The sequence below is a fragment of the Labrus bergylta genome, chromosome 17 (genome assembly GCF_963930695.1).
Source record: "Labrus bergylta chromosome 17, fLabBer1.1, whole genome shotgun sequence".
NCBI classification, from domain to species: Eukaryota; Metazoa; Chordata; class Actinopteri; order Labriformes; family Labridae; genus Labrus; species Labrus bergylta.
In genome coordinates, this window is record NC_089211.1 from 19,002,142 (window position 1) to 19,074,230 (window position 72,089).

Sequence of the window (72,089 nt, forward strand, 5' to 3'; positions counted from 1 at the left end):
TTGCAGTCTGAATATAAATTTGACCGGCATCAAAAGCCAACGTAAAGTAATATTAATCAATCAACTAAATACAATCAGAGATTATATACAAGTCCTTGAATTTTCAATAATGGTGGTGGACAAATATATTTGTAAAAGTTTTTTAAAGGTTAATTTACCATTTTTATTTTTTACTGGAAAAAAATAACTGGTCAGCAGAGCAGCCGAGATACATAGGCTACAGTTTCAGGTTTGAATCTCAGCTTTGGCCTTTTGATGCAACTCTAACACATAACACATCTGTCTTATCAATGAAGGCAAAAGAGCATTAAAGATAATTAAGCAAAACACATTAATGTTATTAATACAAGTTTTTTTATGTGCTTTTGTTCATTTATTTCAATATATTTTTATGTCTTCAACACAACAAATAACATTTGGACTTGACTGCCATTTGTACTTTTTGTTTGAGAATATTTCAGATTTACTTTTTGCTTACATCCAACTTTTGTTGAAGGTCAGAAGAGCGTCCGCCCCTCCCTCCTGTCCTCCCATCATCCACCCATCCCAGCACCCACCTGCACCTGATATCATTATCACCCCTCAAAGCCCGACTCCTCCACCCTCCACCCCTACCTGCCACCATCCCTCCTCCACCCCCCCTGCTGCTCGTCTCCTCTCTCACCTCTACCCACTGGTACCTGACATATCTCTCACCTCTCCTTCTCTCCTCTCCACCCTCTCTCCTCGCATGTGGCCCCCTCATTCTCTCCACCTTTCTCCGTCCCTAGTGTCTCTCTCTGACCCCCTCCCTCTCCGTCCCTCTCCACTTTCTTACACTCTATACGTGTCGCTGATGAACTTCCTTCTGTGTTCCATCTGCCCCTTTCCCACCTCTCCCACTCCCTTCCAGCAGACCCACCTACTCAACGGGTGCTCAGTGCACACGCAGGCGGGTGCACACACAGCCCGGAGCTGTCAACACACAGCTCAGACGGTCCTGAGCTCTACCGCTCTTCAACAGCAGGGGGAGCAGCAGGCTGAGGAGGGGGTGAGAGGAGGGTGGACTCTCTGATCCATATGGAAGCTGAAGGACAAAGAAAAGGGCACATAAGTTATGCCATGTATTTTGGAAGAGTTATGAAAACAATTGCAATCTTTAAACTTGAATTATCAAATTTAAACTTTTGATGAATGAATTATGAATTTTTGTGTTCTTTCAAGTTCTCCTCATCTTCCCCACTAACCTGACAGTAACATCCATCCATCCAATGCTGACTGACCAAAACAAACACTCACATTTACACCGATGGGCAATTTTGAGTCACTAAGTAACCTAACGAGCATGTCTTTGGATTGTGTGAGGAAGACAGAGTACCCACACGGGGAGAACATACAAACTCCACACAGACAGACCCTTATCTGATTGGTGATTCTAACCAGGAACCTTCCTGCAGTAAAGCAACAGCGCCAGCCACTACACCAGTGTGCAGCCCTGACAATCAAATACCCAAAATCAAAAGAAACAAAGCAAAGAAACTTCTGTTTATCAAATTTATTTTTATATAAACGAATGGAACCTATTCTACAGGCTAAAGCATTAACGGCCTAAAATTATTTTTAACGCCCTTATAGATCAGCCTTTAAAATGCACATCCAGACAGTACAAAATATAAATTAGACATCAATATATATATATACATATATATATAATAGTGTGTTCTTTTTAAACAAAAACTTCATCACTTGTTAGAAAACATCAACTGTTTAAACGTTTAATTCTTTATGTCATTATTTGATCAATAAATGCTTTAACAAAAAATAATGGTTGCAACAAAATTTGACAATTTTCTTGAGCATTTCAGTAAATATATATTCTTTAAGAACTGGACTGTTAATTAACTCAAAACAAGATATGATCTCCTGTTCTACATGATTTCTTTTCTTGCCTCCCTGGCTCTCTTGTGACTAAATAAATAGACTGAATGTTAAATGGTAATGAAGAATTTATTCAAACCAGCATTTGAATCAGTTTTCAAAATGATTGTATGTTGACGTGTTTGCTTTTTGTGATTAGGATCTGTTCTAAAAGTTTACCCGATAGCAACCAAACCTAAGAATAATTGAAACTGATCCATTTATATGCACAAGCTTTGCAAAAAATATACACATGTCCACATATTTCCATTTGTTTTTCTGCTCAGTTAAAAAAAAAAGCCCTGTTGTTACAAAATAAGAAACTGTTGTCACTGGGATTTTTGGACCCATAAAAGATTAACATGGTTAGACTTTTTGAGCGATTGCGATTTTAAAGGATTAGTTTGAGTAGAGATTTCTGGTCGGTTTGTTCTTGATAAATAAGTTGAAATCTGTCTTAAAGTTTTATTATTTTAACCAAAGAATTGAATCAATCCACCTCTGACAGTCTGAACAAAAATATAGTTCAGTTGCACAACAGCAGAGTTTATTTCAGGGATACAGTTTTAAATAGATTGCATTGAATGTTAAGTATTTCATGATTTTCTTTTCCAGCCCCTGTGTATGTGGGATAAGTTATAATAGCACTACTCCGTGCTATGATCTGTCTGCTGCCCCCACCTGCTGGTTAGAACGCTATCATGTTTTTGTTACTCAACAAATTGAATCCTAGCCAACATCGGTGTGTTTATTTGAACGTTATATTGTGTGTTTGAGAAGCTGTGTGTGTTGTTTTTTTTTTTTTACACAAAGACATGTTCAGTCACTTCCACCCACTTAGTTTCTCTCTTTCTAGTTCCCAGTGATCTTTCTCCCACGCCTTTCTCCTGCACTTGCTCCACCTAACAATAAAAAGAACAGAATCATAGCGGACCTCTGCAGCACCTAATGAACTTTACAAACTAATGAGCACAAATAATCAGCCCACCGACAGTTTTCTGACCGGTGTTGTTTATATCACACCGTTGCTCTTAAAGCCACAGGAGGGGCAGAGTCTGTGACCTTAAGGGCTGCGGGGCCTGCAGCGTCTAATTCCATGTTTATGGTTTTGCCTTTTATAACACACAGACGGAGCTGCCCCGGCCACAAGCACACGGAAATATCATCATGCACCCTCTCAACTTCTAATTGGTGCCTTGGTACCATCCCTCTGGTGGGGACTGAGTTTTGTGCAGGGCGACCTGGGGAGACGGGCCAAATTCAGCCTCATGCTTCTCTTTCAAGCCTTTCTCTGGCGGCTCAGAATTTACTGTACCGACCATAAAACAACATGAGAGAAGACATAAACTGCAAAGATCACTCTAAAGGGAAGAAACCTGGCAACTACTTACATGAGTCATGATAATGTTTCAAAAACTTAAGTTATCCAAAGACATTATTGTCATACTTAAGATGTGAATGAACTTCTGTGTTGGTGGACATTTACTTTTCATGTGTCAGATCTATAAAGCTAGGAATTCAAAGTTTAACAGTTTTACAGTCTTGCATATTGTTGTTTTAAATGACAGTGTCACATTTAAAATGTATATTTAGTTTGACTCTCCAAAACTCTACTCTACTTTATCTGCTTGAGTTACTTATTTTAATAACATATTCATTTCTGTGCTTCAAATAACCTAATAGTGCAATGATGAGGTCATCATTTATCCCAGCAATTTACTGACGTATGAACAGATGTTGGTTTTTGCATTCTCTTGTTGGAATGAAAAACTCTAAAACATAGATCAGCTATAGTCCTACATATCTGACTGGACACAATCATTTTTTTTAAAGGAGTATCTTTTGTGTGGATGTCTCGACATCATTAAAACACAAGAGGTCAATTTGGATTTTTTTTTTCCAGTATTACCTAAATTGCATCAAGTGTTGGAATTTTTGGAACAAGGAAGTTTAACATAATGGTTTCCTTGGCAACAAACTAAAAATAAACGTAACAACTCTTTCACCATAACTTCACATACGCCTTAAAATACCCAATTCAGTAAATGCATTGATTGAAAACTAATCTGCAGCTGACTTTGCTGAGCTCAGAAACAATGATTGTTTCACATATCAGGCATATCAAAAGAATGTGTCTTTTGGTGAGTGCATGTGAGCTGATGTGAAAGGAAAAGGAGCAGGAGCACAGCAGTATGGGAGGGGAAAAGGGAGATGAATAGCTTGTGGTACTGTGGGTGATGTGAGGAGGACAACAAAGTAATTATGGGACTACTAAGGATAGACAGAAGACTGGGCGAGGCAGCTGAGAGTAGAGGGAGACAGAGAAGGAAAGGAAGATGAGGGTGTGTGTGTGTGTGTGTGTGGGGGGGGGGGGGGGGGGTGGGAGGAGGGGGGGGGGGGTGAAGTTACCTGCTGGAGTCCTCATCACACCATAGTTGTTAATTAGCCTCTGACTGTGGTGGGGGACATTGTGGAGCTACCCCGAGAAGGGAGGTAAGGTTTGAGTTGAGTTGATATGTTTCTGTTTTCTGTGTCTGACTGACTCTAATTTAAGTTCTGTTCAATGTTTATATGCAGGTCTACTATATTTAAAAGGGACACTTGTGAAACCCTGTTTTTTAATATGCACACGTTCAAACAACTACAGAATAACCCAAACACTGAGAAATGTAGCAGCCTAGTCCACCAACTGTGCTTTTCAGTTTGTCCACAAGGGGTCATAATTACATCAAAATATTGTTCAGTGGGTCATTTGTATTTGCTTGGAGGTGTAATCAGAGTCAGTGGATTTTAGTCTGAACAAAGTTGTTTCTTTCTATGAGAGGATGTATAGGTCAGGATTTTAGACGGATAAATCATTTTTTATTGTTTTACGTTTCATTAGACAAACTGAAAACAGCAATCCAATGCAAGTATCATAGTGTTTATAGTGGATGCTAATTTGCAACACTTGTTCCCTATAAATGAAGCATCATCTTTGAATGTCATTTTTAATGTTTATTATATTCATGTGTTTTGTTGTTTGAGCAAACTACCAAATGTATTACTTTCAACAACTACAAAAAAAAAAAACACCTTTCATAAATTTGAAAGAGCTAAAGAGGGGAAATAATTCACACAGTGGGACTGGATTCAAACCCGTTACAAGCACTAGATAATCTTTGATATATCTTCTGTGATACATTAAAGGAGGTAAATAATGTCACATTAGGGCTTTTTAACTTAAAGGGCTGCCATCATGTGTGTGTAATTTTTCGCTTATTTTATTTAACACATATGAAGAAACTCTTGAGAACCAAATATGCCCAAATATGTTTTGAACTAATTCCCACTTTCCTATTTTCAAAAAAGGGTAGATCATAGTTTGTGAAATTGTCCGTTTCAGATAAAAATGTAGGCTATAAATATAATTTTGATGATCGTGATAGATACTCCTGTCTTTTTTTCTTGTAAACTGGTAAGATGTTTGGCTTTGACATACCAGTGCAGTGTATAGTATATTAAGTTGGTCTTATGTTTGATCATTTTCCCAACTACGCTATAGCTTTAGGTCTTTCATGATCGGTTTAGTCTTTATTTCTTAGATTGTTTTATCAGACTCTTGTGGCAAGTGCTATTTTCTTTGCAGCCGTCCGTTGGGGCAGCAGCATCAGGGCTTTTGGGCTCTAAAAATCTTAACAAGCTGATTAGGAGGGCTGGCTCTGTGCTGGGAGACTGCTGTGGAGCCCCTGGAGGTGGTGATGGGGAGAAGGATGATACAGAAACGGTTGAACATTATGGACAATAACATGCATCCCTTACACAATCTCGTGTGTGAACAAAAGAGTGTTTTTAGTGGGAGGCTACGGCAGCTAAGCTTTATAACGACTCCCCTTTAAGTAAGGACAGAAGACATTTCAACTTTTAAACTTTAGCCTGAGCTGCATATATCAAACTGTATTTTACACCTGTATATTTGTACACTTGACTGCTTTTTTATAATAATTCTTTATTTATCTATCATACTATGCACTGGCAGAGCTAGTATTTTGTACTGTTATCTATGAGTAACAGCTACTTATGCACATGGACCATCCATACCACTTTTCTTTTATCCTGGCTATGTATTGTGGGCTCATGTTTTTTGTATGGGTGGGATATGCATGTATAAATGTGTTGTGTTGTGTGTTTCAATTCAATTCAAATTCAATTCAATTCAATTCAAAAAACTCTATTTGTCCCGGGGGGCAATTCATGTATGTATGTATGTATGTGTGTATGTTGTATGTATGGTGGCTGCTGGAACACCTAAATTTCCCTGCTGGGATGAATAAAGTATATATTATCTTATCTTATTCATGTGAGGGTTAGCTGGTTAAGTTTAAAACCATATGGATAGTTTTGTTAATATTTCATTTATTAAGTTCCTATAGTAACAGAGTAAAACAGTTTGAACTGTATCAACACTATCATCCTATCAGGTAGTGAGGCAACAATACCGGGTGTGTAACAGCTAAAAAAACAAAAAAAAAACAGTTATTCATCAATTACCTTCTCAAGCAGCGCTCTCTTTGTTATTGAACCACGTTTCCCACAATGCTTCACTCTAGAGTGCACGTGTCAACGCTGCCAGCGAACCGGACTGAACGTCACATTCCTGCATTCCCTTTTTTTTTCTCCTCTTGCCTGGGACGTCGGAGTTAGCCGCCTCTAGACACCTAATCCTCTTCCCCCCCCACTTTTCTTGTGGACAAAAAAACCACACACACCCATGACAAGGCGGAATTGATCCCGGGTGGTGAACCCAGCTTCCCCAAAAGGAGTCGAAGCTCACTTCGGGTAAGGATTTATCCCTCTTAAAGCCGGGGGGAGGTATCTGTCGGTATGGACGCTTTTAGCTATGGGTACCATAACAGTTTCAGCTAGACGACGTTGTTAGCTGTGACTGACGTGTTTTTGTTTTTTTTTGTCTTTTGTCATCCACCGACAGACCTGTTGATATGAGCGAAGCTGACGTGAGAGTCGGGTTTTAGTCGTATTGAGTGACCTGTTGTTTACTGTTTGACTTAAGAGCTTGCTAACGGTAGGTAGCTCCGGCTGGGTTAGCCCGCAAAGCTTGCGTCACCTTTGTTACCCGGTGATACTCGGCCGGACACGCGGAGGCTGTTGGAGGCGCCTCCAGATGTGGCTTTGTTATTAGTTGACAGGGACATTGTGGTGCTTAAGTTCATGTGCTCACCGTAAATACCTACCGTGGTTAATAAACCCCCTTGACTTAGAGGAGGCATGGCACTGCTAGCTTCCCAGGCAGCATGGGCGTGGTTACACGGAGTGCAACAGAAAGGGGGGGAAAAAGCTACAGCGTGTGTTGTGATTGAATAATAATTGGTCAGTCGTAAAAGGTCGTCTCCACACCCAGTTTGGGGAAACACGTCGTGTTACAATAGCCGGGCTGGAATGACAGGAATAGCCATTCAAAAAAAAAAAAATGCAACAATATGTCAGCATGCCCTGGTAAAAGGAGCTGAGCTAGCTGGCAGATCAGCAGCCTGGTCAGCTGTTGACCCTAAAACGACAAAGAGTGGATCACGTATGCTGCTGGACTGTGGCAGGACTGGACTGTCGAGAGAAGTCAGTAACATACCCTGAATCATATCTGACAAAAGAGCAATCATCTCTTACAGAACTGGATGCAAACACACGCAGTTGTTTGGGGTAGTTGGTTTGTATAATGCTTCATTAATAAGCAGTTGATTGGACAAGCTGGAACCATGTTAGACTTAAACTTTCTTTATTGTCTTTCAAACTTGTACTTTACATTGCAGATAAAACAGCAGCAAGTATTCACATAGAAAAAGAAGGTGCAGATATAAATAGATATAAAAAGAAAAGCTATGAGTAAAATTACTATACAGGTAAATATATTGCACGTTTGTGATGTATGTTATATTGTATTTTACAGTCCAGTGAGGTAGTCCTGTGTGGGGGTTTGAGGGGGAATGGAGGGATTATTTTTTGTTCAGTGTGAGCTGGAAAACCAAAAAAAACACCCTTGGCAATTATACTAACACATTGATGCAAGTAGGTTTAAATTCTAAGCTCACAATCTTTAAACCAAGTTGTCCCCACTGGTGCTTTTACGTTTTATTGAAGGCAAGTTTGCTCATAACATTCCTGGGATTCCTACTGTTCACAGACTGATTGGATCAGAGTGACTTTACTGAGGTGAAGGAACGCTTGCGTGCCACCGCACAAGTCACACAACAGAGACCCTCCTGACTTACGAAACACGATGTGCCCCGGTATGAAAAAGCAACATCAAATTTGCCCGATCTATATAGCGTTAGGGTGAAGAGGGTTTTCTGCATCAAATGTATCCGATCCTGATGAAATCCAATCCAATCCCGAAAATGGAGCATATCTGTTTACCCTGTGTGATCCTGGCCCAAGTTGCCCACACAGCTGCGGCGCCTCAACTTGAGGCGCCGCCGCTATTTCATCAGACTGCCTTGTTGCAAGTCAGGTTCTGCCAGTGTCCGTCACCCTTATTTATCTTGGTGTGTCTATCATCTAAAGTCTACCCAAGTTGATGGCGTCATAGTTAACTAGATTCACCGATTGTGATCATGGTTCTGTCAAACCTGTGTTAATTATTTACAAATCTATTATTTATGAACTCATGTTACTTCCTCTATTTTGATTTTACACGGACAAAGGTATGCCTAGCAAAAAGAAGAAAGTTTTGATGTTGCATGCAGTGACATGTTTGTGTGTGACAGTGTCAGTGCTGGAACATGGGCCTGTACTTGCAGGAAATTACAGTGTATAAAAGGAGAGCACTAAAAACATATTGTGACACAACTTAATAACCAACTGCTAACTTAACAAGATACAGGAAATGTTTTTTCTTCCTGCAAGACAGTATCCTTATCCTGAAAAAAATGAAATTCATTGAAGAAAGCCATTATTGTCAATGAATCAGGATTCAGTGAAATCAAGATTATGCTGACAATCTTGATTTGCATCGAGTGCCTTTGTGGCTGCTCAATAAAAAAAGGATTTAACCACATATTATTAACAGGTTTTTTTAAACCCTTGAAGTTACAGTGTGTGCTTGATTACAGAACTGCTTAATCCCATCACAGTTAAAGTGTGAAATGAAACTAAAATAGCACTTTGCTAAGTGTCCTCCTCACAAATAAAACTGATCTAATCTGTCATTTTATCTCTGACAAGGCTATGAGTGGTTCATCAATAAATTCCACTGTGTCATGTTTCCTTTAAGTGATTACATCGCAGCAAAAGTTGAGTTTAATTATGAAAGTTAAAAATGAGCAATCGAAAACTTAAACTATCATGGCCTTGTCACTGTTAAAGAAATATGGGTAATGGCTGGTGGTTTAAATTGGCTAGAAAAACAGCCTCATTTGGGACTTGTAAGCAGACACAGTGCTGTGCATCATCAGACCAGTAAACTGCAGCCCAAGCACATGAGTGCTACATTGATGTGATGATTATGTCTGTGAACTATTCCCTCAGAGGTCAAATAGGAATAGGACATAGGAGAATGATCCAAGATAAGCCGGAAATAATAGTGCCGGAATTGATTTCAGTAGCAGCATGTTATTTTTACTTCTGTATCTTATGCTTGAGCGAGCGCTGTTATGTGGGGTAGTTTTAGGGGATTGGACTGTGACGCATCCTTAGTTCAATGCATGCAGTATTTTGTAGAGAGTGGGGGAGTAACAACAACAGCTTCATGTTATAGAGAGTGTGGGAGTAGCCTGTAGAAAACTGGAACACCCTGACTCAGCCTGTATAGCAGAAATCTAGCCTCATTTCAGTGGGAACTGCTGCTCATTATGGGGCCTGAAGTGTTTGGATGAGTGAGTGTGAAATGAGGAACGATAGAAACCGAGTAATGATGAGGACATACAGGAGCTCTGTATGAGGTGAGATAACAGGAGGTGGCTTTTAGCTGAGGAAATAAGGCCTCAAGCAGAAATGTAGTTCTCAGGAAACGACGTAGCCTGCATGTTTCAATGATTAACTATCACAGGACTATTGGTGCGGTTTTGGTTTCTCTATTGCTTACCTTTTTGTTCTCAGCTACTTGTTTTGACATCAGCTTATGTGTTCAACAAATAATGGCCACCATGGCTTTGCTGCACACCGACCTTTGTTGTTTCTCTTTTCACTTTTGTTCAGCTTTGAGGGCTCACAACTTCTGCTTTCACTCTATATATGTTGTAAAGCTTTCAACCCCCCCCCCCCCCGTATGTTTGTCAGGATTTTTGTATTTGTGTGTGGATTTGGACAGAAAAGCATTGTTTGGCTATTGTCCTTAACAGTTCCAGAGTTTTGAACATGCCCAATCCTCTCCCATTCGGTCACTACAGGGGCAAAGGGGCACAATGGGTCTATTGTTTTAAGTGTACACTCACATGCACATGCTCTTGGACCCCCCCTCTGCAGCATGAGCAGACTCTCTTCTACTGGCCCAGGCATCTAGAATCAGGGCACCCGGCCCACACTGTGTGAGTAAACACAGTCACTCACAACAGCTTGTTACAGTGAATGGATACAACTGATTCGCTCTCCCAGCAGAGGAGTATTTGTATTTTACACGTATTTCAGTGACATTCTGCATGTAAACTGTGATTTTTAAATGAAGAACTGAGGATTTCATATCCTGCCGATAAACGTTGAATTCAACAGTTCAGTTTCACTCTTTATGTCCTCAGGCTTTTTGCAGGACTAGGATCAGGTTCAGTGAACGTTTGGGAAGGATACTTTGGAGAAACAAGTCAAGATTAAGAGCAATGTAGAAATTTTCCAAATGGAAAAATATCAAAGAAAATTGCCCAAACATGCACTTCCCTCTGCTGTTCTCTGCCCTCCTCGTGGAACTAGCTCGCTAGCTTTTGCTTTCTGAATTGTAATCAGGCCCATTTTTGGCAACACAGATATTAGTTTTCTTTCTCCCTCAGGATGTAGATAGAATTGCAAGAAAAATAACAAAATGAATGTAGTGGCTACATAAAGCCTGATATCCCTGTTAAGCAAAAAGGCTGCAAGCAATTCAAACATAGCCCCTTTAAAACTATTTCAGCAGCATTTTGTATGGGCACCACCCACCAAAATCGCACTTAATATTAAAGGAACTCATTAACAACAAGGTCATCACAACATCATACAGAATGCATTATGTGAGTTTTTTTTCCAAATTTTCCCACAATTTTCCCGCAGGTGTGTAAGTGCAATAAAGCACTTATACACCTGCTTTATTGCTATAGGGCTTTCATAAGTAGACTACTCGCGATTATATTTAAGCCCATGTGTGAGTTTGTTAAGCCCGCCAGTCAGTAGTAGACCAGATTAGCTGTATGAGCTGCTCACGCTGCATGGGGTGAGAACATTGACTTGGTCTCCTACTGGGGGGGGACTGGGTCTCATGTTGTCTCTGTTTGGGTTGTCTGGATTATGGTATTTAACTCTTTAGTTGTTGTGTAACCACTTCAAAGGTTGTGAATGGCTGCAAAACGTGGCCTATGATATGTTGTTTTACTCTGCCATGATAACTATGTTTATAGGCATGCTGTATACCGTAGCAACATCGTGTCTTTTAACCCTAGGGGACAATTCAACATCGCTGTCATGTCTTTTGTTGTAGAATTATGCAGAAGTGAATACTTTATTTTTTATTAAATGTATAGAATAGTAAATTGATTTCATTATTCACAAGCACAACATTTTTTTTAAACATTTGAATCACAGAAACATGATCATTGAAGACAATATAATCCTTAACATAGGATTATATAGATTATTATAGTTAAAACGATAACTAATGAAGCACTGGGCATGCTATATATTTCAAAACTATTAGTTGAGCAATTTTTTTATTTAAGTTATCGATCTACTGTCTCACCTATATGTTGATTTATCCTATCATGAAGTACAGATGGTGTGTATTGGTGCTTGTCTCTGCCTCTCAAACAAAGGAAACAGTGTGTAGTCCAGTGCCACGCTGTGTCTGTCTGGCCAGTTTAATATGTGCAGCTTGGATGGTGCTTGGCTCGGGCAGATTCTTCAGCTAGGCTATACAGCCATACATGCTGCTCTGCATTTTACAGTCAGTCATCGACCTACCTGGGCCTTCCAAGGCGTTGATAAGCGTGTTTAGTTTTGAAGGTTGACGATAACAAAGATCAGGCTTTCTAGGCATAAAAGTGTTGTATGTTGATATCATTAATATGCCAGTTTGTCATCTACAGCCACATTGAAGCTAAAGTGTGCAGTGCAGCCCTTTGTTGAAACAGCTGGTAGAACTGAGGGAGGAACAGAAAAGGGTGGAGACAGAAAGAGGCAGGGGAGGAGTCAGGGTTTGTGGGATGTAGAACTGAAAGATGTTGTTTGTGAAGGGAAAAGATGGTGGGACGGACAGACAAAGATCAATGCTTTGACCCACTTCCAAGCCAAATAAGAATGCTCACAGTGTGATGAAAACTGCAACATATTTCATCTTCAGACTAGAGCAATGTCTGACTGACTTTGTCCTATTCACACACAGTGAGATAAGGGCACTGGTACTCTCTAAAGAACCTATTTCGAACGGCCTTTAAATGTTAGGTTTAGCTGATAATTGAAAAAAAACAACAAGGATATGTTTTATTCTTTTGGCGACATTAATTGAGCTACAAAAAATGGATCAAGGAGTACAGAGCTAAGCACTGACTTTTATAATCTTGTGGCACTCATGATTAACAGTTTAATAAAAAGGTATCCTTCATATAACTCTTACACTTCCCCAATAATCAAGAAGAAAAATAATGGAGAGTTGAAATTATGTTTTGTTGCAAGACTTACTCATGTCATTATTTTAAAATGGTAGGCTTAAGTCATAAAACTGTTTTTATAATGCATCTGCTTTCCCTGGTCATTGCATCAGTATCTTATGACTTGAGAACCCATATCACTGCTTTCTCTTATAAGTGTGTCTGTTGGCAAAATGACACTTGAGTTTGGGGATGCTATTTGTGATCCTGACCTTCAGTCCCTCTTTTGATCAAAGATCAGAGAGACCCAGCTTATTTTCCTTTTTTGTCTGTTATATTTTCTCATGTATGCCAAATGCAGTCAGCAGCCTCTTCTTTGATTTAGGTCTGATGAAATCTTTGCCTTAATCTCAACCACAACATCAGCCTACCATTAGCACGCTACAGGGTTGACTGTGTTTTGTGTTGTTGACTGTTGCATTAGCTATGATGTGCAACTCTGGAACATCAGTCTCATATAGGGGTAGAACAGCAACGTGTTTGCTCATCCACCAGAAGGAAATCAAAGCTGAAATGACAAGCATAAAGGTTTTTTGAAAGAGCATTGCCGGTTTAGAATCATGTGTTGTGAAACGCAGCTTGGTGAAAAGGACTTTGAGTCAAGATAAAGACACAGAAAAAGTATTTTTTGGGTATTGACTATGATGTTATTGTGGTTGACCAAAATTCTTGTACATGTCTTGTGATTTGTTGGCTCAGCACATGATTCTCTTGGAAAGTGTCACTTAAGGTTGATGTGAAAAAAAAAAAACCTAATTAAAAGACCGAAAGACAGAGGTTTAGATGAGAGCTGCATTAATGGACGGGTCAATATATCTATTGGCAGCAGTTTCCCCTTAGGCAGTAACTCTATACTACATGTCAAGGACAGAGGAGGACATCTGACTGAGCTGCCTACAACCACCTCCACTTTGCATCAAAGAGTTACAAAATCCAGACTTCTATTATCGAATGCTTCTCTATTCATTTAAACTGTGCTGTGATAAAAGGAGCTTTATAGTCGACACAAAAAAGTTTGAATCCATGTGAAATGGTCACAGAGTTTCTCTCTGCACCTACAACTTTACATTGGTTAGGAGTGGACAAAATTAAAAACGGAAGACAAAGTAAGTCCACTGCTGAATGTTGTACACATCCATCAAAACCTCCCAGACACTATGAAATATTGAATCCTTTAAACTTAGTGTGACAAGATTTAAAGCTAGACCTCTGCTTTAAATGGCATTACAATGTATAAAAATAGTTCATAAACTGCTTACCAAGTATTCTGTATGATTAAATCAAGTTTTTATTTTATTTTAAATTGATTTAACCGGGAAAGCCTCATCGAGATTAAGAATCTCATTTATCAGAGTGTACTGGCCGCTCCTGGAGACGCTGCAAAATAAAAAAGTAACAGTCAACTGAAAAAAGACACTTCACTTTGTCAAGCTGTGTCAAGGCAGCAAGCGTACATTTTTGGGGATATATATATTTTTTGCCATGTGCACAGTTCTCTAAGGAAGCTTTTAGTACTGAGACCGGAATGGCTGAGAAACTGTATTGGCATTGAACTGGTTATTCACTCAGGTAATTATACATATCTAAAATATATTAGAAAATGTGTTTAAATTAGTCTGACATTTGGTGCATTGCCTTAGACAATTTTTGAGGCAGCACAGGAGCTTCGAGTTTATGAGAATAGTTCCTGTGTATGTTTGTGAAGACATACTGTATATGCTATACTGTTGTGCTTTTTTATATTTGCAATATGCAGCAACTCATGAGTGTCATGCATCCTGTGTGCTGTTTGTTATTTAGAAAATGCTGCAGCCTGACCCAGAGCTAATGCTTGTCTAGCTGGCTAACTGTGATCAGGCTAATCAGCGCGCCGGTATCAATGTATGGATGGATTATACTACTGACACTACAGTAGGTCAGATTAGGACATGTTGACCCTGCTACATACTATTCAGAGATTAAAGCGTTAGTTCTATTTGTACGTAAAGAAAATCAGCAGGGTTGCGATTAATAGGGAGATTCTGAAGTGCAGATAATGTCCTGATTCAGATTCCAGGTTCTTGCTCAGCAGGGAAGCCGGTGCTGGCCTTTCGCTGAACCTGAAGTCAGATTTCCCAAACGAGTGTTTACTCAGTAGTTGTGAACGTGTTAAAATTGTTATTGGTCTTTAAAAAGTACATCTGAGAACTTATTTTTTTTAATGTTGTACTTTTTGGTTTATTTGGCTTGCTGTTTTATTATTATACATAGTGCAGCAGTTAAACACATCATATTTGATGTAAAAAAAATAGACCAAAGACAATCTTTAAGCACTCCTCGTGATCATGGCATTAGTAATCCATGTGGTCCAAACCAAAACAAAGGGTTTAAACTTGTGTGAGGCGACTTGTTGGCTACAAATGTACCGGGCTCCCCCAGGCGAGTCCCCAGGGCTCAGCAGATACAATTCTGCGTGCTCCAGGGCCATAAATCCTCTTTGCATGGCCGGTGATCAAGCCATGATGTAAAGGAGCTTAGTAGCAATAGGCAGGCAGGCTGGAGTGAAGCTGCTTCGCTGTTGGCCAGGAGTCAGGTGATCACAAGCACTGAAAGGAGAGACAGACAGCAGGGAAGAGGTGGAAAAACAAGGAGGGAAACGGACATACAGAGGTGTATGAGTGGCAACACCAGAGGAAGTTTGGGGAGAGGAATTAGCAGAGATGAGTTGAAGGTTTATCAAAAATATTGATTGGAAATAATCTGGATGAAAACATCGGCTGTGCCTGCAGTAGCGTCACACCAGCACAGTCTACCTTGAAGCAAGCATTGCATATGATTGTGTCTTGAGAGCAGTGAGATCATGTGCCTCATTGAAGTGTTAAAAAGTTGAGGAGGACCAAAGTAAGAGATGTGTGAATTATTATTGTAGTACTTTCAGATGCACCAAGGATTATTGGGTTTAATGTAATCAAAGGAAGTAGATGTCTTAACATGTAAGATACTTCTCATGCAGGACTGTTATCTTACCTTTCTCTGTATCTCTCTTTCCCTCTTCCTCACAGGTCACTCTCCTCCTTCCCTCCCCCTCCTCCCGGTCCACCCGTCACAGCGCCAGTTGCCATGGAAAACTCCTCCGTGGCGTCTGCATCCTCTGAGGCTGGGAGCACACGCTCGCAGGAGATAGAGGAGCTGGAGCGCTTCATTGACAGCTATGTGCTGGAGTACCAGGTGCAAGGGCTTCTGGGAGACAAAGCAGATGGAGAGTTAGAGTTGGACAATAGTGACAAGGTGCCGCAGGTCAGAGTCTTATTACTTAAATGGATGACATGCTCTTACTAGGCTCATATTTGATTATTATTGGCTTTATCTGGTAGAGTCCCCGATTTTATCAGCTCTCTGTGTTAATGTAATTGTGATCCTAGAAAATGCGTACATCCACCATCACTGCTGCTATATACTGTCCTTTTTAAATTGTTTATAAAATAAATAAAGCCCAAGAAAATTGCTGTTTTTCATTTTTACCCTACCTCTGTGTTTGGTTGACTATAAACACCTTTTTTCTCTCCTTCAGTGGACCGATGACTGTAACAACAAGAAAGATGGCAGCTGGACGTCTTCACGGGGGAGAGGCTCATTCAAGCCAGTAAGTGTGTTTGTAAGCATTCTGCTCTTCCACAGCTTTGGGCTTTACCTTTTAATCGATAAATGTTAATAATCACTTACTCTGAAGTTTTGCGTAGATTCATTTAGATTCTGATCATGGGCTGCAGAGGCAAAGAAAGGGGCTGGGTACACTATTCCCGAACATCCATTAAGAGGGCTTTATGGTTTCTATTAAAGATCAATGACTGATACATAAACTCTAAAGTCACCTTTTGAGAAGAAAAATGAACATTACAAATAGCTTTTTGTGTGTTCCTCAACTGATAATGAATTAAACCTAACTGGGTCTACTGCTTTGTTTACAAACATGACTGATTTTGTGTCAGTTTCTCTCCTGTTTGAATCTTTTCTTTTACGTCCTGGAGATGTAAAAAAGCTGTATTATTGGCATTGACAAAACAAGACTTAAACATTCTTTGTTCAACTTGAATGAAATTTTAAAACACAATTTTGTTATGGTGTGTGACTGTAGATCATACTACATTAATCTACATTATATCAGCAACAAGTACTGTATTTTCCGCACTATAAGGCGCACCAGATTATAAGGCGCACCTTCAATGAATGGCCTATTTTAGAACTGTTTTCATATATAGGGCGCACCGGATTATAAGGCGCATAGAATAGAACGTGTTTACAACTGAACAAGGCTGGGAGATATTGTGAATATATAAATATAAATACATTTTATACGTATTTATATTTATATTCACAATGCATTCACAAGTGCATTCACAATAACTCAACGTTGTTCAAACGTTAATGTGCATATTAACAATATCTCCCAGCCTTGTTCAGTTGTAAACACGTAAAAGAAACACAGTCTGATACCGCTAATTCAAACGTTAGTGCATAACTCAACATTGTTCAGTTACGTATAACACGTAAAGCTCACTTTTTCAGTTCATTCCCCGTCCACGAATCCCTCGAATTCTTCTTCTTCAGTGTCCGAATTGAACAGTTGGGCGAGTACGGCATCCGACATGCCCGGCTCCCTCTCGTCATTATCCGAGTCAGTGTCGCTGAGCGCCGTGTACAACCAGTATGGTTCAACCAATTAACCAATTGATCCATATATAAGGCGCACTGTCGTTTTTTGAGAAAATTCAAGGCTTTTAAGTGCGCCTTATAGTGCGGAAAATACGGTAGACATAATCAACAAGTGGCAAAACAGCACAAAGGACCTGATTGTTAATGTTTTGCTTATAAAGCCTAGCATATATCTGATCATGTCCTTCGTTCATCAATTGAGGAGTGATTCATTTGTCTGACCCTGAGACAGCTTCTCTGACTGCCAGCTTTCGTGCAGAGGGTGTGTTGGGTTTGTTGTACGTTTTGTCTTGCAAAAGTTGGTGGTTAATGCGATTTGGCAGAAACTTCAGGATCCAGCCTTAAAACATGTAAAGTATTCATCCTCCACTACAGCCCTCATTCTACTGCCCTGTCTTCTCTCTGCTCATCCACGCCGTGTGATCACTGGAGCATTGCATTAACTAAAATGTTCTGTGGTCTGAGTTCTGGATGTTTGTGTTCATCTCTCCCTCTCCATCAGCTGTTGAAGTGTATGATTAGAAGAGACTGTAACAGGCTCTTTGAAGCTACCCACAGCTTCACTGCTTGCTGGTGGTTACTGCAGACAAAGTGCGTTCTTAATGGGAAACATGGGATAAAGTGAGGCTGGAATCAGTAATTGAATAATCCTAAATGTATTATAGGTCAGTTAGTCTGCTAAACATCACTATGTCAGTGTGTGTGCTCTGCTCTGCTGTATCCTGACTCTTTGGTCTGCATTGAGGAATAATTACTCCCTTGAGATTCAATGGTATGATTCCTCAGGAAGTGAGTGGTGGGAGAGAAACAGCATGGGTGAGAGGCTCAGAGGGGAGTGATCAAAAATATCAGGGTGGTAAAGGCTGAAATTAAAATGTCAGTATTACCGTAATATAAATTAGGGCTGTCACAGGGTATGTTTTTTAAAAATGCGGTTAATGCTCAATTTTAAAAAAAGTTGATGGCAATTCATCATGTTTTTAATCCAATGTTTAAAATTCTATTATTTTGTATTTCAAAAAACAATTGTTTCCCGGAGCAGTAAGGCATATAACTGGTCGTAACATGTCACAACATGACTGGCCTGCAGTCAGTTGCTGCCCATTTAGCGAGCGCTGTAGTTCACTTACTGGACTTTTTAAATGGTCTGTGGCGATTTGCACACGACAGAATAGTTGTCTGCCGTCCTTTGGGGATGCAGTTACCCGCTGACATCAGCCTGATTAGCTGCACCTGTATGTTGATGCTGCTGTTACACTTCTTATATGCACACAAAACACATGTAAAAATAGAGGAAAGGAAGAGCAGCCGGCAAATTGATTTTAGTTTTTCATAAAGCAAATTAATCAACCATTCTGTAAATGTGCCAGTTAAGCAAACTTACTCATTTATTATCTTCGGTCCTTAAAAAAACAGAGAAAGAAGACACCAGGAGAGGCGGAGAGGTATTTTTGGTTAACTGTAAAATTAGAATTACAAATGAATTAAATATTTATGTGTTAAATATAAATTGACAAACACTTTACTCAAACATAAAACTCAGCCCTTGTGTTTTGTATCTTCTTTTACCTCTGCAGGACGAGTGGGAACACAGCAGTAACGGCAGCACAGGTTCCAGACCCAGTTCAGGGTCTAGACCAGGATCTGGCTCCCGCTCCGGCAGCAGAGGCAGAAACAACCAGTTCAAAGGCCCTGCAAAGGTACAGATACATCTGTGTGTATGCTAAATGAGTTTATCACCTCTGAAAGAAATGAAAGGGAAAATGTTGGAGACTCTGAGTCTCATACTGTAGCTAAGTCATGTGCTCATTGTGCTCTGCAAGCACTCTGGTCCAAAATGACCTCAACATGTGACCACAAGTCACCACAATGTGGGCATCTACCATGCAAGATGGTTTAATGTGTGGTTGTCTTATGGGAAGCAGTGATTCCCACAGAATGACGCTGTACTGGTTCAGTGTCTTCCTGTGGCTGTGGTGACCTGGGGATGAGGTTAACAATTAAAATGAGATCAGCTTTTAATAATAATGTTGCTTTTTTTCTCCTACTTATTAAAGTAATTGTTCATAAACAACTTTAATCTGCTCACCTTACCATCTATCAGTTTTATTATTAAAACACGCACCCACACACACAGGCAGAAATTTGCACTTCTCTCGAAACACACAGTAGCATGCCCCGCCCTGCCTCCTGCTGTTTATCTATACTTGTAATCATCCAATCTTATGACATCAGGCTACTCATCAGTAAAGACGCCCAATTAACACAACTCACATTTTGAACATTTTCACTTAATATTCCGTTATCACAACTGGGGGTCCCTGTGTGGATGAGGCTTTTTAATAACATAGTGACTCAAAATGATCTAAAACCTTTGAGTGCAGAATGAAATCAGCAGCACGAAACTGCACAAAATCAATTAAGACAGTGGAATGAGAAGGTTCATAATATACGGGAGACGTTGTTCCTCAATCAGTGCACTGACAGGAGAAGACGTCTCTGTCTCTTATCACTCTCTGCACAGCATGTGTCAGGCACGGCAGGTTATCAGACCTGATAGAAGAGAGGAGGGGAGTTTGTGATCACTGATGGGGATCTGATATGGATATAAAAAATGGTCGGGAAATATGCTTGGGGGCCTGCCCTTGTATTGTTTATGTGGGAGAAACACTTGGAATTTCTTTCAGAGTTTGCCCTGTAATCGGGACTAAAAGTCAGGTTTTTTTAAAATTTAGCATTGTTTTTGTTTTTGCTTTTTCTATTTGTCTCCCTCAATCACCCCAATCTTTTTAAAGGATAACTGTATGTGTACAGATACACCCCACAGTCTCAGGAACATTTTTCTAGGTAACTTGCTTGAAAAAAAATCTACTTCAGAATCTTTTATTTGCACCTTTTTTTAAACTGAAAGGATCTACCAGAGGTGTGTCTCTTCTGTAAGATAGGGAAGTCATAGATTGGTAAGAAGTGTTAAGTAGGTATAAATGAAGTATCAACCTTTCTTTTTTCTTCTTCTCTAGAATGGTAACAGAGAAGGATCCTTTGACATCCTGGGGACGGACATATGGGCTGCCAACACAATGGACTCACACGGGTATGTGCCTTTCAATAACTCAGACTTGATATGATGTACAGTCTGCTGGGTCTTAGGTCTATCTATAGTTACTTGAGTGCCTCAGTGAGTATCATGGTGTTTTCCTCTAGTTATGATGTAGAATATTATTCAAGCCTTCTTTTCATCCGACTTGGACTACTGTAATTCAATTTTCACCTGGCTTAAGTAAAACATCCCACAATTATTACAAAAGTCATCCATAAGGCCACATGTAACACCAACTCTGTTGTCACTACACTGGCTTCCCATACATTTTAGAATCCAGTTCAAGGTTCTTATTTTCACTTTTGAAGCCCTGCATTGACAGGCACCTGTCTGCCTCAAAGTTCTTCTACAGCCTTACATTCCAGCAGGACCCTGAGGTCCTCTAATCAGGACTTGTTGGTTTTCAGCTCTTCAGACTTAAAACCAAAGGAGACTGTACATTTGAGGTTGTAGCTCCAACACTCCCTTAGGGTTTAAGATCTGTTGACACACAAGCAACTTCAGACCCTTTTGTTTGAACTTGCTCATGCTTAAACTGTTATGTATATGGTGCTTCTGGCTGCTTTTGTTTTTATCTTGTATCTGGCTCTCTGTGGCTTGCATGTGTTTCTTTAATCTTCTTCGTATAATACTTTGTGACATCAGGTCTTTGACTTCATGTCAGCTTGACCTTGCTAGTCTTAACTAAAATGTATTTCCCTTTTTTTCATTAAGATCAGAATAATTGCTGGCATTCAAAGAAAATAATATTTGAAAAATGAGCCTTTAGATGGCTCAGTAAACTCTGACTCTAACTGGACTGTGGACTTTGTGCTGATGTTGAAACGGTTTTAGTTTCAGCGTGTCTGCCAACAGCCACATTTACAGAACATCAATTCACCAGGGGCTTGAGTACTTCCTCTGAAAACACCAAGTGTCAGTGCTTGAAATCTTGTTAGCAAAAGCGTAATCTGTGTGAGAAAACATTTTCTCGACTCCTGTGTGATGAAATAATTTCTCAAACAAGAGCTAGACATAAAACTTAGACGTGGGAAAGAGGAGGAAAGAAAGAGAATGAGTGAGACACAAATCAGTTACACTGAAGGGAGGATCTGGTTGCCATGGTAACAGCTGAACAGCAGCTTCTGCTACCTAAGATCCGGCCACGTTGGCATATCTGAGCACAGAGTGAAGGAGCCGGCACAGTGGGATGATGTAAGAAGCCCCCCCCCCTCCCCCCCCTCCATGCAGACAGAGATTAACTGTAGTTCAGATTGAATACTGAATAAAAATGGACACTAGTTAGATTTGAAAAGGAGTTATTTATGTCCTCCTAGTTAGAGCTTTGTAGAGGTTTGTTGTGGCTTCAAGAAGCAGAGGTAGAAAATGATGTTTGGAAGTTATATTACAAGTTGACATTGTTTGGTTGGCCGTTTGTTGTAGTGTTAGTGATTTTCTACTCAGCTCTTTCAGTCAGTGTGCTGAAGTGTTTATTACCAACCTGTTCGACCATAAACTTCTCTCCCTGTGTTTGTACAGTATGAGTAAAGTGTCATGGACACAAGTGTTAGCTCAATTGAGGAAATGTAGAAAAAGAATACATGTATAGTTAAGATACTACACCAAACAGTGGCACAGATACATATTTCCCCATGTTAAGATATGCTTACGTTTGATTTCTATATCAGTGTTTATCAACTGATTATGGAAATTACAGTCCCTGTTAACCTACTGTTATCAATCAGCTTCATACTATAAATAATATGAACTCACCTGCCTAAAGTTTGAATAGTTTTGGCTGTTGCACATTGAGTCGTTTCTGTATTTATGTACTTCCTTTGTTTGGTGAACACAGACAAAACTGCAGAGTTGCTCAGTGAAAACAAATGATATGAATGTCTTCGTTTTAAATATAACTGTTCCAATTTGAAACCAATTTCTGGAGGGATTTTAAGGCTTTCCCTCTGAGATTAACTAACTAGACAGTGTCTGGAAGAATTTTCTGCTCAATCCTTGTAGTAATGCGTGGATGCAGGATGTATCTAATCTTTACCTTGGCTCTTGGTTACAGAGGTGCAGGCTGGGACGTGCAGCCAGAGAAGCTGGACTTCAGCCATTTCCACAGGAAACACTTAAGAGGAACGCCAAAACACCTGCCTCACATTGACAGAGAGGGGTAAGACTTTGCTTTAGGCCTTGGGCTTTTGTCAGTGTAAAGTTGTACCGTAGTTTTGTGTATAGGATTAAGACTGTCTTGAGTTTTGTATTCCTGATGGGTGCAATCAACTGATTCTGAATTTGTCTCTGTTTGTTTTTTTCTGATTTAGGATGAACAGGAACAAGTTTGAAGAGGATGACGGTATAGACATGAATGACATAGAAAGGTTTCTTCCAAATCTGCGCTCTGTAAGTCACTTTTTCTTATTATTATTCTTTGCACAGAGAAAACACCTTTAACCAGTCTAACAATTGATAAGTTGTTAGAGAGCGACCTCTGCTGGTGTGATGAAAACATAACAACATAATTCTGGGGCTGTACTGAGGTTCATAGAGAAATCACGAGAATGTAAGATATACAATGCAGCAAAAAAATAATAATATAAAAACATAGTAGTGTTGACCTTTTCTACATAAGAGGGAAAACATCATGTAGGGCCTTCTTTCTGTTGAGGAATAAAGATGGTATTAGTCCATTTAGATGACCATAATCTTGTGAATGGGACTTGTCTATTATAAATAATCCTTTGCTGCCACCTGGTGGTGAGATTATGTAGTGAGTTGGAAGAGGCATGAACCATGCACAGAATGTCACTCTGATCATTGGTGGGTTTATGTATGTAGAGCATTTACTGAACAAGCCTGTCGTATCAACAGAAAAGTAATGTAATGACTGTTTCTGTGTCAGTTTAAGACATCTTAAAGTTATGTATCATTTGAAGTTGATTTTAAACATGTACATGTTCTTCTGATAGAGTTATGATTAGTAAATGCAGTTGTTTCTCTCATTTACTTTCTCTATGAATGTAGGCCTTACTTCAGAGAAGTTAGGAACATGTCTTTGTGCAAACAAATATTCTTAGTTAAGATGAAGATAATGTGGCTATAGGAGTCTGAGTTACCTACAAAGTCTGCCCTTTTATCTTTCTCCAGACACTGTCTCCTAACTTACAGTTTACTTAGACTAACGTTGTAGTAAAGAAACAGAACTATAACTGATTTTTCACTTGAATGGCAGGCTCAGACTTTGACTTTCTTGTTGATTATAGTTGCAAAATGCTTCTCTAAATTTGCCCTCTGTAGTCAAATAAACATGTCTAAAAAAAATATTTGTGTTGAGTTTTGCAGCTGGTTAGACCACTATGGGCAGCCAAGTATTAAGCATTGTGTTTTCAATGTGATTTGTTTTTCATTTCGGTGGCAGAGTTCACTCGGGTTCACCGATGTCACCCTCGTCTCTTCCTTCCCTGCGTTCCGAGCCAAAATGTCTTCCATCTTTCATAGTGTTTGAGCCACAGTTTCTTCCTCTTTCCTTCCCCTCTTGGCTGCTGAGTGGAGCAGCGTTTTTTTTTAATGGCATTCTGTTTCAGATGGCCTAGCAGTGCGACCAAAATGGCTTCCTTATTGTATAGTTTCTGGGCCGAGATTTTCCATTTCCGTTTATTCAGTTAGGGCGAAATGAAAGATGGGGTCAACTGGGTTTGTCTGGTTGGCTTTGGATCGGATGTGTGGTAGCATGGGGACACGGCAAGGTCAGAGACACGGAGCTGCATCTATTGTGTTATCCACAATTTCTCTCCTTTTGTCGCTCACATTCCTGAGCTTTTCCCAACCTCAGACTGACTCATATAGGTTGTCATTATATCCCATCTGTACCCGATATCCTTCTCTGGATTATCCCAGAAGCTCTGCCAGCTGATTCGGGCATAGGTAATTTTTTTTTTCTGCCTTCCAATGAAAACATCCTTCTTTGTCCAGGACAGCTCTCAGGACAAAATGAGGGCACTTAAGAATTCTACGTCCAGGGCTAGTTTTAGAGGAACCACACCGTAATAAAAAAAACCTCTTAAATTGAACAGTGTGGATCATCTCCAAAAGTTATTCTTAGTGTCATGCCAGTTGAGCAAATGGATATGTTTACCTGTATCAATGTCAAATGTATCAATAGTAATCACATTTGAAATGAGAGAAACATTTTATAAATCTAAGAAGAGGTGGAAATCTTAAGTTTTGCACAGGGATGTTAGCTCTATTTTTTTTATAAGAAAAAGTAACATCCCACATTTATACATGTATAAACAAAACACATCTCTTTCCCCGAGTCACCACCTCCAGCTTCTGTATGCCCGAGCTACATCATCCTGAGTCCCTGTCTGCGTTCCACACTATGTGCCAACGTTCACTTCCTCTTTCCAGCAGCCAGAATAGACTTCCAAATAGCCCTGGGATGTGGAAAAAAATCTCGTTGATGTGTGTGTGTGTGTGTGTGTGTGTGTGTGAGCAGCACTGTGAGAACAGGGCTTCCTAATTTTGCCCTCAGATTCTGCTGCACCCTCTCCGGCCTCTCTGGAATGCCAACTTGCAAATACAACACTGCCATCTTCACGTCCAGTGTCAGGATGTATCATCAAAAGCATTCATACATATTTTAAACTGAATCCTCCACTGGACTGTAAATTTACAGGAGACGGCAAGTTTTTTTGGTTTTTTTTTGCGTCTTCCTCGGAAAAGGATTCAGTTTGGTCATTAATAATTTCAAGCCACAAAACAAAATTGAGAAGGAGAATGAAGAGGAACAAGATGACACAGATGATTGAGATAATAACTTAAGGATTCTTTACAGTTGATATCAACCCCATTGGATGACATCAAATCTTGAGCAGAGGCTTTCTATCTTCCATAAAAGATTAAAAAAAACAAAAAAAAAAACAGGATTAAACTGGCACATTTAAGAGACGTTTTCCCACTTAAAACAGGAGATTTTTTGAATATCCCTCACTATTTCCACCTTCATGACACATACTGTACACTGGTGTGGACACTCAATCCCCCTCACATGCTGTTTGGCTCATCAACACGATCATATCAGCACGATCCTCGGTGTTGTGACAGACACAACTCGTGGGCCTGTGTGTGGGCCTTCTTAACACTCCCACTGCTTCTGAAATAATGCTAGCAAGTGATTGCTTTTTCCACTCAGCAACAGCTTTGTGTGACTAATTATCTGTGCACAGCATGTTGTTCATTTTTATGGTAACATCTAAATAGTTTGTTACTAAAATGTTATTAGTTCACGATTCACAAACATTTTCTTGACCTATTTTGATGAAAATCTGTATTCAGTCATAAAACTTGAACTTGTGGGAGGTTGAAATCGAGTGGGTGCTTCTGTTTCAGTACAACATGTGCAACTGTTTTGACCTGATGTTCTTTCCTGTGATGTAATGTGATGGCAGCCGAGCTCATGTCAGCTCAGTGTTACAAGGAGTAGTGATAAGGGTCAATCTCAGCTGGGTTACAGTATATCTAAAAGACATTTAGTGATCAACATACAGTGTGTTTAAAGAGTTGTTGTTTTTACTTTTTGGAAACACTCATTTATCAGGGCATTGTTTCACGATCGCGATTGCGAGGTGCATATGTGCTATAGGTACATCGCAGGATGTGCGGTGTCAGTCAAGGGTTACTTGTGGCTCGTCATGCTGCCATTTTGGACGCAAACCAAAACTGACAATTTTCTGTGAACTTTCATTTAATAATATATAACAACCACAGGGCTGGTCATGTAGGGTTAGGCTTTATGAAGATGCGTGTCGCTCCATGGCAGAAAGAAAAACTGAAGCGATGTCAATTTTTCCAATAAGGTTCTCCTCTCTCATTTACCTTCTTGAATAGAATCAACTGAAGAGATCCCTTTAAGCCACCAGCTGGTTAGCTTAGCTTAGCATAAAGACTGAAAACCAGTCAAAAAGTAAAACAACACGAAGACAACAAAAAGAACTGCCCCAATAAGTCAATAAGTTAGAGTCAGGAAAGATATCTTTTCATGCTTTCAGTTCATGCTACAGCTAAATTCAGTTAGCCTTACGTGGATATAGCTTCATATTTACTGAACAGATAGGAGAGGAAACTACCCTCTCATTTAACGTCAAGAAAAGAATAGTTCCCAAAATGTGAGTCTAGTTTCCCATTGATGCAATATGAGTCGTAACATATATTGACGTATACTCTTCAGTTAATGTCAATTCTGAGAGAATTTCCTTTCAAAATGGTTGAAATCAACATTTTATTTTTACTTCAACATCATCTGTGACTTAATCCAAAATATCCTCCTTCAAGAATGGAGGGCACCAGAAAGGGAAGAGAAGGGCAGGGGGGAGACCACGCAGAGAGGGAGAAAGCGTCTAGTCATTTAGGAGACATCCGGTCTCTGCTCTGTGAACAAAGCAGTCCAACAGGGGAACAAAGCCGGAGCCTGGAGCTGGGATATTACAGACTGGTCGGCCCCTGTGTCTGGAAGTGTACGTGCCGCAGAGCAGGACTCCGGTTGTGAAGCGACACTGGGGGCGGGTTGAGCTTTTTTGGCTGCCTGTCTGTCAGCTGTCAGTCTGTTGGCGACCTGCATTCCACTCCTAGTTATTACTCTCACACACATTTACCGCTTTTGTATGTTTCTGCTGACTTCCAACACACTCATCTGCATGTCCATTCTCTCTTCCTCCTTATCTCCCTCATTCTTCCTATTCGCTATTTCCTTTTTTTTTTTTTTTTTTTTACCCCCACTCTTACCACCATCATTACCCTCCTCATCCTCACACGTTGTCCTTCACTCCTCCCCTCCATCCTTCAAATGTTGGTGGGCAGCAGAACAATATCCAGGGGGTCACGGCGACCGGCAGCCCCTTCCCTGCGCTCTCTTCCTGCTATTGTCCCTGGACCCACTGCTGCTTGGCTCCCTACACTCTATTAACCGCACACATTCAGGCTTAATCACCACCGCACACTGTTCTCCTCTGGCCTCAATCATGGGAGACACACTGGAGACCTGAGAACTTGCATGAAGGCAGGATATCTTGGGAAATTTATGACTGATTCCACAGAGGAATTCAATAAAAGTTCCTGAGTGACCTCATAGGTTAAATTTATAATTTGAAGCCAGAATATGTAAATATGTACAAATAAACCACATTAGCTAAGTTATTTACATCGCAAACACAAATTAAGGAAATGCACTTTGTTAACAGTGGAAGATGAGAAATAATGAGACTAAAACGGAGGAGAATTATATTTTATGCTATTTTCCTTTTCCTCCTCTTGAATTATTTAACGGATTTAAGTACTGAGTATATAATAATGTTAATAATATAATGTTGTAGATTTATATTGATATAAATGCAGTAAAATCATTTTGTCCCTCTGGAAGTAGTGAGTTAAATTTACTCACAAGAAGAACTGTCATTAAATAGATACTCTTCTCAAGCATAATTCAAAATCAGACCACACACGTACACACACAAAGCATCAGGCTGCGCCCTGCAGAGAGGATGAGGGGACTGTCAATGGAATGTAACACAGAGCACTTTTGATTGAAGTCTTTTTTTCATCATTGGGTGGGATAGCTAGGACAGAGCAGTAAACACGTAAAACCTGCTGCTGCAGCACTGGTTGTCGCATGATTACATTTCTATAGGGTACTACAGGCTTTTTTCCATTTTCCCCCGTGACACTTTGATCCCACAATGGCTCCATCTCCTCCTGTAGCTAGACCTCCGAGTTCTTTGATGTACCTGTCTATCTGTCTGTGCTCTGCTGTGGCCCCAGCCTCAGATCACTTATTAAATGAGACACGGATGTCAGGACCTCACATCTTTGCCTCTTATCAACGATCAGCCATCATACCTGACTGTGGCAGCTTTAAATCTCTGCTTTTGGCGCTGTTGGCAGGCATCAGCTGCAGAGTAATCAAAGGCCCAAAGGAGGGATCATGAAACAGGGAGCTGTATCCTTTACTGCAGGGATTTAACAGGAATACAAATGTAGAAACCCTTAATTTAACTTTTATTTCAGAGCTGAGAACGCTAGACGGATCCAGGATCACAACATCATTATGTCTCGTCAATATGGAACGTTGTAGCTTAATCCTGAGGGGAGAAATGAACATGCTGTCATCACTTTGATCACATAAGATCCGTTTATTACTGCGTCTCTGCTGATGAATCATTGGGTGTCATTTTTGATTTGAGTTTGATAAACTACAGACTGGGCTCAATACATTTTGAAATTGGAGTTTTTATCTTGAGCAACTCAACTTTAGCACGCTAGATCAATGCCTTGTAGCAATATTTCCCAAAGAAGCCATTGTGACTCGCACTCAAACAATCGGCAACTCTTCTTCAAAATATTTATTAAGTATACATTTAAAAAAATTAAGACAAGACCAAGAGAAGCTCTACAGCTTAATAAAACACGTGTTGCATGTTGCTGTTTCTAATATTAAAGAAAGTGAAGAGGCACAAATATTTTTCACAGTTGCACAACTCCACAACATATGAAGAAGAGAATGGCTACATTTTATTCAGGAGAAAGAACAGTGCAACATTATTCATTGAGGCTTAGTAAGTGGGCAAAAATAATATATGTATTAACATATATTCAGGCAAATCATTAATTCCTCCCTCTGACTATTTTACATCCTTACTCTCATGTATTGACAGTCTCGCATGACTGCTCTCTCTCCTCGGCGCTCAACAACCTGTCCTGTTATGCCACCCCTGGGGCAGTTTTAAATTTATTGCTTTTGGCCCAGGGCCCTCGCAACATAAATAAGCCAAGAGAAACAATAGAGTGTCTGAATGAGCATCATACCAGAATTGTTACTTACTAGAAGAGACGGGAAGGCTTGGCACTTCACTTTCCATGCAATTGCAGAGAAAGTTCTATAATAGTTTTTCTCCGTTTCTATTCTTCCCATTTCCATCCCCGTACGCATTCCTCATTTCCCCACTTTCCTGCCTTGTTAGTCAGACCCCCTTCACACTCAAGCAACGTCATTGTTATGATTGGATCAACAATGGTATCTGACACAGGTCAATGATCTTTTTGGCAAACCCTTTCGAAAAAATGAAAACCCTTTTTATTTGCTACTGAGGGTAAGTTGTAGCATTTGAAAGCAATAAGCTGCTTCAAACCTTTATGATCTTCAGAGTGAAGATGGAGGAGCTATGTGGCTAATGGAGTGTTTGTAATAAGAACATATCCTCCCTGTTTCCATCCAGGTAGCCTCTCCTAGTGACCTCTGATTTATTCCTGTAATGCTTCGGGGTTTGTCAATTTCATTTCAACATGCGACACCCCAACACATAGTACGAGGCACAAAAAAACACACCTGAATCAGGGATGTCAGACTGGATAGAAATCCATACAGATATATGATTATTCAGATAAAATCATTTTCACTGTGTATCTTGATGATAATTTTGAGCTGACAAGCTATTTAAATACTCTTCCATTCAAACTGGAAATGCCATATTTAAGCATTGGCTGAAACAAATTCATTTTCTGCATTTCTTTTTAGCTAGAATCTACTTACTAACGAATCTGATGATTATCACCAGCTGCTCCATCATACTTGACTTTCTGAAGAATATAAAAACCTGGATGAAAAACGTCTCACATTAAACCATCATGAATCTGAAGTCATCACTGTTGGTCCTTTCTTCCTCAACAATTGGAATTCCCCCACCTCCAGTCATTTGTTTCCTCTTGTTTTTTTCCATCTCAATTGAAGTCAAATTGTCCAAACTCTCCCTTATATTGAAAAAAAAAAACCCCATCTACATTTATTCCTTCATTTTCTGCTCCTACAACTTTCATCGTTTTACTAATCTTTGTCCCGGAATCCCCTTGGTGAAAACCAATCAAATACGTGCCAGTGCACATTGATGCTAGATTACTTTGCAGAATTAATGGGGTAATTCCAGTGTTTACCTTGTAATTGCAGAGATTAATGATAGAAATATTGTAGCTGTGATAACTTCCAAGCTTTATAAAATCTGGACCTTGTGCTGTTAAATATCATGCACTTTTAATATTCTAATTTCTACATCTGCACTTCAGTTTTAGAGCTATAAAACATAAACGGTGCTACTGTTCTACCTTTTCTTCCCCAGCTTTTTTCATCACTCACCACTCCAACTTATTCTGCTATTTTAAAGAGAGTGCTCAGAAACACTCAGCTTTCCCTTAAAGAATCTTTTTGTTGTAAGTCTAAAATCCAGCACTTTTACTTCAAACATCCCAATATAAACAAAACCACAGAGAAAAGCTATCTTTCTGTCCGTTTCTATCTCATCATGGTCCTTCACAACCCTCCCTCGCCATCCTTGTCACGTCCACAGGGCTCGTGCTGGCTGCCACGAGGTGAGAGGTCCTCTGGCTGGGGACCAGGGCAGCACACAACTCTCTTTGATCTTTTCCGCAGTGACTGCTACCTGCAGATAGCATATTCACGCACACACCCTGAGACAACTCCTCATCTCCAGCTTCCTTCCTCTCTGATTCTGTGGGATGCATTATAGACCGTGTGGGTCGGGAGCGTCTCTCTAGTGCACTGCTAGTTTCCAAATTAAGCTCTCATTTGAGAACTATTTATTTTTATTTTTTTAATCTAAAAACGAGTGGTGAATGTAACGAAGGGAACGACTTGAAGGGATTTTGTTCAAATGTGTAGAGTGCATCGTTTTGCCGTGTGTGTGTGTGTGTGTGTGTGTGTGTGTGTGTGTGTGTGTGTGTGTGTGTGTGTGTGTGTGTGTGTGTGTGTGTGTGTGTGTGTGTGTGTGTGTGTGTGTGTGTGTGTGTGTGTGTGTGTGTGTGTGTGTGTGTGTGTGTGTGTGTGTGTGTGTGTGTGTGTGTGTGTGTGTGTGTGTGTGTGTGTGTGTGTGTGTGTGTGTGCTCGCCTGCACTCGCTGTCATCTGGTTACCATTTGAAGGCAGAATTACAGCTAATGATATCCTAGAGGAAAACTACAGTAGCTAAACATGCAACAGCTCCTCCGCTTCTTTCTTTCTCTCTCTCCGCCTACTTTTTCTCCCCGTCGGACTGGCCGACTGGCAAGAAGTCAAAATATGGAGAAGAAAAAGACAAATTCACAGTCAGGAATACTTTTGATTTAAATTTGAGGTATTTAATACAGTTCTGGTAAAGCTTCGTACTACTAGACAGTTTAAGTGTGTCTGCCTTTTTTAGATATTACTTTAGATATTGCCACACGAATAGAGTACCCTCCCACACTTTGTGTCTCTCACATCTGGATTCAATCAGAACCCAATGATCCCCCAGCAGCCGCTCCAAGAGAGAAGTAGGTTATAGCAGCAGTGTCAGATATCAAGCTCTCTCTTAAATTCATTTGAATATCTACAGCATGTTTTTCTGAAAAGTCTGAATGAACGGTTTGCAAAAGGAGGAAAATTAAAGAAAAATGATTCCCAGTGCTTTAGAAAGAAATGTTTTCCCCATTGATGCGCATCGTCTGTATGTATGTACACAAGAATGCTGTCCTTTGAGATTGTGGTCAGCTTAAAACGATTTCCTGTGGCTCTCCATTCCTCTCATCTTTCTCTGTCTATTTAAACTGTAGGGGTTAGTATAAAAAAAAATACTTTTTCATGTGTTTAAAATCAACCACAACCTCTTGTTATTTCTTTACAATACAAAAAAAAAAACCATCATCTCCAAACATGTGTCTGATTGAGATAACAAACTGTAAATAATCTTAATGTGCATGTAGGCAAGATGCAGGGGGATCTAACTATTTGGTTTAAGGCTTTTCTTTTGCTCTAATAAAGAAGATAAATATAGAAGAAAAGGGCCAAATACTTTACTAAATGCAAACAGAGCACAGAGAGAGTCCTGCCTCCCCCTTACATGCTGCGGTCACCTTTTTTGCACAATGCATTTGGCTGGGAGTTCGGGAACATTTGGGGCTTTTTGCCTGCATCAGCCTGCAGCTATTTCTTGCACAGCACACACACATGCATCCCTGATCCCTGATTGACATTGACACAAACAGACTCTGGTCGCTGAGGGGGCTCACAATAACTCTTAACAGCCACATCTCACAGGCATTTATGCACCCAGCCCTTTCCCTCACACCAGCTACCCTTGCATAGTATATATGTACATAAAAGTCCTCGTCCTAGGTCCACCTGTAACCATGGTAACAGCAGCATATAGTGATGCCGAGTGAAGGGGGAAACATAGTGTATGATTGACAGAGCTGATGTTTAATGGATAGCAGATAGACGGAAGCTCATTTCCTTTTCAAAGGAAGGGGACCCTATAAGTAAGGAATAATACCTAACAACTTGTACATTCAATGATAATATCATGCATAACATTGACATGCAACCAACACGAGCCAGTGAAACAGGGCTCTGAATTCTAAGTATGTGTATTCATACATTATATAGGGCCCTTAAAAATGTATTGAAAAAGATGGTTTAGGGTATGTGCATAACGTCCTATTGACAATTGGAAATGCATTCTACTGCAAAATATTTATGGGAAAAAATGACCATTATTAGACCCTACACCTGTCAGTTATGCCAGCCAATAAGAAATAAAGAGTCCTCAGCAGCTGTGGTTATGATGCAGTCATCTTCTGGAAACAGGATGTTTGACATTTCTTCGTTATAAACTTGGGCTGTCTGTTGGATGACTTCATTAAAGACATTTTGAGTTGTAGACTATAATGCAAACAAAGTTGTCATCAGTGCAGCCCACCAGATCTGCATTAGTGCAGTGTGCAGGGGAATCATTAGTACTCCTAAAGCACACAGCAGAGTTTCCAAACAGCTCCAGCTGGTGACTGGATGGCTGAACATTAAAAAACATTTCCATCTGTCACGTCACTGTCACTTTTTTGACCTTGGTTTTTTAATGTGACCTCTTACAGTGCAAAGGCTTTTAGTCATCAGACACCTGATCTTGAGATGTAAAATTAAACAAAATGAGCCAGCTAAAGAGCAATAGAGAAACACTGAATTCTGATGTAAAGCTGCTTCATTCACTGTTTTACTTACCCAAGTTTTTTTTTAAAGAGACTTTTGTGGATATTTCAGCTCTCTGTAAAAACCTTGTTAATGATGAACTAAGAAATCCTAACAACAAAGCAGCATAGAACCCTGGAAACAAGCAGAGCTTAAGCCAGCAGCCTCTTCCAACAAAGAGCAATGAAACCAAAATGTTTTTACATGCTCCATTCAGTGTTTGAACTGCTTTTTATTATTGGCTTTTGCTTAACAAATGTGTGATAGGCAACTTAGGGAACACACTGTTTAGCACCCCCAGCCACCCCTGAGATGTGAAGCAGGGACTCCTTGTTGTAAACGTCGAATTTGTCTGTTTAATTAGAAAAAGAGGCTCTGTATGTGTTTTTAATTGTACAGACGTGAAGTCTTATGAGATTCTTTCCACAAAATGTTCTATGTTCTGGTCTTGACAGCAGAGATTTAACCGTCTAACTGTTCGCTTCTGTCTCCAAAAGGTCTTCCCACCCCTTCCTAACGAGGCTGAGATCGCACACACCAAAAAGCTCTTCCGACGCAAGAGGAACGACCGACGGTAACCAGGCACACACACACACACACACACACACACACACACACACACACACACACACACACACACACACACACACACACACACACACACACACACACACACACACACACACACACACACATACATACCTACCTCAGTGAGAGGGAATGTTTTCACTGTTGATGTCACATGTCAGTGCACAGCCAGTCCCATAGACCGAACATCCCTCCTCAGCCAACGCAATGTCAACACAGGAATGCAGGCTCCACACTTCACTGCAGACAGGAAAAAAGAAAAGAAAAAAACTCTTTGGAGACACTCAAGGTTTTTCACTTTTAATAGGCCACTTAACAAAATAAAGCCAGTTATTCAGTTGCTTGTGTTTGCCCTCAGTTATCAGGCTTTCATTCTTTTTTTCTGATTAAGGATGAACTTTTACTTTGCTTAATTTAACCTATCATTCAGTCCCACAACTCCTCACTTTGTCACTCTGGCACTTCATTTTTTGCACTGCCACATATGCTCCAATTGTACACACTCAAAAATCTAATTTTGCCCAACCCTGACTTAATTGAAACCAGGTCTTTAATAGAAAAAAAAAAACACATCTCTCTCTTTCTTTCACACCCTGCCCTGATGTCACTGGAAAACTGCTCTTCAGTTGCTAAGAGACAGGCAAAGAGAAAATATTTGGGTTATATCTGTAGTCAAAAAAAGAGGAAATTTTAGCTGTACAAAATGGACAAAAGCACTTTCATCCCTTTTAAGTGCAGAGAATAACTGTTTCTGTGCAGAGCCATTGTTTTATAGTCGGGCCTGGCAAAAAGAAATATGCATTTGTGAACAGAAGTTAAGAGTGTGACAAAACAGTAGAAGGCTGCCACCACAAAAAAAAAACAGCAATTTCAGCCAAAGTGGCAGTGAAAATATTTAAGAAGATATTGAACGCTTTGTTTCACCGAGGCATGATAACCATTAAAACATACCAGACTTGTTTGAAGCCCAAGGGCCGTAAAAGAAAGGACTGTGTTGCATGACTTTCGCTCAACAAACACAAAGTGAAACATATCATTGCACAATAAAACACTGCCTGGTGGTCAATAAATGAAATACACATTTACTAGCACTGGAAAAAAGTGCCGATGGCTTTTATTTTCCAACATCTGTGCACTTCAACTGAAGATGTCCTTACTTACCTTTAACTTTTTTGAAGTTCTCTCCATTGAAGGGTTTGATGTTGACCAGGCTTTAATGTGTATCCAGCACCAGCATTGTAATCTATAAGCAGTCTTATGTGGTTATGTTTATGAAGAAAAGGCATCGACTGTGAAAGCATAAGAAAATCAAGAAAAGGTGAAATATATTTGCACTGCAGAGATGAGGAATGTAGGATGAGGGTTTGGATAAAAAAGTATCAAAGAATAGATGAGGTAGATGGTAGCTTAAGGAATAAACAAGAAAAACTGAGGCTTTCTGAATTGACCCTGAAAAAAAATTAAAAAAATTAGGTAAAGGTTAAAGAGACTATACAGTATACTATATAAGTACAACTTGTAATAAAATATCAAGCAAGGCAAATATGAATGCATGCAAAATGATACATAAAAACTGACAGTATGAAACATGACTAGAAAATTGAATACAGTATTCACTTGAGGAGAAAAACACCTTTTTGAATTAAAGATTAACAGTGAGTCTTTCAAAATTGAGCACATCCTTTGCCAGAGTGGGATAAAAGACTTCTAATTTCAAAACATCAAAAGTTATGGTCAAGTAAGCTTTTGTGCACATGTACAAGGACACTGAATATATTTAAATGTCTGTTAAATTGTCAATTTAACTAGCCAATGCAGCAGAGTCTTCGAGGATAGGATTGGTATGAAAGTCTTGGCCATGTTTGTTAATGTAGAGTTGCCGAATGGTAAAGAAAATGGCCAATGCAGCTTCCCTTTCTGATGCTTAGCATGTTTGCTGATCAACTGCATTAACTGCATGTGTTTGTCTAACAAACGTGCTAATCCTCTTATTTTGATCTTGTCTTCAGTCTCCTGACAGAACGCAGCAATGAATATTTATAAAAGCCACACAGATTATGTTTTATATCTGGATGTATATGATCAAATATGAAGATACATTCTGATTATTTGACTGTACGTGCAAAGAATGAGGATTGTTACGTTGAGTGAAAAAACTGAAGTAACAGAAGCAGTCTGTGAGATCGAGTAAAGGAAAAGTGTAGGCTTGCTGTGGCAGGAAGGAAAAGAAAGGGGAGGTAGTGCATGTGTTTCTACTTTAGTATGCACGTCAAGCAGGGCTGAAATTAGTTGTGATTTACTGGAATGTGCTGCTTACTGCTCTCGGCTCCAAAACAGCACAGGGGCAAAGAAGGCGCTAATAGGCTTCTTCTTCTTCTTTTCCCTTTTCGCTGCTGTTAGATGAGGATCTGTTCAGTGTGAAGACACTGTTATGCATTTCGACTTTATCCTTTCTGTCCTACTAGAAGTTGGACTGTTAGAGCCTCCGATTTCTATGTGTTGTTGTAGAGTTTGTGTGGATGGATAGAAGAACAGATTGATGGATGGATGGATGTTACGGCTGGGTATTTCCTTCAACCCTGTGATACGATATGTATCACAATACGGAGGCCACGATACGATACATATCGTGATATCCATTGATTTTTGATAATGACAATGCCCTACACAGAATTCACTACAACAGCTGTTCTTTATTGTTGAGAAGAACAGCAGAGGCATATTAAGAATCCTACAACTTAAAACACTTCGATTCAGGTCCTCAGAGATCCTCGAAATACATTAAAATATTGTAGCCCCAGAGCTATGGCTAAGGTGTTATTGTGAACTTTATCATGGGTCAATTGTCTTTCAAAACTGTCATGACAGCCTACAGCCATATTGATTCTGTAACATCTGCAACGACACGTGTTTGCAAGGAGCACATGGCGACATATTGCCATATCGATATTTTGATTATGGCCTAATGGATAGATGGATTGATAGATATAAAGATGGATGGATGGAGGAATTTTTTGTAAATTTCCCCGTTGTGGGATAAATAAAGGATTATCTTATCTTATCTTATATTGATCTGCAATCAAATAGGTCTGCATTCATTGATTAATTATGCAATTCACAATATCTCATGAATATTTAAGTTATCTAATCAAAATGAATTGCTTTTAATTTTCTTTCAATCGAACTAATTAAACCAGGGTTTACAGGGATAATTCTAGAGAGTTAGTGCAAGCCCTGACTTTTTTTTCTTTTTTATTAAATCAAGATGTAATGTGGTTATGTATGTATTTATGTATTTATGTACTCGAGTCAAAGCACACAGCTGAGCTGCTTGTTTCTCTGCACCGACTATGAAGCGCCTGCTTATCTGTGTTTATCCTCTGGCAATGATGACTCATAATTATTGACTGTAATCTCCAATTTCTGCATGCATGTTTGCACACACATTCACATGTTCATGAGGTTTGATTTTGCAGCTTAAAAATGCTTTAAAAAACGGCGAGCTATTCAAATGTGCAGTCAGGCAGCCGAAACCAGTCTCCCCACAGTCCATTAAACCAGTGTGTTGTGGTCTGTATGAAGCTCTGGACTGGTTATTGACCGTCTAGCCTACAGGCTTCTTGTCCCCCGGGCTGATGATTGATTTGCTAGTCTGGGTCAACCAATGGTCCAATGGATCCACGAGTTCTCCATCCACATCCACAGCAACAGCAGGGATTGATCATCAGTCCCCTCCCTCCTCCCTCGATCATATCTGCAAATTCATTTCACCTTTTTTTAGATTCCACTTCTTGTAGCTTTATGCATGTTAATTGAATGATATAGTTACCAATCTGTAGTTTTTTGTTTTTTTCCCCCTTTTTTTCCTTCCATGCTTTTTTTCCCCCCTCACCTTTCATCTCCTTTAATGTTCCACTCCTCCTTTACGTTTTCTTTTTTAAAAAATCAATCGCCGTTTTCCTACAAATTGTTCTGCCACTTTACTCCACTCTTCATCTTTCCTCGTTTCTTCATCCCTCCAATCACCTGCACTGTGGCGCACCTTCCTCTCCTGCTTTTAGAGCGATTGATCAGTTCACCCGAGACCAGTTAACCGTACTTCTGCCCAGTGGCCCCGGGGGAAAGCGACACGTCTCAGCCAGGTCAGTGTCAAAATACAGTAAGCCACATCCTGAGCACTAAAAGTGGGACCTGGTTTGGTTGAATTTTCAAGAATTAAGTACTTTCTCTTGTTTTGTTTTTTGTTAATTTCATTTAATACTTGTAAACCTAAAAGAAGGGCAACCCAGTCATGCAACATCAAACAGTAATTTAAACACTAATGATACCAGATTCATCACCTTAGCCACACAAAAAAAATCTCATTCTCATTTTATTAGGTGATTGATCGCGCCAGAGCCGACCTGTTTCTAAGTAACAAGACATCATGGGATGAAATTTCATCATCGGCCCCATCAGTTATCCTTAATGCAAACATCTCCCCAGTCGGTCAATCCGAGCAACACTCAAGCTACCGCGGATCTCGTAGTGATTAAATATGATTAACATTTTATTACTGTCTCACTTTCAGCTCTCTGCATCAGCAGCAGATCAGGAGAAGAGCTTATCAGAGCTGAGTCTAAACTAACAGCTAGTGCAGAGATCAAATTAATCATCAGATGAGTGAGTGTGCGTCTGACAGAGCGAGAGACTCTGAGCAGTCTGCAGCTTTGCAAAAGATTATGAAATCTCGCCCTCTGCAGTCTTATTTAATGAGAGCTCGAAATTTCTGCCACTCAACTTTAAGCTATTATACTGTTATGATGAGGTAAAACATTGGTTAAACATTTATAAGCAGCTGTGTAGTTTTGAAAGTTGGCTGTTGATAAGAAACAGACATGAAATGATGCTGATAGGGTCCTTATAATTTTTGAACATGTGATGAGAAACATTTGTCAGACTGATGAACACATGATGAAGAAAGATGCTGCAAACATCTGCATAGAGATAGAAGCAGGCTCTTTGGTAGAGCAGAGAGAAACAAGATGAACTTTCTCCAAACCTCCCAGAGAGAGTGGAGCAGAGGGGGCAGACGACACATCATCCAAATGAACACACGCACAAAAAGACTATAAATACACTTGGACACATTTACTGTCCATGTGCTTTAGAGCGCGCACACACATTACTCACAATTTCCAAGAAACCACTGACCATTTTCTCACAACTGACTATTTGCCTAATTTGTCACTTAGTCTATGAAATGTTTAAAGAATTCCATAAAGATGCTAATCAAATTTTTTTTTCCAGTGCCAAATATGATCTCTTCAAAGCGTTCTGCATAGCTGACAATTCAATTCAGAGATATTTGGAGAAAACCTTGACATAGGCCCTTGAACATACTGATGGTTGTTGTTTTTCTTTACTTAGAAAACGGCTCAGTAGACTAATCCATTTTCAGAAAATGTGAAGATGAATTTTTCCGCTTCAGGAGAAATCTTTGCAGTTCCTAAAAAAAAAATCACATTTAAGTGATTCATTCTAGTGAGTAATTTCTTGATTTTGTCTTACAACAACTGTGCTCCTGCGTAGTTCTGTGAACCCTCGTCTCCAGTTTTTCGTCAGTTTTTTTTTTTACACAAATGTAGTTGGCTAACTACATTTATTACAAAATGACATCCGTGTTTTTGTAGTTCGCTACTTCCCCTAATAGTGTATACTTCAAGTCATTGGGCACAACAACAGCAATTCAGACGTCCTGAACCAGCCCAGCATCTTCCTTTTTTTTTATCGCAGCAACAGAGCGTCTCAGACCATACGAAGAAAACAACCCGTACTTGAATGGAAGAATCCTTTTTGTAATGTTTCTCTTTCTCATTGGTGCAGGTTTTTACACATGTTTACTTGGTGTACGACATGCTAATATTCACTACACTAATCTTTCCACTACAACAATACTTCAAAATAATGTCTAAAGACTTGCCCGTTTTCAATTTCTCCGATAAAAACATTATATCTGCACGGTATCATTGCTGTCCTGCGTGGAGCAATAAATCTGATTCATTTTAGGCTCAAAGAAGAAGTCAAAGGTTGTCCTTGTAATGGTGGCAAGCAGTCCTCTTTCACAAGGTGGAATACTTCATATGCTTTTGTAACACTGCCTCTAAAATGTCTGGCATGGCAATTACTTTTTCATGATTTGGTCCAAAAACCGAGGTATTGAGGTTTGCTAAATTATAAAGTGCAAGAAAAATCTTTTGTGAGGAGGAATTTCATTGCAGTCCTGGCATCGATGAATGAACTGGTGCAGATTCACACAGACCAATAGATCTCACATAGTCTGCCTTTGTGTATCCTCTTTTTAACATTTAAACGTTTAAAGAAACAATTTTCCTTGGGTTAAACCTTTACTGAAAAAAGCTCTGAAGCATTTTGAACCTTTTTTTTTTCCCTGTGACCCCCACAGAATGTGACTTGGAATACCTCTTAAATTAATTACAGACATACTTTATATGACTTTACTTAAAAATATCACATTATTGCTTAGTACTGTGATTATTCATGTTCTACTGAATCCTCAAAATGGAATGTTCTCTAGTCTCTTTCTCTGAGGAATTAAAAGTTATTGGCTGGATGTGGCTTTTGTGTACTCATTTATGTTCTTCGGTTTGCAATTATTGGTATTGGCAATACACAAGGTTCAATTCTGTTTATTTCTCTGTGCTAAGTCCACGACGAGATCTGTGGCTGGCTTTTAATTTTAGATATGAAGTTGGATCTCTTTCCCCTAGTTCTTGGAAGATGTATCTCATTTATTATAGTGTTACCTGTTGTCTGTAACATGCCCTGCCACTAAATGTCCTCATTTATTCTGTGAATTGAGGGTAAAGTTTGTTTTATTGGTCGTTTGTTAATACATTTGTGGTGGCCAAGTTTGACTAAATAGATCCGACAGTCACTTTCCAGCCAGCTCAAGATTGTTTTTTAACCTTTAATGTGAATCTGTCTCTGATTAGTTATACAAAGACACCAGTGATCACACATTAAACATTTTCATGTTTTAAAAAAAGGACTTTTGGACTCGGATGTGTGAGTGCATCTTTGTGCTAGCTGCTGCTGGTGGAGGTTTTTTTTTTTTTTTTTTGCGAGTTCACAGGCTCAGGCAGATAATAGGCTGCCTACTAGGTGCCAGGGTGACTAATCCCCTGGACCATATGTCAGCGACTTGTCAAGCCCAGAGTCAGTGCAGCAGCAGGACAGAGCTATGCAGGACAGGCAAACACAGAAACACTGTGCATCCACATGTAAGCAGCCATTGGGTGTTAGATTTTTTTAAAATCGTAGCTGTAGATTTGTGGTTGTGAATCGTGAAGTTCCGGAAGGCGTTTGAGATAAAGATAGAAAATGGAAGTTTTTTTTACTAAACTTGTGATGAGTTGAAGTGAGTTTGAGCCTGTAGACCGTCATGCTGCAGTGTGACACAGCGGTGTGTTCCAAGTGGAGCAGAGCAGTTTTTAGGTACAAGCCAGCTGATGTAGCATCAGAACGTAACTAAATGTACCCGGTTGTATTTTCAGGAGACAGCAGCGGCCTCAGGGAGGAGGTGGAGGAGGAGGTGGAGGAGGAGGAGGAGGAGGAGGTGGAGGAGGAGGAAAGAACCAACCTCAGCTGATACAACAACAGTCACCACAGCACCTGAGGGACCAAACTCAACAGCAGTCCCCACACCAACAGCATCAGAGTCCATCGGAACTGGGAGATAACAGAAACAGCAGCGCTGGTCGGCCACCTCGTCAGTATCAAGGAGGACATGGGCAGCGCCAGGGCGGAGCCTCACACCACGGATATAGCCAGAACCGGCGTTGGCACCCTAATCAGAAAGGTCAGGGGCACGGACAGACGAACGCTCCAGGCGATAGAGGAGTGTCCCCAAAAACAACCAAAGAGACTGAGAATGTAAAACCAGCTGACGAGATCAGATCACCTCAAGACTACAGAAATATGAGTCCCAATGAGTCACCAAAATCCGAGTCAACGCCCAGTAAAAACGCTTTCCCAGATCTGCCAGTTAGCAAGGAATCTCCCAACCCACCAGGAAGTGGGAAGGCAGGTGAGGGCCAGTCGGAGCGGCCCAAAATCAGTCTGCTGCAGTCTTCAAAGGAGAGGTTGAGGAGGAGGCTAAAGGACAAGGTACTGAAAAGCTGCTTAGAGCCTGTCACTCAGTATTAAGCCAATCAGGGCTAACGTGAATGTTCACACACACGCTACCATTTAATCTTATAATTACGTTCATCATTTTCATTCACACACCGACAATACCATCAATGTACGCACACTTTTCCTCTGCTGCTTTGCTTCAGTCATTCATCTACCAAGTCACTTAGTATTCACATCGACACACCCAGCCTGGCAGGGAGGGGGAGTGCATGTTCTCACTCGGAGGTGAAGAAACTAAAGCGGCATTAGCTTAACACTTTTTGATGTTTTTCCACTGTTTGCACTACACTGGCAAGTCAGCCAACTATGATGCTGCTCTCAGCGTCCTCTCTATACACCTCACTCATTACCATCAGCAAGGATTTAATGTGACAGCACAGAACTCCCCAGCAGGAATAAATAAACACGTCCTTACTGACACCAGTGAATCAATTAATCCAGAGTAGGAAACAGGGTTTTTTTTTTTTTTGCTCTGCTTTTGCAATAATTACTGTATAATCTATTTTGAATTTGTTTTCATGGTTTACAGTCAATACAGACTCCCACCTTTAAGGTATATGAAAACTACCAAATTCAAAGATTTAGATTTAAGATTATTAAAGATGTGCATTCTCTGCCCCCCCTCCATATATTAATACATGTCTGAAGCTGTGATTAAGTTTCACCTCTTGCTGATAAAGTTACATGGTTAGGTGGTATGTGTAAAGATTGTTGAGTTACTTGATCAATTATTGTCCTATATAACAAATGCACAAAAAAAACCCAATAGACCTTTTTTTATATTAACTTTACTATGAACCCTCTAGCTTAAAATATATTCAAACTAACACATAGTGAACATGATGGGTGGTGTCATTGAAGTACTAAGTGGGATTTAATGAAATCACAACACATTTCAACACGTCGCACCTCAATAGCACAGGGACTTTTGACTCGGGGAAATCCCCCCCCTCTGAATCTTCACAGGGGGCATTTTTAAAAGAATGTGCTTGTTTTTTTTCCATAAGCCATACCATACTGTAATAAGTTTTTATCTAGTCAAGAAATAGACTGAAATAATACTGATGTGAGCAAGACCATCAGAAGGACATTTATTATTTCTGTATTTGTATTTTAATGCTTGTCATGATGTCAGAAAAAGAGACACACAGACCAAAAGTGCATTTGATTACAACTTCCAAGTGTGAGACATATTATTAATAATCAAAAGTCAGCAGGATTATTTTCTTGGCATCATATATTCTATATACTGCAGCCTATGTAACAGTCATTTATGAGCCAGTCTGTGTTTTCACTGCTTAAACTCAGAAATGTTTTAATGTCTGATGATGACATGACTGGCATTATATCATTTGTATAAGGAAGAGGAATTATATAAAACTTTACTGTTATATATGATTATATTATTATTATTATTATATTGTAATAGATATTATTATGTGTACTACCCGTTGATATTATGATAAAAGCTTTTCCCCCATACAAACGAAATAGCCATTTTACCAATCAGATAGAATGGGATAAATCATCAATAGGCTACATGACCCTATTTATAAAAGGTAATATTATGTTTTCTGTTAATCATGCTTTAATCTGCAACTTCTTTTTTAGGTTTTATTTACACACAACTTTAATCTGCTTCCCTTCAGTTCTATTATCCACACACACTTGTCTCTATACGTGTGTGCGTGTGTGAGGTCTTTTGACAATAGTCAGCAGCAGCGAATAACACACTGTTGTGAGCAGTGTGTTACTGGCACATAGCATATCGTAACATATACACTCAGTGCAGAATGCAGAGTATGTGTGTCAGGCGCTACTATTTTGCTGTTTGTCCATCCACTTTATACAACCCTTTTCATACAGTCACCCTTCAAACTAGGATTTTTATTGGGCCTAATTAACATCATCAAAATACATGACAAATGAACACTACTCATTCGTATCTCCTTTCACCCACCTCCCTTCTCAGGAGGAGTCACGTGTGGAGGCAGGCTCCGGTTCGCAGAGCATGGACCGGCTTGTGGAGCTCCTCAACAGCATGAGAAGCAACAGCAGCGGGGTGGAGCAGCAGCTGGCCTCCTTCATGGAGGAGGCGCAGTGCTCCGCCCGATCGGAGGAAACTCTGGCTCAGGTGGTCAGCACCATCTACTCCAAAGCCGTGTCAGATCGGAGCTTTGCCGCCACAGCCGCCAAGCTCTGCGACAAGATGGCGCTGTTCATGGTGGAGGGGACCAAGTTCAGGTCGCTGCTCCTCAACATGCTGCAGGTAAGAGAGCTGTGGGGTCAGAAATGTGGAGAAGTCTATGCTGATATAAGCTTATCTTATCTCTTTTTCTTCAGTCTGTTCTTCAGTTTTTAAATAACTCTCAGTATAACAACCCATCTACTCTCATGTATCTGCTTCACACTGTTTTAATATCAGCTCTCTCCTCCCTCTTGACCTGATTTCATGAATTAATACTGTTCGTGCCAAGCTAGTGCAGCAAGGACATGCCAAAAAATATGTTTTCGAAATCATGTAGTCATTTGGTAACCGAGTTAAAACAGTGTTGTGAGGAATCTTTTTCGAGTCAATTGCTCACAAACGAAAATCAACCACACAAAACTTTACTCTCAAGTTGTGGTATAGGAATCTTGTGTGGTAGGAAGCTGTTATATATATCCTAGTGTGTTTTTCCAAGTTGCCAGTCTTTCAACCACTTCCTAGGTAACATAAATGTTACCAGGTGCTACAATGGGATAGACATAAATTAATGTTAACATTCTGTCACCACACTGAGGAACAGTGTTGTTGGCTTGGAAGTGGTAGAGTGAACATTAGTTGTTGCATTACAGTAGCTTATGTCTGATATGAAATATGACATGAGGTCCCTCCAGTTGTCCATAATCAGTTGTTTTTCAATCAGGATGGATTGAATTATAATGGAACCACAAAGGAATGACATGGTTTGGTCAGAATACCAACTTTATTAAGGCACTGCTGTTCAAAATGGCCTCAGGGCAGCTCTGGTTCAATGGCACAGGGGGTCGTCCCTCATTTCAAAGGTTGGTTGGTGGTTTAATCCCCAGCTCCTGCAGTATACATGTCTAAGTATCCTTGGGCAAGATAAAGAACCAGATGGGTGTGTGAATTAGGGGTAGAGAGTGAACCAGTTTCAATACAGTCACCAGTATAACATTCTGCCTCAACATGGATCTTTTTTTTAATATCATAATTACCACTTTAACACACACATTTGTTTTCAGTGCACACACAAGACAGCAATGAACATTCAGTTCGTATCACCCACTTCTAGTTTGAATGTGAATGAGTGTGTGTCCTGATGGGCAGCTGCTACACGTGTGTTTGAAAGGGTGAATGCAACGTTTTGTGTAAACGTGCTTTGAGTTGTCAGAAGCCTAGAAGTGCACTCCATTTAAAATGTACCCCTTAAATAACAGTATACAAACTAGTTTAAAAGCAATACAAGGTCGAGCAGCAGTTAGCCACATAACTGTTACGTCGCTGAAGTCAAGAAAGAAATAATTAAAATTGTGTGCACAATGATATTGAATCGCTGAAATCGTTTTTTTTTAAGTTAAAAGTTGAGACTTGCCATTGTTCCAACATTGAAATGTGAGCGTTTGCTTCTTTCTCCATTCATAGAGATGAAAACTAATTATCTTTGTATTCAAACTGACAAAATTCATTAATTTAATGGCGTACACCTCCCATTGTGGGGGTCATTTTTGTTCTTTCAATGACATCGTCTTGTCTGAATAATAAATTAATGAACCAAAAAAAAGATGCCATCATGCCATTGAGCGGTAACGACCCTGAGTTCTTTTTGCATATTTAAATTGAACAACCTTTCATTCTTTCCCTGAAGTCTATTCGCTTGACGTTTTGTTTTTTTCCCTCCCCTCTCACGGCTTCATAATACAGCAGACACGTTTTGACTGCATGTTTGAACAGAATCCTCTCTGGTGTTTAATACATTCAACATTAGTTTGAGGAGAAAGCACTCTCAGGTGGAGGCCAACTGTGCGTGTGTGTGTGTGTGAAATGTCAGTGGGCAAAGTAGCTAATCCAAAGACCCAGGGGAAAGAGAGAGCTGCTCCCCTGATTCACCCTCCATCCCATCACTTAACAGCACTGTTCCAGTCTTGCGCCCTCATGGAAACATCCTCCCAGCAGTTGTATATTTCACTTCCTCTCTCCCCTCCTCCCTGTTCCTCATGAGCTCTCTATTACTGCGCTACTCCCCCCCCCCCCCCCCCCCCCCCCCCCCCAATCTGATCGCCTCCCCTCACCCAGAACGACACGGGCCACTGCTTCACTACCTCTCCCTGCATGCTCGCCCCCTCTCGCCCTCTTTTCTTACCACACTCTGTCGTGAAAGTCAGACAACCTCGCTAGAGCCGCAGACTGTCCTGAAGAAAGCAAACAAGACTTGCACGCCGTCTTCAGATGGCTTTCAAGGTTTAAACGTTAACCCGGCTGCTACAAGGCTGTATCTCCGTCTTTTCACTCCTACTTCTGCTTCCTTCTCCTACTGGTTCTCTTTTTAACTACACTCCCACTCTTTTCTTTCTCTCTCTTCCTTTCACATTTGTTTTTTCTTTGATAAACCTCCTTCTTTAGATTGTTGATTTTCATCCCTTACCCACCATAATCCTTTTATCCCCCGTTAAAACGTTTTCTTTATCTCTCCCCACCTTGCAACATCTGTGTGGTCCCTCCTCTTCGCTTTAATTCCCACTTTCCCAGCCAGCATGGACCCCCTCGTTGTCTTTGACATTTTGGCTCTTTCGCTTTATAACATTTTTAAATGTCACAAATGTTCTCATGAAGGCTGTCATTAACGGCGTTGCTCCCAGACCCCTGGATCTCAATGTGGGTGCAATTAGTGTGTGGCCGCGTTTCTTTGCAAAGAAAAGGGAAAAAATAGTTTTTGTTTTTTTTTGCTTTGATTAAACAAAGTCAGTCTGCTACCTGTGAAGTATGCTGTTGATTCATCATAGAATAAAAACAATGTGGCCTTGCTTTACACACTTTCCTCATTATCTTCTTTACTTACATGAGCTCGTCCTTTCTGTTGCTAAGCGTCAGTCACTGCTCGCTTGTTTAGGTGTTAAATACAGGCAATGGCCTTGGAGGTGTTTGTTTTTGACTGCATGAGGTTTATTGTGGGATCCATTCAAAGCTGCATATTTGTTGTATGTCTGTGTACAGGGAGGCATTCAGTGTGGTTGTACCAGTCTGTGAGAATGTATTCTGCTTATGTTTCTAGTGCACTTCAGTCCCTTTAACAGGCAGGAAAAACCAGGTGCAGAGTGTTGTTGCGCCTGTTAATAAAGTTTCAGTTTAACTTACTGTATGACATCTTTACAAGTGCGCATTATGCATTAACCCATATTAACCCCAGCTCTTTTTTTAACAGCCCTGACACAGTTCACTACTCTTCACTTTCAAACCACATTAACATATTCTCATCTACTTCTGGCAGATAAAGAAAAAAATCCATGAATTTGTTTAATGTGTTTTTCAGCTGCTTTTTTTTTTTTTAATTTTTTTTTTAGCTTGAAGCACTTAAAGTCGAGAGGTTAATACATGTGCCAACTGCAAAAAAAATCCCATCAGAGAGATAGCAAAGATGTTAATGGCGATTACAAGCACTGCTGATGAATTTATGAGACAGTTTAATATTCTCTTACCAACGCCTACCTGCAATGTGTATTAAAAGCTGCATAGACTTGTCTTTTATTGTATTTTCCAGGGTGGTTTTTTTTTTTCAGTGTGTTTTTTTCCTTTCATCCTACAGAAGGACTTCTCCCATCGAGAGGAGCTCCAGCAGTCAGACGTGGAGAGGTGGTTGGGTTTCATCACCTTCTTGTGTGAGGTGTTTGGGACCATGAGGAGCAGCTCCGGGGAGCCATTTAGAGTGCTGGTGTGTCCCATCTACACCTGCCTACGAGAGGTCCGTATTCAGATCTACACCTTTTTTCTTTATTTATCAATAACAAATCGATGAACCATATACGGAAGAAAAAACCTCCAGCTGCGTCTGCATATCGTGTCACCTCAGATTGGTTGGTGCACCAAGCCGGTGTTTCCTGTTTTAGTCAGACCTCGTCTAGACTTCAGACACCGCAGCCGGGTTTGGTTAGTGGCGCAACCAGTCAGGACGCCATCAGTTCCAGTTAAACATGTGACCCTGGGTTCAGTTCACATCAGCTGGTTATGCTTTTCTTACATGCGCACACTCGGTCACCATGGAAACCATATAGGGTAGCCACAACAGACACACGGCTATACAGAAGTGGTAAACGACAGCTGGGACATCGAAAGGGGAAGCGAGCAAGATGGGGGGGGAGAAGAGAAGAGGTGAGGAGGAAGCAGAGGAGACTGTGGTCAGGCTGACAGTTACTGCAGAGGAAGTTTAGTCGTGACGGGACAGGTAGAAGAGAAAGACAGCGGTGAGAGAGCCGACAGAATCTTGAGTTTTAATAGTTTAGATTGAGAGGTAGAAGTGAAATAATTGCAGGGTTGCTGCACGTGCCAAGGACATTTACAGCTTTGTTCACAGCTCTGCAGGTCTGGCACTCACTACACACCCTGCGTCTCACTAACAAGCACAACAATCATCACACAACTAATGCCATCCACACCCTGTCTGAGTGTATGCCCAGGGCATTATCTCAGCTTGTTAGACAGTTCTGCAGCATGGCAGAGGGTGTGTACGTAAAGCATCAGGAATACACACAAACACACCTCCATGTTCCGACGTCAGCGGGGTCAAAGTTAGCTTAATGATGCACGAGATGGAAACACACCTATTTGTGTTGCTCTGTTCGTGTGAATATGTGTGTTTGTATTTGAGGATGTGACTCGAGCCTTTTTTTCCACCCAGAGCCATTGTCCCTGATTTTGATCCATCTGTTGTTTAGTCTATCCTGCTGTAACATGTATTTGTTGGATCCCAGCTTCAAGCTATGTGCGATAACATGCACACGCCACTGTGTTTGCATATGAAAGCATTTGTGCCTACTGTGTGGGGGTGTGTGTGTGTGTGTGAGTGTGGCAGATCTTTTCACAGCGGCTCTCCTCTGTAGTTTCAGCCAGCAGAACATGATTAGGTAACAACTGAGGTGTGTTACAAAGTGTGTACATGACAGCTGTACATATAGACGGAGCAAGCTAATGAGAGGTGACGTCATCCATTCATGACTCAAGCAGCCCAACGATGTTCTTAAAAAAGCCACAGTCCACCAGTTAAGTTAGATAATCCCTGACTAAACACACACTGAAGCACACCTTGAAATACATTACCCCACGTTGGTACATGCCAACTCTCCAGAAACATTCATCTACATGGGGGAGGCACCTTGGCGCAGCAAACCATCTGTAGCATTTTCATTCTTTTGAAGCTGATTTCTTTCAATTTGATAAATTGGTCTTCAGAATCACCGCCAACTTTACTCTCCGACTTTTACTTTTCTTTGCTAGTAAAGGTCGGACAAAATATATCACAATCCTGACTCATTTGATACAATTATGGAAACCCTGGTGCAAAATGTCTGTTATTCAATTTATATGAATAAATACATGAATCCTGCACTTCACCTTGTTATGTGCGTCATTATATTCTTTAGTCAAGATATCAGGATTCATTATTACATGATCATGTTGCAATATGAAGGTTATCTCAGAAACATGATATTATTTTTATCATGGGCCATGGATTGTGATTTGTTTTGTATCTTGAGTTTCTCTGCCGTTCCTCCATTAACCATCTACCTGTAGTTTCTTATGGGAGCGCAACATTTTCTCCTGAAAACAAAAACTACATGATCAGTGAGACTGCACCCAAAACAATCAAGGTGCGGGCAAAATAGCTGAACAATGAGTTTATACTACTTTATCACAGTGAAGATACATTGTTATTTAAAATGAAAATATTCCAACAGCTTTAAATACTCATGTCCCTCAGCCATGTACAGAATGAAGCACACTTCACATAACAATCTAACTTATTGGGCTTTCTTATATTTCATCATGTTACCTTGGTTACATAGGTTGTTAAGAAACATTGTGGTGAGAGTGTAATTTTAGATATCTGCATGAGACACACAACGCATGCATTCGGCTATTTGAATACACCCTCTCTGGAATATTAGACATTCATATATACTCAGATTGACCCAGCCTTTAATGAGCTGCACAGAAAAGAAGAAAAATGTAACCTTTTACAAAAAGACATAGAGATAGAAGAGGAGAAAAATATTCTTTCACAGCTTAATATTCGTTTAAAACCAGAGAGCAAGGAGCAACACTCGATCAGATATACCATCTTTTATTGAAACAAACAACGTGCAGGAGCCCCAAAGAGAACTTCATCAGGATGTTGGTTTGCAGACTGTGAGCACATCTACTGTCTGCTGGTGACCTAGGAGCTATTTATACTCTGCCTTAGTATTCCTCTCTGAAAGTCAATCATAGACAAAGATTCAGAACATACAGCCTATAACGACAAATATGTTCATTTTACTTTACGCAATATGTAAATGCGTAAAAATTGTCATTTTGTTTAGTTTATAAACCTCTTTATAAAGCAGTTATTGAAGTACAGCACTGATGCATTAGAAACAGGAAAATATTCTGTAATGTAACCAGGGGAAGTGCCAGTCTTGACGCTAACCCTGCTCTTGCTAACAGTTAGAAACCACATTTAAAGATGAAGTCGTTGTAAATGAAACCTCTGTGTGTCATTAGTATCCGTTATGAGACATGTTTCCTCTCAGCACTCTTTTTGTAGCCAGCACTATGATGTAAGGTTTAGATATATACAAATGTATACAGTATGTGCATGAGTAATAAAGTCAGACTGAAAGAGTGATGAAACCTCAGCACGACATTTAAATGAATAATAATGTTTTTGCAGCTGACTGCATTGAGTCACTCAAGGTGTTGTTGTCATGTCGGATGTACTTCTTCTATTTATGCGCTGAGAGAGGATCACAGCTGTCCTAGTTTCGGTTGCTTTTTTTTGTGTTTCTGATCAAATGCCTTATAAGTGAAAACACAGCAAATGGAAATCACACAGAATCCCCGGGTTTCTGCACGGTGCACTTTGTTTCTTGGATGATGTAACAAACCAGAGATGTGGCAGCTTTCAGCTTCAGAAGAGAGACAGAAACAGTTTTTTCTCCAGCTTGTGATGGTGTAGGAGCGACAGAGCTGATAGTCGGACTGATGATGAGTATAGATAAGATCATTTTAAACGTATTGAGTAAGAAAACTGCACCCCGGACTCCCTAGAGAACTCATTATGAGGAAGTCCCGCTTGTCACACAGCTCTTCTGCTCTGGGAACGACGAGACTCGAGTTCCCACATCAAACAGCCTCGCTGTCACCACACCCATCTAAGCTTAGTGAGGAGCTGACGTCTGCATGATAGGAGGAATACCATTAAGCTTACAGCGTGGAAATTACAGGACAGCTGGTACTCGATGTGGATAGTAGCATAGGATGTGGTGATCTTTGTTTCCTTTTTTCAGTTATGAAGATGCAGATGTTCTTTCAAGAGAGGATGTGTGCACATTAGTTTGTCTCAATACAGTCACACTCTAAATCACACAAACTCACCATTATTCAGATTGATCCTTTTGAAAACTTGTAGAACTGTTTTTTTGGGTGACGTGTATGTATCAGGAACAGTTGTGAACCCCAAAACAACACACCAAAAAGTCTATATGATGTTTGATATTTATTAGGACTAACTCCTAAAAGTTCTCATTTTGAATCATCGGTAGACAATCAGGAGTCCACTTACTCCGTCAGCCCTAAACGTTTACTCATAATGAAGAAGTTACAGAGCATGACCATCCTCTGGATTTGTGTCTCAATAAACACAATGCAAGGCAAAATAGAATATGTACCTTAAAGAAGCTACATTATGATTACCTGGAAGGTCTGTGATGTTGTCATGCACCTCTTAAAATGGCATAATGATCACTCAGTTGATGAAGTGTGCGATCACTGTTAAATAGCTCTAAGTGGCACAGGAGGTCCATCCATCTGTTGATAGTGCAGCAGCAGGTGCAGCAGTTATTTGTGCTCAATCACTGCTCCTGTACGCCAGTAAAGAACAAGGACCACGGCCTGGCGTATGTGAGCACATGATGGGAACGTATCCCAATGACACAATGCACTGTGAACCCAAAATGTCCCTACACAACTGGTTTAAAAGAAGCAGGCAGGTCTTCTAGCTCCGCCTTCTCATGCTAAATTACTCTTCTTCTTCTTGTGTTTTGTTGCGTTTGCTTCCTTTTCTGTGTTTGTTGTTTAATAGTGGTTGGCAAACACTTACGAGCATTACAGCCCACCTGCATTGGGGAATGGATACTGCCATGAGTGATCGCCTTTTTTCTGCACTCAGGCTTATTACTGTGTCACTGCATGCACCAAACTGTGACGCCCGTTGTGGTTGAGGAAAAATACAAACATCGTTACACCCCTAGTGTTTACCCTGCACTTAAAACTTATTTCACTCATTTGTGTATCAGGTCTACACTTGGAAGACGTTTTTCCTTCCTCCATGTTACTTTATTTCCCTCCTTTAATCAAAGCAGCACTTTAGACACGTCCTTGTTGGAACTAAAACAGCCTTATAGCTGGAAAACCAAATTCCTCTTTGCTCTAATCTTGCACTAGATATTTACACTCTAGCATGGGAGGCTGTGTGCCGCTCTGCCTCCCTTGTGGCTGCCCTCCCTGCATTGTTTGAAAGTACCAGTTGTATGCCCATCTGTGCATGGGGCCACTGTTAGGGGAGGAAAAGCCAGATAGCATGTTTACCAGCTCCACGGTTTGTTTTTGGCCTCCACTGTGTGTGTACAGTATTTGTGTGTGTGTATTCTGGGATATACTGTGTGCACAAAGCGAGCCTTGATGTGTGATGGTAAGCTCGCTTGCCAGGATGAAAGCCTGCTGTGTAGACTTCCAAGATTTAAAATGTTTACGTAGAAAATATTTACAATTGGGATTAGGTCTTTCCCTTTTCTTCTTCTCTTGTGAACTGATTAACACACACAAACACGCGCATTTGCTTAATCCCCCCACGCATGTGGCCTATATCCAAATAAACAAACACTAATGTATCTGCTCGTCTTGTACGGTTTGCCCACTCACTGTGCTGGACTTCTTTATGCTGCTATGTTTTGATTTGTCTTTACCTTGGTTTATTTGCAGCTTTTTCAATCACTTGTATGTTGAAACCATTTCTGTTCTTGTCTCTTTTAGCTGTTGGACTCCATAGATGTTAAAGAAGATGCAGTCCTCTGCTGTTCAATGGAGGTATGAACACACACACACACACACACACACACACACACACAGTTTCTCTTGGCCTTTGAAAAATATGCAGATTCGAACTAAATCCAATACAGTAAAGAATGTACAGTATGTTAGGTGACTAATCCTAAAAACAGAACTACTGAAACCATAGCCTGTTTAACACATGGAAGAAGTCTCACTGACATGTTTATTTCTGCTGTAAAAATGGGCATTTTAATATGGTAACTAATGGAAATTCATTGGCTTTCTTTGTAGCTGGCCTCAAGTGGTCAATTGTGGAACTGCAGGTTTTTTTTCAACAGAAGATACTGCTGGACTGAAACCTATAAAGCCCATGTTTTCTTTTAACATAGGAGTCTCCAGCATGCGCTCTACTCTTACAATCTCAAACATGTCTTTGATATCCCTTGATGAATATCAATAATAAAGAAGTGCAGTTAAATTAAAGAAGAATTATGGATTCAGGTAAAGCCTGAACTTTAAATACCTTTGTGTAGCAGTTGTGGTACAGAAGAAAGAAAGACAGAAAGAAGCACAGAAGCTTTAAGAAGATAAAGCTAACCCTCACCCATGAAATGAAAATAAGAGAACACAAAGAGCAAAGACAGATGAGCGCTGTTTGCCAAAAAGTTCCATGATACTCACAAACTGTGCACACTTTCCAGCAGGCTCATATTCATACAGTACACACAGCTCCATGGCCAGGGGGTGTGTGAACCTCTGCTGTCTGTTTCCACGGTAACAAGGTGCCAGACACTGTGTTTTTCTCTTCGTAAGGGGAACGCACATACACACTTTCTCTGACCTCCTACCTTCTTCTATCCCACCTTTCCTCTCTTCCAGCTGCAGAGCATGGGCCGTCTCCTGGAGGAGCAGCTCCCGGAGATGATGATCGAGCTCCTGGCAGCCGTCAGGGACAAGATGCTCTGTCCGGCCGAGTCCCAGCTGACCCGCTCGCTGCTCATGGAGGTCATCGAGCTGCACGCACACCGCTGGAGCCCGCTGGAGGCTCTGACCACACAATACTACAACCGAACCATCCAAAAGCTTACCACAACCACCTCAACCACTGCCTAGGTGCCAGCCCACTCAGGAGGAGAAGAGACAAGACCCCCCCCCCCCCAATGACGTCCTGATGAAACATTTTCTACATGAACTAATCATGGATTTACCAAAACGGACACCTAAATAGAATCAAGCTTTATATGGCTGTTCAAGTCAATGAACAATTATGGTTATTTCTCAAATATGAGTGACCACTGCCGTAAACGAAACATACACTACCCTTTTAAAGTGGTGAGCTTTTAAGACAACACTAGGTGTGGTGTTCAAATAGAACAAATTATTTTTGACACCCAGTCGAGAAAACAGTAATTTAGGGCCAGTAGGGGCGTGCTTGGCCACACAGAGTCCTGGAGCTCGTCTGGCAGAGGGATAAAGGAGCGGAGAGGGGTCACCCAGTGGGGAGGGGGAGAGGTGGATGGGGGAGCAGCTCGCCCGCAGGGAATACAGAGATCCCTACCTAAAGATGAATGGAGGATGGAGAGAGGGAGGGAAGGAGGGTCAGGGTAGTCCGTGTCAGTCTGTTCATTGTGCTCATTTGCCCCGCCGACCTTCCCCCTTCCCCGATCTCTCTCTTCTCCCCCCCCTCCTCTGTCTCTCCATCAGCCCCTGGGGTCTGTGTGGCTGATAAAAGAGAGGAGGAGGAGGCAGGGAGCAGACATGGAGCTGTCTGTCTGGGCTGTCTGCCCCGCCGGGCCAGGGGACCAGGTCAAAGGGCCTCACTGTGGAGCTCCCACAGCGCTCCTCCCTGCCTTTGTCTCCCCCAAAACTCCCCCACCACCAACATCCCCCCTTCCCTCAGTATGAAGCCTTTTTATGGGGATGAGACAGTGGGCCTGCTGGGCCAGGCTGGGCCTAGGATAAGGATCAGGCTGGCTGGAGCAGGCTGGCAGATGGCTGCTTGAGCCCATGTGAGACGACACACCCCCTCTGGCACCCCAAGTCCCTGAGCTCTGCCTGGTGTCATCCACAGGGGGGGTCTGTTTAAAAGCATTAAAACAGACACTGCTGATAATTCTTTTGTTTTTGTCCTACAGGGGAATGTCTCTTCTCCTCTGATTAGCCGTGCATGTCCACGCTCTGTTAACCACATTGTTGATATTACATTATTTTTTTAATCATTACGTGTTTTAATTGTTGTTTTATTTTGAAGTCTTGTTTTTATGATGAGTTGTATGTATGAGGTGTTAGCAGTAGGCCTTATTGCACAGGTGTGATTTGTTTTGCACTGTTTGGAGGTAAATTTGCTTTACAATTGAAAAACTAAAAGAGAGCAAAAGTTTGAATTTGAATTTGAATCAGTGCTCGTGGATGAACCTAGAACATCTCAGTAGTGAGTGAGATTTGCTGAGCATACTGAGGGATTATAGGATGTTATAATGGACTGTGGCCTTGTTGATTATACATTTTTATAGGAGCTCTCTTGTTTCAGTAGAGGGCATGCTGAGGACTTAACACTTGGACTTATTTCCATCTTTCTGTTGCTGAAGAAAAAAAGAAGAAACACATCCGAAGAGCAAAAACATTGATGTGACGACAAAAAGAAGAGCATGGCACACGGAGACACCAATAACGTTCTCCTACTCAAGCCATTCTTTGCAGTGGACATTTTGCAAGTGTTTAATATTGACCGTACTTGATCTTGCTTTTGTTTTTTTGGGGGTTTTTTTTGAGGAAAGCAACTATTAACTTGTGTATTTGAAGAAGACAATTACGAAAAAGAAGAAATGTTATTGTACGACCTCATTAGCTAGTCATATGTGGCACCGTACTCCAGCTTAAGTGTGAACTATGATATTGACGTACCAAGCCAATCATGCACCATTTGTAAATGGGCTCTATATATTAATCTGCATTCAGTATATTTACAAGTATTTAAAAACATTGGAATAGAGGGTGGATAGTGCAACAGAGATGTTCCACATGGGAAGGGTCAGCCTGCTCATGCATTTGAATCAGGAAGTAGCTCATTGATTGGGATTAGTCATACATGCACATACGCACATGCTATGTTCCCCCACTGAATCTCAGTGGGCAGTTTTAAGTGTTTTTATATTTTTTTCTCTGTCTTGCATCAAGAATTACGATCCTGTGTGGTAGAAACACACCCCAAATAGTAGTTACAAGAGAAGGGTGATTTAAAGCTCAAACATGTCTCTGGAGGTGCAGCCTAATCGTGTGTGTGTGTGTGTGTGTGTGTGTGTGTGTGTGTGTGTGTGTGTGTGTGTGTGTGTGTGTGTGTGTGTGTGTGTGTGTGTGTGTGTGTGTGTGTGTGTGTGTGTGTGTGTGTGTGTGTGTGTGTGTGTGTGTGTGTGTGTGTGTGTGTGTGTGTGTGTGTGTGTGTGTGTGTGTGTGTGTGTGTGTGTGTGTGTGTGTGTGTGTGTGCTTACAAAGTGATATGTTTTTTTGTCTTTATTTTATTTCTAGGTTCTATTTAAATTATATTTTGCTCATTTATATCATACATGTAAATATACATATATGATTTTGAGTGTGGTGGGTTTTTCAGACTTCTGAAACATTTGGGATACCTAGCTTGCTGGCAAGTGTGTAAGTGTGGTATTACTGTGTTTTAGTTTATGAAGAGAAAATAAAAACCCACCCATGAGTTTCCATTATGCAAAGAGCGACTCGCTCTCACAGCAGATGGGGGCAGGTGGAGATCCGTCTCCACTAGCACCCCCCCCCCCCTTTCGTCTGTGCCCCGCGTGCCCTTAGACCCCTGTGCTCGGGTCACATGACTCACTCGACGATTGAATGAGACGCACCTTCATTTGCATATTCTCATAAATATTGAAAAAAAATAAACTAGCTCCGGTGAGCGCACAGACTGTAGTTTGGTTTTAGTGGGTCGTCTGTGAGCGCTTGTTTGTTTTGTTTTTCTAAGCAACTGAAAAATAAACTAACAAGAAAAAAATGAAGAACGGGAACAATGCTCTGTGTTTTTTTTTCTCTCTATATGGTATAGATATTTAGACATCACAAAGGGCACACAATGGTACTTCAGCCATTAGCATTAAGACTGCGTAACTAATCCTGGCACCCCAGCAGGTCATTATGCGAACAATTCATACATGTGCACACTGGAAGTGCTCATCTACATGTCCTCGCCTTTACATGGTCACACATTAAACACACCACGCTTCAGAATTTAAACAACTCTTTGTGTTTGTCTGTGTGTTGCAGCTTGTCCTTGGGTCTATGGTTTGCCTTTGGTTAGCCCTGACACACGCCTGGTGCTCCCCGATTGTGAGCGTCCCGACGGGGGCACTTAGTGTTGGGGTTGCCTCCCAACTGAGGACGCCATCACTACAACCTATAGGACGTCCTTCAGCACTCACATCAGTCAACGTAATCCCCTGAGTGAGAATATTTAAATTCATTTAACACATTATGAAACACTTAATGTGTTTATAAATGCACTATAAACACCATGAGACGCTATTTTTTTCCCTGACAGAGATGGCTTCATGAATGATGATTTCTGTCTATTCAGAATCACAAAACATCTACTAGAAGCCTTTCTTTTTTATCTCAGGGACAATAGACACGATTATACAGGAATAGACCAATTCAGCAGCAAAACCAATGTAAAGAAGGAGATTATTTCAGCAGCTGGAGTGGAAGATGAGGGGAAGAAAGAAGTAAGTGGGAAGAAATGGCGACAGACAAAGCGGAAAAAAAGCTGTAGGAGGAGACGTATGGATATATATATAGAGAGAGAGAGAGAGAGAGAGAGAGAGAGAGATGGCTGGAATGCAGGGCAGTATAGGGGAGCCTATGGAGGAAGAAAATGCAAATGTTGGAGAGGAAAGAGAGCCAGCCCTGGCTGACAATTAGCATCACGGTTAATTTAGTTCTGTGCAGTGAAAACAGACGGTTGAACAGGCGTGTCAGCCCTCAGGAGCTTAAACTGGTGAGGTTCAGTAGCTGTGTGTCTTATTTATAATCTGAACACATTACACCAAGAGGGTGTCATTTGTCTGAAAAATAAGTGACACAATGAGGGGAAGATTAAAAGATGTATGGATGAAAGGAAAGTTGATGGCCTGTACGGAGCGATGAAGTTAATGTTTTATGTTTCAAATCTAAATCATTGGCGCTGAAATAAGTTGATTGAAAGAAAATGAATAAGACAACTTTGACCAACTGTTTCCCCCCCCCCAAAAAAAAAACCAAATATTCAGTTGTGTCAGCCTCTTAAATTTGTGTGAATTTGTGATTGGATGATTCCTGGCCAAATGAATCAGTAACCCTTTTTTATAATAGAAGAAGATGAAGACATACTTTGTTAGTCCTTGAGAGGAGTTCAAATTGTTGCGCTGATTTGGAACTTGCTACACACACGCACAAACAGGAACCTACGGGCACTAACAGAGAGATGTGAGAGTGAAGAGGGCTGCACACGACAGCGCCTGAGCAGTTTTTAGCGTTCAGTGCCTTACTCAAAGGCACATTGGCAGAGCTCTGGAGGTGAGCTGGCCTTCTATTTCTACCCAAGACCAACTATTTTTTAACGAAGCAGATATTCATTCTAATTGTTTAACAATATTCTGATGCTTCCTGGGCTAAACGATTGAATCCACAATGAAATAGTTCACAAATAACCAATAATTTATTTTCTTGATTTTAGCTCTACTGTGTACCACAGGATCATATCTGCTTCATGGAGCCAGATCATGGCTTGAGCTTCCCCTGCTTTCTCCGCTGGCACTGATAAATGAATGGATTTGTGTGTGTGTGTTTGTGTGTGTGTGCCGGCTGACTCACACCATTGCCGTCCATTGTTGGAGCCAGACAATAAGGCTGCATCTCAGCTGGCCTCGATGACGAACCAAAGCCGGGGATGGAAGCCGCTCACGTTAAGATGACTGCTCACACACACTCCTACAAACTTAAAAAAAAAAAAAAAACACACACGTCAAGTTTCAGCTCTCTGATGGCTCACATTTTTTTTTTTTTTTTTTTTTGCTACTGCCCTCACGTCTGCACAGTGTGTGTGTCTCTGTGTTTGATCAGCGCACAAACAATCTAGAGGAGAGTGCTGCAGAATCTCTTCTGTTAAGGTCCGAGGGGTACAAGAGGGCAGATATTGTGCAAAACAAAGTGGAGTTGAAACACACACAAGCCTCCCCAGATGTTTTCCTGCAGTACGCTCTGCTGTGGGAGAAATCAATAACTGTGGGCTACCGAGTGGTTTTAGCTCACTCTCTTGACCTCTCCATCTCAGCAGCAGCTACTGCGCCGGAGTTGATTCTACTGCCCAAAAAAACAGACTCCATCTCCACTGTATTTGGTCCAGACATTTCATTTAGACATCATGTACTCAATCTGCAGTCTGATGTGGAGCTCATGGCTACATTTATTTATTAAAGGACTTGTAATAGTACATTCAGTTCCAGCATTTCGTTATGAATGCCTCCTATTAGAAATTGTTCCCATTTCTATAACTTTTCATTTCGCCTTCACCCTTATGTTTGACCTTTTTCTGTAAAAGTCATTTATACCAACTCAGCCTGTGTCTCATCTTAAGAATTAGATTAAAAAGGATAGAATGATATTTTTTGTTTTTGTATGTGTCCAGTTTATTACCCGAATGTAACAAACTGTGTCTAATAACACTGATGTCAATAAGTTTAACATGTCTTGATAAGCATAATCCTAAAGATATTTCTGCTAGGATACAGAATTCAACACATACATACATACGCATACTTTCCTAAAATAATTGGACTTCCAGGAAAAGTAAAACTCACATGGAGCGGAAACTGGAAAGCTGTAGTCCTACTTCCTGAACTGGCAGAAGAGGAAATGATGTCATGACCTGCCCACTTCCTGAATGAACTGTTTTCAGTGGTCGTTTTGGAAGAAAACCTGCTGGCACAGTAAATTAACCAAATGATTGGTTTCTGTGGCTGTAAATGGATTTCATGAACAAGAAGTCAATCACATAATCAGATACTGCGGATGTATTTAACCTCAAAAGAACAGAAGAGAACAATTTGCAAAAAAAAAACCTTCACTCAAGTTTCAGTGTGAACCAGATCATTCTATTTCAGATGTTCCTTTTTCCAAAAAAAACATACCAGCAAAAAAGTTACAATAACCAAATGGTGGTGCACCTTCAATTCTGCAAAAAGTGTATTTATGCATCTCACTGAGCCTTAAAATGATTTAGCAGAAATCATCACCCTGTGCAGTGAGATTATTTTGACATCTTTCTAAAACACATCATCTTAACCAAGAAACAAGTGATTTCTCTTGATTCAAGTGAATCAATCTGTCTTATCTTTCCTTTAAAATAATAATACAAGGTTTATTTTGGGGCTTTTGACGCCTTTATTTAGACAAAGGACAGCGGATAGAGTCAGAAATCAGGTAGAGAGAGCGAGTGGGGAATGACATGCGAGAAAAGAGCCACAGGTCAGATTTGAAACCGGGTCATCTGCTTGGAGGACTACAGCCTCCATACATGGGATGCCCGCACTAACCACTATAGGCGCCCTAATCTGTCCTACCTTGTCTCAAGCCTTACTCACGGTTACAAAGTCCTGAAAAACTCCAGATTTTATTTAAGGTAAGCTGCATGTGTGAACACAAAAAGCAGAGTTTTTTAATTTTGACTTTATCTGAAGTTTCTCCTGCCAGCCCTCTGGCTATTTTTTCAGCATGACGTCCGTGTGAGCTGATGTGAGAACACAGCAGGATATAATCTGGAGAATTCACCTCGAACCAGCGGGAGGGGGTGTTGATGTTTATTCCCTGCGATTGGTGCACGACCACGGACTGTATGCAAGCGACTGTTTCAAACTCCATGCACGTACGTTGACTGCTGCATTATGTTTTCTGCTCACCAGTATGTTCTACTCCACTTTTTGTTGATGATGTGATTCTGTTGAACTACACAGAGCATTGACATGAAGGCAAATCTGACCATGAGAGTCTCGTGTTAGGTGCATGTGTGAACAACCAATCAGGAGGACTTTAGTCTGTCTGAAATTCATGTGTGTAAAAACAGCTTCTTTTAAAGATACAAAAAGTTTAAAAGTTCTGTGACTGAAGTAATTAATGAGCTCTTGAGCCCAAACACTGCACTGGTTTTTTTTCCTGCACAAACGTGCATGACACACGTTCATGCGTGCCAGTGACAGGTCTTAAAACAAACGTGCTTTTAGGTGAGGAAACATGACGTCTTTGTTGTTCAGGAGCGTGTGTGCCCTCACTGTGGCCTGGCTGACAAGTGTGCTGCAGTCGGCCATTCTCACTTTGTTGCTGCCAGCAGAAACATACACGCTGCCAATGTACGTACACAGAGCTTCATACGGGCAGAGGAAGAGGAGGGCGAGGGGGAAATGATTTTCTTTGCTCTTTTATCTCTTTTAAAAGGTTCATCTGAGCTAAATGCTGTAATTGATGAGGAACGGCAAGTGTGTTTATGCTTGTGCGTGTGTGCGTGTGTGCGCGGGCAGGCGGGCGGGCATGTGTGCGTGTCATTTCCTAGCCTGACCAGACCAGCCACCCAGAAGTGTGTCTTCCTTTGTAGCTGACAAGTTGGCTTGAGCAAAGCTTCCGCTGTGAGCTGATCAGTCATGCAGAAATCAACATACAAACACACACACACATGCACACACAGACACGTGCACACCATAATTAGAGGCAGTAGAGGCACACGGGTAGGACTCACTGGAGCAGAAGTGAACACATTTACTGTACACACACACACACACACACACACACACACACACACACACACAGACTGCAGCCGTCGGAGGCCGATGGAAGTGTCCGCAGACGAGCGGTGGGAAGTAACACCTGATGTCTTTGTTGCCAGACTCCCGCCTAGCAACGTGTCATTGTGGCAACCTGCTGCGACGAGCACGACCCTGTTGCTAAGCAACTTGAACTTCTGTGCCAGATAGTTGTAAAGTTGTGTGTCAGGGGAGAAAGAAGTGTGTTGGGACTGTTATAAAAGAATCAAATCAGGAAACAGTAGATGAAGGTCTGCAGACAATTATCAGACAAAGACATAAAACAACACGCTGACATTTCATCCTGACTCGTCTGTCCTTCTGCTCCTGCAGACCCGCTGCCCTGCGTTCCAGCAGACATTTGATTTGTGAGGTGCCATGCTGTGCGAGGCGTGTTCGCAGTATACCGTGTGTGTGTGTGTTAACACACACATAAAAGAGCTCAGCACACAGCTGGGGGATCATATGGACTCTTGTACAACACACTGCTTTGTGTGTGGACATGCAGACTCTCCCGCTGCCACTGATGGTACTGATTACGCACATTCCTTACAGTATATACATCCAGACTGAATACACTTCTACACAGCCTGCTTCTTCACGCTTTCATGTTCATGCTGCGTAAAATGTTTCTGCATCTATGTATCCCCAGTTTGTACCATTTCAGAGTGGCAGCAGTAAAACTCACAGCGCATTTCTTATGCATCACAACTTATTGTCCACAATAACAGACGACAACAAAAAAGATCTCAAATGTAATTCACACAGCCAACAGACAGTCACACACAACTTCTGCCGGACCCTTTCATGACGTAATCGTCAAGATTTTAAATTCTAAATATCAAACATGTTTGAAATAAACAGGGGCGTCCCAGACGATCGCCGGGCAGATCGGGGACACAGAAATCTTATAATACATACCTGCACATAGCTGGTGCAAGCCAGTGTGGGTAAAATGTTATTGAATTGAAATGATTGAATTCATATTTAATTTACTACATTAACTGTAATGTAAGGAAAATAAATGGAGTTGTGTTTTAGAGGCTTGAATACGCAAGTTTTGGGTATTTTTGCTAAATAATAAGAAATAAATTAATGATCAAAAAAGTTGCTGATTAATTTTCTATAGATCACTTTTTAACTAATCATTACAGCCGAAATGTGTTTTGAATAACTCACCCACACGGATGTAAAGACATCAGCTTTCTTCTGATTCAAACTCATTTATAATATTTACTGATCACAACTTAAAACAACTTTGTTAAATACAACCCAGAAGCACTCACCTCCCACAGCCTACTATGTCCAAAAAGCCTTCTTCAAACCCTCAAAGAGGACAATAAGCCACTTTCTTTTTGAGAGGCTGGATCACAACTTTAGTCTGTTAATTCAAACAGAAGATACCTTCAATCTGCCCACCATGACGGACTCAGACACCACACAAAGACTAAACGAGCTGCACGAGTCTTAGAGGGTTTTAGTCAAGGCACTTCTTAATATTTGAGTTTCTGCTTATATACATAAAATTCAATAACACCTTTTCATGATATATGGCCTTGTGAATGATGTTTGGTTTCACTGACAAAGTTAAATGTCAATTCAAACACTTATACATTTGGATGTGCTGTATGCCTGAAGCTGTAAGGATCGTTTCTGATATACTCTGATATACTCTGACACATCCGGCGTGTCTGCTGTACCTGTGAGAGTGAAGACAGGCACTGACATTTCAGGTGCTATAACAAGCTGTACAACCTGACATTCCTAATATTGGCACAGAATGATTCAGAAAGTTAGTCGGTGGCAACGCTCCGCCGCTAAATATAACTGTTACTGTCCAAACTCTATTAGAATTGGCATTGTGTGAATACTTGTGATGTGTGAGTCAGGGTGATTTTGACTGAGTGAGTGTCATTCGCCCACAGGTTCCGGGCATCACTGTAGTCTCACTGTCTAAATAATGCTGCGTTACAATACTACACAACCCACCATGAGTGAGGATGTAGTCACATGTATTTGTGCCATCCACACAAGGAAAAAGGAAAGAAACAACTTCTGTGTAGGACTATTAGATTTTTAACCCTTGATATCATATATTCTAAAAGACTTGGTCAAATTTCAAGGTAGCTGAAGTTAAAAGACATTTTTTGATATAAGCCATTTGGTTGTACAAAGTAAAGTACTAAAGCAGAAAGTCGACTATATGACCTAATACCTTTGACTAACCACTAACATGCTAGCTAGCCAGAAAATGCAGGTGCAGGTAAGGCCGGTAATACAGAATCTGACTTGAGGCCCATTCTGACCCGATTTTTGAGTCACATGACTGATATCGAAGTTTGGCTGCACTTCAGCCATATCATGCGTTTGGATTTGTTGAACCGTGTATAGGGGAGCAATCTCGACATTAAAGGTAGCCTACCTTCATCCCATGTCTTCTTCAAAGGAAAAGTCAACGTACAAAATCACTACATGTACTAACATGGTATCTTTAGAGTAGTTGTGGAATACTGTAGCTAACCACTAACGTGCTAGCTTGAAAGGAAAACTGTAAATGTTAGTCACAATTAAGCTAGCTTTGTCATTTAGCAAGCTAGTTAGCCTCAGTGCTAACTGGACATTTTGGTTCCTTCAAAGTGGGGTTTGTCTTTGTTCCAAGAAGAGTTTATTTTACTGCCCAAACTTAGTTCCAACATGAGCGGAAATGTTCTCAAATTACAACAGTTGTGACATGTCTGTTTCTGTTGACTGGCTGGGTTGTTACTTCTTAACCATTTAAACACCAAGACTAACAATCACCCAATTTCCTATGTAACATGTTGTTACCACAAGCTTCAGAGTTCAATCTAAAGATCATCAGCATACATTTAAATTAAGAGTTTGAGACGTGCACCAATTGACTTACTGATGACCGGAGTCGTCGACCTGGTCGTCAGGGATCAGTGACCGGCCAGTCCTCACCTATACTGTATCGCCATTTGTGTGCCGATTCAAGACTTACTCACACAAGCTGCGAGTTTCATATGCACAGGGACACCAACGCCTACGCAAAAAGCCACACTCACAAGTTAACATGTAGGCAGTGAGGAGGTGAGGTGAGCAGAGGCGAAAAAGCATCCACCTACTGGAGGATAAACAAAGACCTTTTCTCAGCACTTGCCACAAAGTAATGGCCTGCCCGTAGCTGATCTGTGCATCTTCACTGTCCATATGTGTGATCTGTGCACTCCCACTGTCTCTCGTTCACTCCCATGGAAGGTTGAACTAAAGTGCAACACGGCTAAAAAGCTACATTTGTTGTTTTTCAAGAAATTCTTCCGTTTTTCTTCTGTTTTGTAAGATTGACTTTTTACAGTTAACTTTATATTCGTTCACAGTAATTCCTCTAAATGTTAGTTTTATTTTAGGGCTTAACTTCACAGTTTAACAATGGGTTTTTACCCAACTTTTAAAAAGCACATCTTGTTGTATTTCAAACAGAGATGAGAAAAGTTTTCCTGCTGAGTTGCAACCAAAATCATAAAACAGATATAGATTTAGCCCTAGCTATAAAATGGAGTGGAAACATATGTTGTACTCCTCTATCTTCTCATTCCAGCTCCAGCATGGAGGAGGTTGCCGACTATCACAGCACGCAGGGCAGAAAACTGCACAGGTAGCTAGTCCATCACAGCAGTAATGCAGATAAATAAACATTCAATCACAGCCACTTTCACCTCTATCTGGAAAGCAGAGTTCCAAATTCTGCTTGATTTGGATGTTTGGACTGAGCTCCTCTGCTCAGACTCACTGCCTGAGCTGCCTACTCTACTTTTTCTTTCAACATTTGATTGTTTTATATCATCAGCCTGGGACTTTATAAACCATTTTAATACTATCTAACAATACAGAGAGTGTTAATGAAAGTGCCGTGGCTCAAGGCCAATGGAAATGAAATAAATAAGGGAGCGCAGTTAAATCGTCTAATTAGGACTATTGTTGCCAGCGTTTCAGTTCAGTGTTACATTTTTGGTTTACTTGTTCTAGCTGAGCTTTGAAGTGTGCTAACAAAAGAAAAGTAAAAGTGAATTAATAAACACAAAACAATTGGCCTTGGTGTGAATTATTCAGTACATCTTCATTATTTCTGTCTGTTTCCGCTCCAGCGGGTTAACTGCTCTGAAGTCTTTCATCTCAGCAGATCCAACGCTCAACATTGTTCTCTTCTTGTTTTTTCACCTTCATCTTCTCCCCACCCCCTCTGTTCCCATTTCTCTTTCTTTTTTTTCTTTTTTAAAGTGTACATCACAATGGCATGCCCACTTTGCACCTACAAGCACACCCTGCACACTCAAACACACAGACAGGTCGAGGTGCAGCAGGCGTCTCTTCATGTGTAGCCGGCTGGTCTCTTGGTAACCAAAGTTAGTGCGGCAGTAGAGCAGCTGTCTGTGGTTTTAATAGCTGTCGTCTGTCTGACAGACTGAGACCATGAACGCATCGCTGTCAATAAATGTGTAACTGCGTGACTGCATCTCTACCTGCTCCGTGTCACGTAATGAAACTTAACACGGCTGACGGGCTGGTGACGAAATCAAAGAAAAACCCAGAATCAGTGAGTAGAGAAACCAAAACACATGCAGAGGGTTTCACAAGCTAGAGGTCACAAAATGTTTTGATTGTCTCAACCAAGATACACACCTATGGGACATTTATGGCTGACAATAGACGATTATCCAAACAACAAGTAGTTCAAATGCTCATTTCATTCATCGTGAACATTCACTGGTAGGTTTTTATTTTGTTAGCGTTGTAGCAGTGTTTTCTACCTGAAGCCGGCGTTCTACTTCTGCAGAAGCTACACCGTAGCTGCTAGCTACCCTGTAATTGCCTACCGCATCAGACTTATTGTTTTTTCTGTAGCTCTGTAATACTTACAAACATTAGTTGGTAGTGCAATTTCTAGTAGCACCATTTTTTTTTTTTATAGTTTTGCCAGATTCTCTGCTTGTTTGTGTTCAGGTAACCATGGTTACTGAAACCCAGGGCAATATTTTGTAGTTGGAGCTGATAAGTTTTGAGCCTCAGTTGATCATACTGAAATAATTGCAAAGAAGAAAGAGAGGAGACATGGAAGGAAATTCAATGTACAGCCCAACGCATGTCATCCCCCCTCTCTCTCTCCTCCCAACATTTCCTGTCTCTCTTCAGCTGTCCTATCCAATAAAGGAAAAAGGCCAAACAAATATAACTAAAAAAGAGAACAAAGAAAAGACACACAGGACTGAACTCTCAAAGATTACAATTTTAACTATTCGATTTTTAGTAGCACGAAAACATCTCCAGCTTGTAAGAATTAGGAACATCCACCAAATCAAAATCCTATCAGGAGGTACACCTGCTTTGTGTGTGACAGCAGCAGGACAGAGACAAAGAGACGGACAGTGTTTTTTAGGTCTTTTATTCCGACAAACCTTCAATCTTCAATCTCTTTCAGGTCCTTATTTTGCATTTTAGAAGAGCTGGATCAGTTACGGATTTCTGTTTTTTCAGTCAGATTCTATTTTAACTTTTAGTGAGTTTGACAACACAAAGTACACAGTATGTTTACATGAACTCTTGTAATGTACGATTGGACTTAATGACAAAACAAATTCAATGTAGACATTCAGTGTGGATAGAAAACTACAAATATGAACGTAACACCATACAGGTGTGTTTTCTCTCACTTGTATTCCATCATGCGTTTCCCAGAGGTTTCCTGCTGACATTTTGATCCTCTCACCATGTCACACTGTGGACTTACATGTCAAAAGCAGCCCTGATGCCTTTTGGGAGACCCAGACACCTCCGTCTGTCCCCAATCTGACTCCATTTCACGTCCTCCCATATGCATGATACGAGCTGTCCCTTGAGCCCGGCAGGCCTGAAAGCTCACCTGTCACACACACTCTCTACAGGGAGGGGGTCACTGTGTGTGTAGTCAGACACACACCTCCACAGGCTGTGTCATATGTCAATGGCTGGTCAGAAAGTCGTTCTGTTAAGTCATGTGGTGCCCAAACCGCTGTGAGTCCAGAGGGGAGCCGGCTTGGCGACAGTTATCTGGCTATGATGCTTTGGGACAGTGAATGCTCCATTGTGCTGAGGAAACAAAATGCTCCTAGAGAGCTGAGATATCCAACACAATGGGCTAACTATTCACAATTTGACCCAATAAAGCACAAAACACCTTAAAGTCAAAACATTGAGATTTTAATAAGAAACAAAAAACTACCTGATTAAACAAAGATCAGCTCAAAAACTAACTTCACTAAACATAACAACACACGGCTCCAAACAACATACCGCCGTAACACCCCAAAGTACAACAGATGTTGTATCATGACGTTTATAAAGAGAGCAGGGTCTAGACGTCACACTGTAGTGTCACTCTTTCGGACACACATTAGCAGACCAATGCGCAACCTTTTAGAAATAGCAGCAAGGATAAAGTTCCTTTTAACAGGTAAAGACCTCGAGCAGAACCGGACTCATTGATAGACGGCCATTTGCCTTGACAAGGCGGGTCGAGAAAGTGGGCTAGAGAGACACAGATGAAAGTGAGCTGATGTGTTTAAGATATTATTTCCAGCACTTTAAGACACATTTGACTCCTTAAAAATGTAATTTTTCACGTTGCAAAGTAGCGGAAAATAACTAACTGAACAAGCCACATTCATATTTCTTCGTCAACCTGATTTCTGCTTAACCTGTGTTAAAAATATGATTTGTAGTGAAGCACTGAATATCCATTACAGTGTCATTATGACTTCCCAAGTTAACGATGCATACTACCGCTCCTTTATGACAATAATAAGGCGCTTTATGAGATCAGATAATATATGATACACACTCTATGAGGCTTAAGTACACTTCTTCTGAGATCGAAGCTTTTCATTAAATATGTACCTTTTTTTTTGACATTGAGCCATGAGTGAAATGACAATATAATATATATGATAATTACAATGTGTGGGCTGGAGCAGCTCTCACCTCTTTCAAGTCTTTTATTATCAGTCTCCCCGAGTCCCTCGTCTGTGTGTGTCTGAGGGCTGTGTAAGGAGATGTGTGCCGGTAAACGCTTCACTTAATGTAATCTGTACAAAACACAGACATCATCTTTCAGTCTGAGGAGAAGTATCTAAATGATGACTGGATGTTACAACAGTGTGTGTGTTTGTGTGTGTCTGTGCGAGTGAGTGAGAGCCTCCATGGCTGCACTTCAGACACGAGGCCCGCAGACAAAGGGCCTTTCAGTGTCTCATTCATGCGATTGGGTGAAGCCTCTCAGAGACACCGGGGCTGACGCCGAGATTGGCGGCTCCAGGGAGCAACAATAGTGACATTATTTGGTGTCAGCACGACTGCGACACGCTTTTGTGGAGAGTGACCCAAGGCTCCAGTCCTGAAGGCTGAAAACACACACACACACACACACACACACACACACACACACACACACAAAGAAGTGTGCAATGTGTTTGTGTGTCTGTCTTGTGTTTAGGATACAAACTCATACACAAAAATAAGACTTTCTGCAAAGTGTTTACCAGTCTTGATTGTGATGTCTCTTTCTCATGAATAGGTGTTTAGAGGCCGGTTGTCTTGGCAACGACATTACTTCCCATCTCACTCAAGGTGAGGAGCTTGATTCTCACCTTTTATAGCAAACGCTCGTTGTTATCTTGTAGCGTGTATGTAAACAGCACATGTTATTTATTCCCTGTAACTGCGTTTCCTCCAGAAAACACATTTAGCTTTGTTTATTGGTGGGGTCTTTTTTTTAACACGCCGGCCTTCAAAATGAGACGACCAACACACAAAGTAACCACGGAGACGTGTAACAGACAACACAAACTTATTTGTTTATAATTGCTTGGAAAAACTGCTATTGACTTTCCTCTTTTTATCGACAAGTTTAAACCGCAAACGCTCCCCTTAATCACAAATATCTGCATAATCTCCTGTAAAATCAACTTTATTGACAAACCCTTTGGTCTTGATGGATTTTTTTACTGGTTTGTGTATTATTGATACAGTCCTGCTGTGCTAGTTAAGCTCAGACATTATTGGACTTGAGTGCTCATCATTATTGGGGCCTCTCCCAGACACATTGATTAAGTTATTGATAGGAACACGGAACGCTATGGAACACGACCATAGTAGCTAACGTCTCCTCTGACATGTGTTTTGTCTTCTTATAATGGCTGATGCCATTGATCTAAATTATTAATAAGGCACAGACCTTACATGTGTGCATTTTAATGGAAAGATAGAGGTATGGGCTGAGAATAAGAGGGGAAAAGGCGAAGAAAAAGAGGAGATGTAAAAAAGACACAAAGGATTGATAACATGGACATAAATTATTTCATGCACAGAAAACTAAAGCTGCTTTCTTTCATCCATGTGCCACTTTAATCAACCCTTTTTTTCCCCCTCCTCCTGCTGTGAGTATTTACAGTCAAACGTGTGTGGGGAGTGACTGCCCGGCCAGTAATTAAACTCTAGTTTGTCTTAACACTCACTTCAGAGCCAAAGGAAACACCAAAGTGTCAGAATGAACATACAGGTGTAGAAACCTGTTCAGCCCTCAGAGCCGCAAGCTTGGCTGATGTCTCCGTGTCAACACAGAGATCATACACTGCAGGCTCACTCACAGAGGCCGAGGTGTATTCCACTGTGCATTTAGAAGCCTTTAAAGTGAGCTGACTGAGAGGTGACCCTAAACTGTAAACTGTGCACTCGGACACCAGATGCAGAAGCAGGGAAATCACTGTTTTCTTTTTTTTTGGTTGTAAAAATACTGCTGGTGAGTTTACTTAGCATCTCTGCAGTAAAATATCCCTCGAGTTTTGACAAGGATTTCTTTCTTTTACACAACATAACCTCGAGTGATTGTAAAAGCAACAATAACCATTTAAAAAACACACTCCCTCTGGTTGTGTTCAAGGAGGCTCTAAACAGTAGCTTCTTCTTTTTGTTTCTAACCCAGAATCTACATTTGTTCATGTTGATACTAGGAATTTCAGCTTGCTTGTGAGAACTGAAGTGCAATAAATGAAGGGTTTCTTGGAATTTAAAATGTAGTACTGAGACAACCAACTGCTAAAATCAAAATAGCTACCTGAATAATACAATTCAAATAATTTCATAAGCAAAAGTGCACCCAAAACGACTCCAATGTGGCTTCTCTAATGTCTTAGGAAGTCTCCATTAGGGAATTAGACTCAGAATGTTTTCACGGCATGCAGTTCAAAACACGTCCATTAAATACATCTTTAATAGAGCTTTCACACTCCTGAAAACTCCTGAAAAACGTAATTTGCCGGAGGAGCTGTGTGTGTGAATGCAAACAGCCACATTTTTCACTCGGTCTTCAACCGGAGTTTCTCCTGCCAGACCCTTAATGTTTTTGTTTTTGCAGCGAGTTCGAGTGAGCTGATGTGAGAAAGCAGCAGGATATTATCTGGTGAATTCACCTGAGGGGGGGGGAGTGACGTTTCTATACTGTGACTGCTGCAGGGTGCATACGATCGCTACGATCTCCATGAACGTAATTAAAACGGCTGCATTGCGTTTTCTGTTCGTCAGGTATGTTGTTCACC

At 40.7% G+C, this 72,089-nt stretch overlaps 1 protein-coding gene across 4 annotated transcripts; it reads left to right on the plus strand.

Annotated features, from left to right (window-relative positions):
* Positions 1-6,544: 6,544 nt before the first annotated feature.
* Positions 6,545-57,639, plus strand: ctif (CBP80/20-dependent translation initiation factor). 4 transcript variants are annotated; one of them, XM_065965454.1, is made up of 14 exons: positions 6,545-6,714; positions 15,755-15,980; positions 16,264-16,335; positions 18,983-19,105; positions 20,426-20,499; positions 22,556-22,660; positions 22,812-22,890; positions 34,026-34,102; positions 38,178-38,258; positions 41,673-42,285; positions 44,285-44,581; positions 48,120-48,275; positions 53,600-53,653; positions 54,497-57,639. In XM_065965454.1, exons 2-14 carry the CDS (start codon positions 15,813-15,815, stop codon positions 54,728-54,730), a joined length of 2,133 nt encoding a protein of 710 aa, XP_065821526.1. In that variant the 5' UTR covers positions 6,545-6,714; positions 15,755-15,812; the 3' UTR covers positions 54,731-57,639. The 4 variants fall into 4 exon arrangements, with proteins under 4 accessions (XP_065821526.1, XP_065821524.1, XP_065821527.1 ...); XM_065965452.1 differs by having other exon boundaries at positions 6,546-6,714; positions 15,755-15,989; XM_065965453.1 differs by lacking the exon at positions 6,545-6,714 and adding an exon at positions 7,350-7,506 and having other exon boundaries at positions 15,755-15,989.
* The last annotated feature ends 14,450 nt before the right edge of the window (positions 57,640-72,089 follow it).

What these genes read in the sequence shown, in the direction of transcription:
- ctif (XM_065965452.1), top strand. Translation starts at nt 15,813, where the DNA reads ATGGAAAACTCCTCCGTGGCGTCTGCATCCTCTGAGGCTGGGAGCACA. An exon ending in CGCAAGAGGAACGACCGACG is followed by an intron (nt 34,103 to 38,177) that starts GTAACCAGGCAC and finishes TCCTGCTTTTAG; the next exon opens with AGCGATTGATCAGTTCACCC. An exon ending in AAGCGACACGTCTCAGCCAG is followed by an intron (nt 38,259 to 41,672) that starts GTCAGTGTCAAA and finishes TTGTATTTTCAG; the next exon opens with GAGACAGCAGCGGCCTCAGG.